Source organism: Cibotium barometz, chromosome 64, assembly GCF_041138505.1.
Source record: "Cibotium barometz isolate CiBa-2024 chromosome 64, ASM4113850v1, whole genome shotgun sequence".
NCBI classification, from domain to species: domain Eukaryota; kingdom Viridiplantae; phylum Streptophyta; class Polypodiopsida; order Cyatheales; family Cibotiaceae; genus Cibotium; species Cibotium barometz.
In genome coordinates this window covers 18,922,219-18,994,307 of record NC_141109.1, presented here as the reverse complement: position 1 = coordinate 18,994,307, position 72,089 = coordinate 18,922,219, and the positions used below count along the sequence as shown (strand labels likewise).

The window sequence follows — 72,089 nt, the reverse complement described above, 5'->3', positions numbered from 1 at the left end:
TTCTCCCAAAGATATGTCCCACAGGAAGAACATAATTTGCTTGGGAGGGTAGTGAGATTATGTGACCCGCCTCACCCTGCAAGGGAGTACTATCATCAGTGCTTGTAACTATGGGGATCTTGAGGATAATGAAAGGAGCTTCACATTGTGCTTTCTAGATGTGGTATAGTTGAAGAAGTGTATGCTTCTCAGCACAAGATGGTGCCTATTTATTAGTCTCACCAATTTGGTCTAATGAAAAAGTACATATGGATAACATGGCTTGGTACGTATAATTTTGTCAATACATACTCCAGGTTTATTGTATTCTGTTGTGTTTAATTTTTATTTCATGATCATTAATTCTTTATCTAAATGCCTTTATGGGAATCTACCTGATAACTCACTTGAGACCATAGCTTTACTTAGACAATAATGTTAGGTTGCTGGTCTTTTTAATTTCAAACCATGGCTTGGTTTACTGGTTATGGCTTGGTACAAGTGTGTAGTAGAGTGTGCCATGGTTTATTGTGTGTGACTAAGTTTGAGTTTAACAACCTACATGCTTTCTTTGCCCAAGTATACATGGCATGGTCTATTTTAGCATTGCGTACATATTGAGTGTGGCTTGTGTCCCCTAGTCCTCTAGCTTATTGTGTGTGCCTTTTTTTATATAGGTTTTGGAACATGTGGTAAAGGCTAGGATAGATGGTGTATAGTGTGCATAACCAAACATACGTATGTTGTAAAGAAAGTAACCTATTGGTTTAGTACACCACTTCTCACACAACAAATAATCAAACAAAGCAAATATACAAGGATTATATCATAATTTAGAAATTTCATAACCAATACACTAACCAAGTTACAAGGAAACACACGTGCTCATATAGTAAACCACGCAAGTTACACAAGCCACACATCTTCAAGCAAGTTACAAAAGTAAATGTAAACTAATCCCTTCATGGTGGGTAATCAAAGTGTTTGCCACATAAGAGCTCTATTCAAGCACAAGCCTACATTAAGTCCATAAAAATAGTACCCTTGTATTTTCAAAGAAGTGCTTTGTCATAAACTACCTTCTCATTCTTTTCAAGAATCATAGTTATGGTCACAATACCACCTCCCAACCTCCCCTGTTTTAGCAATGTGTTAACCACTCTGGTTAACGTTACTTTTTGAGCGTGCTATGCTCATTGTAACTTATCTTTTGTAACCATGCAAAGTGCTTAATGATAAAAGAGACATGGGATGACCGAGCTTACGGCTTGTGTAATGCTGGTCATAGGAAAGAGTTGTACATAGAGCTAGGAAGACTAGTTTTGGGCCTCCAATTGTAAATGGGCAGCTGGCTATTGTAAAGTAAGAGCTCTTGTATATAAGACATTTTATGAAATATGAAAAGGGACAATCCCATTAGTCTCTCTCTCTCTCTCTCTCTCTCTCTCTCTCTCTCTCTCTCTCTCTCTCTCTCTCTCTCTTACTTATGAGCTTGTGGATGCATACTTGCTTATTGTTTACTTGCATGCTTGATTGTTGTTGTTTGTGCTTATAGGGATGGTGATGATCTAGCTTCTCTTCTCCTCTCCCCTCTCTTTTCTCTCTACCAAGTTCCCTCTTGCATGCATGTGGCATGGAGTGAAGGTTGAGCTTTCCATCGCTCCCTCCTTCTAGCTCTCTACCTAGCTCTTGAATCTCTACTTGGGTGACACGAGTAGAGGTGGAGTGAGCCCCTAGAGACTTCACATCGAGGAGTTAACCCTCATTAGGGTTGGCTAAGTGAACATCTCCAAAATCGACCCTGGCATGTTGTTTCTCTTCTTCTCTCCCTCTCTCTTGTGTGCAAGGTAGTAAGTTAGGATTGACATCTTTGACGTAACTGCCAGGGATTGCATTTAGCTTAGGGTCCTCCACTTAGTTCATTTTCTAGAGTCCTCATTTGGCTCGGTTGGAGTGCAAATCCATCGACTGTTTGCTTGTGTTTGAGCTTGCTTTTGCTATGAAGGTCAACCAGAGCATTAGATATTGAGATCTTCACCAAGTGCGGGAGAAGCAAGTAAGTGTTCAATCTTTGCCCTTGACATTCATGTAAATCTCTGATTTTTTATTCTTCTTTCATTAAGTTTGCACCATAGCTTAATTAACAAATTAATCTTAATTATTTAGGTTTCTTTAAGCATTACAGGCATCAAAAGATAGCTTGAGACTAGCTCTAGCTCTCTATCAAATCAAAAGGCCAAAAAAACATTGGGAAGATACCTGAAATTGCAAGAATCAAAGGGAGAAACAAGTTAAAAATTCCATTCTGCAGGCTTTTTCGAGAAGCAAACGAACGTTCCTTTCATAGGCCCCACGACCGTGGCAAATGTGCCATGCCCGTGTACCATTCTCTCTAGCCAAATTTTAGAAAATCTCCAGCCTTGAATGTGGTAGTTAGCATTAAAAATAGAGTATTTGTATTAAGTGGGCATAAATTGCATTTGACCAAGTGGGTGTACAACTACACTATCAGGGAATATATTAGGTGGCAGTCAGACCTGCTACCTTAAATTCTCTGAAATCTAACAGTGCCATGGCCGTTCCATTTCTACCACCACAGTCATTCCTTCTCAAATTGTACGACCGTTCCAAAGTATTCATCTTGTTTGCTACGTCCGTGTCAGTTTTTCCACGCCTGTGTCATTCTCTTTTGCCCTAGCTCCAGAAAGCGTACGCCCATGTGGCAAACTTGCCACGCTTGTACCATTCACCTACCAAGCTCGTACCTTCTCCACCCAAAAGTGCATGTACGTTCCTTCTTGAAGCCACGCACATGTCCTTCAAGAAGTGTACACCCATGACATCTACTTCCTGAGAAGCGTACGCCCGTTCCCTTCTGAAGCGTATGCTCGTACCATCCTAAAGTGTACGGCCATACCACTCCCAAAAAAATAGATTTTTCACAGGGGGTTTGCACAGTAACTCCCACACTTCCATGCACCTATGTTCGTGTAAATTGGTGTGAAACAACTCTCTTTTTGATGACGTAAACGGTCCTAAAGCTCCCTCACTCATAAGGTCAAACCCATCGGTCTCAATATCGCATGGTGGAGCCAAACGGTGCTCGTCTTTAATAGCACCACTTAGAGCGAAGACCATCCCAGCATGGGACGAGAAACTCCTGACCTCGAGACAGGAGAACTCGAAGCTCAGTGTATGGACAGACCACCTGTCCCACGAGTAAGATCCTACCTCTCCCACACATTCACAAAGAAGCCTTGCTCTGTGAGGCTCCACAACTTTATCCTAGGAAACAGACAGTCAAAAGAGCCACAACCCAGGGCGAGAGGTATAGAACATCAACAAGAAAGTGAGCCCACACCATCTCTAGATCCTAGAGCAGAAATAGGGCAAAGAGAAAGCCATCAAAGCCAACCTCCAAGTCTGGAGAGCCATGCATGTCTCACGAGTAGTTGATTCATATAGGGCCCAAAGACCCATACAAAACCTAGGGCCAGGTCCATCTTCTCAAGGACTGAAGACATCATACCAAAGAGAAAAGGACTACCTAGTCCGGTCTCATTAGCCTAGTCCACCTGTATATATCAACAGTACCCAACCACAAGGAGCATACCTAAGGTACCACATGGGACCACAAGGGGCACAATCGAACCCACCCATAAGACAAGGGCCTCCAATGGTCTATTATCTGCCTGGCCCCGCTCCTCCTCCAATCATTCGTCAACCAACACCTACTCCAACCATGGCAAGGCTAACACAAGAAATGCTAAGATTAGCCATGGAATAAGGAGGAGGTGGCTGCGGGCATCACGCCCATAGCTCCAGTGCAGCTTGCACCAAGACCCAAAATAGAGCGAAATAAACCCACAAACATCTCAAAGCTGATCAATAAATTTGATGGGATGGGAGACCCCATCCCACATTTGGAGATGTTATAAGCAAAAATGCTATCTAGATGATGAATTCGAATGCTGGTTGATATGATTTTAGAATTCTGGTTGAGAATTGATGAAATGATTTGGATTCTGATTAAAAGATGATGATTTTTGAATTCTAGTTGAAAGAAGATAAGTTGAATAATGCCACATTAATGATGATGAATGGGGAGAATCCCAGTGATGATGTTAGTAACTAGAAGACGATTATGACTTTCAGCAGATCACTATGAGATTAGTGGATTGTGCTGACAGATTGTTGCTATTTGACCTTTGACCCAGTGGATCTAATTAAGGAATGACAAATTGAGAACTTGCATAATTGAAATTTCTGTGGGAAATGTTCAGATGAAATTTTTGGTCTGATGATGACCATTATTGTGTTAAGAATATGAATGAATTATTCTCTGGTAATGAGTTTTGTATGTTCTTCTTGTAGAAGGGATCTTTGTCCCATGATTCTGTGGGGGACTGACCAAACTATAAAGAACCCCATAATCAGTTAGTCAGATTTGAATTATAAATAAAGTGGTCTTTTCACCTGAGCATCTTGGTTAATTTAGAAAAAAGAGACTTAACAAGAATTTTCGTATTGATAGGATCATGGATCAAGGTCGTCGTGGTGGGAATGTTAACCCCCAACTCGATGAGGAAGAGCTCGACCTGGATGTTCATAAAACTCTTCATAGATCGCAACCTAGACCTTTCAAGGGTGAAGGAAAAAACTTGGGCAAGGCTGTGGAGAAGTGGATTGAAGGAATGGAAGAATACTTCGATGTCACCGGGTACAACAAGAAGAGTAAAATGGCTCTTGTAAGGCTGAAGATAGTAGAAACAGCCAGAGTGGCATGGAGAAACCACTGCGGGACAAACCGTTTGCATCGGAACACCTAGACATGGAATGATCTCAAGATTTACCTAAGGAAGAGATTCTGTCCTCCTGGTTTTTTGGAAACCAAGATGAACGAATTCTTAGAGTTAACCCAGGGGAGCAGAACTATAGAAGTGTATCATCAGGCATTTGCTCTCCTCCTCAAATACTCACCACCGTTGGATGAAGAACAGCTGATGGCTAGGTTCATTCAGGAAATGAACGAACCCTTGAATACACTAGTGAAGAATGCCAAGCCAATTTCTATGGTTGAAGCCGTACGGATGGTGAAGGATTTCACCAAGGCCTTTGTTGTCAAGGTCTCACCGAAGCCAGCACCATCATCTTTTAAAAGATTTCTAGCTCCGGAAGGTGATTCCAACTTTCCACCACCTAAGAGACAGCAAGGTCAAACTCAGGATATGGGAAGTTCCAGAATGGAAGAAATGTCTTTTTCTCGGAACACAATTCCCTAGAATTTAACTTCAAAAGTTCCACCCTTGAACAAAGAAGTTAAATGCTATAACTGTCAAGGATACGGGCATCGTAGTATGGATTGCCCAACTCCTTTTGGATCAAGGTTTTTGGGGCAGGGAAGTCAAGGACCAAGATTCCAGACTCTAGCTCCTTCCTTCTAGAATAATCAGGTTCCTTTCCGTCAAAATCAGGGAAATCCGAGAGGTAGACCCTCTAACCAACCCTCAGTTTCAATGCAAAGTAATGCAAGACCTTAGTCTAAGAATTGGGGAAATCAAAGAGAGAAGTTCCCAAACCAGCCGTCCACTTCCAAGGCAGTAACGCTGGAAGTGATAGAAGAAGAAAGTGATGAAAGAGATTATTTTCCAGTTTTTGCGAGATGAGGACAAAACGAGAAAATGTTATCAAAGATGCTCCTGCTATGTAAGAATCCATTCTGGGTATCATGAATAACATCCTGCAATAGGGTAGGATGTAAGATTCTTCCCTCCAACTTTTGAGATATAAAGGTGTAAGAACCTCCCTTCTGTCTCTTGTAATCATCCCTCCTCATAAAAGAAAAAAGATCTTGTTTTACCCTGTTTTGGCTTAGAGAGAGATAATTCAAAATTGAGATATCTTTGGATACAAAAATTTTCCTAATGTCTAAAATGGATTCCCCTGAAACAGAAGTTCAAAATAAACTTTCCAATGTGCATTAGGAATTAATTGAAAATGTGTACATTTTCAGAAATTTTTGGATTATGGTCCAATGAAGGTTCCAATGGGCCAATAGGATTAATCCAAGTGTTGGGATGAGATAAATGTAAAGAATAAAAGAAAATACCCAAAAATGAGTAAATGCTCACTTAAGATGAAGAGTTGACTGAGTACAAGGTTTATTAGTTAAAAACTAAGGTATGTTAGTTAAAAAATGAGATATTTAGGTGAAATGATGCATTTTTGATACCTTGGTAAGGAGAAGGAGACTCTTGAGGAAGGCACCTTTTTCACATGTGTGCTTGGGTTTTTAATTCAAAAAAATGTGATATTTTTATCTCTCCTCTCTTCTAGAGCAAACTAGATCGAAAAGGGAGCAAAACTAATCGAAATCTTGTCCAAATTGGTTCAAACTGAAGTTGAAAATTTCTAGAACCTAGTTGGACTTGGTTAGTGGCCTCCCTCACCTATAAATAGACCCTCATTCCTTTGTATGTTCATCCTTGAGCTATACCATGCCAGTATTATCTTAAAATAATCATATTAATATTATCCCTTAATTTTCCTCTTCTCTTGGGAGCTTGGAGCTTCTCTCTCTCTCTCTCTCCAACAACTCTTGAAGTTTGCTCTTCTCCTCTTAGTGGCCAATTGATTGGTTGGGGGCTTCTAATTAAAGAATCAAGCCAAACTTGGAGGTAAGATTAATTTTTATGGTTTTTTTTCAATTATCTCAATGACTTTCTTCTTCTCAACCCCTCTCAAGCTTGAGAAGCTTTCAAAACGATGGTTTTTATTTAAATCAAGATTTTCCTAAGATTCTTAATGTCTAATTAGAATTAAGTGAATCTTTATGCTTAATTGTAATGCTTTCCTTAAGTAAATCTCTCTTTTAAAAAAGAGTAGTCATCTTTATGGCTAAATCTTTAGCAAAAGAATGTTCCTCAATAATAATCTCTTATTTCAAAACTAAACTCTAGGCTTGATGAGCTAGAGATTAAGAATTGATATTTTCATAATTTTGAGTTAGTAAAAATAATGGTTATTTCTTTTTAGATTGTTTATGAGTAGATAAAAATTACTTTAACTCATTCTAAATGAGAAAAGGATTATCCTAACAAATTGGGGAAAGAGGAATGTTTAATTTAGCTTAATCAAGAAAAATAATCATAATTATGGTTAAAATTATGATATGTATACATAGTTTAATTTTAAGCTTAAAAGAAGAGCTTCTATCATATTTTCATTACAAGTTTTATTCTTTTAGAAAAATTGAGAATTATCACTTATAGCAAACGAAGCTATGGCAAATTTTTTAGAAAAAAAATACATATCTTATTTTTATGCATAATTCTAAAAGAGGAATTCCTACCATATTCTAGGATTAGACATCTTATGCAAAAAGAATGATTTTCATCATATTCATGAAAGAATACTCTTTTTGTATTTATGCATAATTATTTAATTAAGAGAAAAGAGGAATTTTTTATAAAATTATTTTTTATGCATTAAAATTTTGATGTAAAAAGAGAAATTCCCATGAAATTCAAGATCCAAACAATTAAATGTTAAAAGAGAAATTTTTGGCATAATTCAAAAGATGAGTATTTATCAAAAGTGAAATTTTGAGTATTATCATTTTTATTGAGAAATATGGGTAGAATTAATTTTTGTAAATCCCATGAATCTTTTATTCAAAAAGAAGAATATTGAATATATCTTATTTGAGAAATTTGAGAAAGAATGTGAAAATATCCATCGAGAAAACTTGGATAATTCTTAATCAGAAAAAGGGAATTTGGAATCCCTGGGAGGATCAAGGATCCAATAAGAAAATGGAAGTTTAGATTTAATCCTCATTAATGAAGCTTAAGGAATGAAAACACAATACGTAAATGCTCTTTCTGAATTTTTACTATAAAATTTTGATAAGGTTCATTTTTCCTTTTTAAACCTTTAACACTGTGATACTTAGATTTAATGGGACTGAGAAAAAGTTACATTTAACTAAGCCAAGCAATTGGCAAAAAGTTAGAAAAGTTCTATCAGTATCGAAAGTAGAGTAACCGTACTAAATGGATGTGATGTGGATGTGAATAGATGTAAATGGATGTGATATGATGTGGATCTGAATAGATGTAAATGGATGTGATGTGATGTAAATGGAGGTGATGAGATGTGATGTGGATGTATGTGAATGGATGTGATGTGATGTGGATCTGAATAGATATAAATGGATATAATGTGATGTGATATGGATCTGAATAGATACAAATGGATGTGATGTGATGTAAATGGAGGTGATGAGATGTGATGTGGATCTGAAATGCAAATGAATGTGATGTGATGTGGATGGATGTGATGTGGATTTAAATGGATGTAAATGGATGTGGATGGATGTGATGACGTGGATCTGAATGGATGTAAATGGATGTGATGTGATGTGGATGGATGTGATGAGATGTGATGTGGATCTGAATGGATGTAAATGGATGTGATGTGATATGGATGGATGTGATGAGATGTGATGCAGATCTGAAGAATAGATGTAAATGAATGTGATGTGATGTGATGTGATGTGAATCTGAATAGATGTAAATGGATTTGATGTGATGTGGATCTGAATAGATGTAAATGGATGTGATGTGATGTGATGTGAATCTGAATAGATGTAAATGGATTTGATGTGATGTGGATCTAAATAGATGTAAATGGATGTGATGTGATGTGATGTGGATCTGAATAGATGTAAATGGATGTGATGTGATGTGAATGGAGGTGATAAGATGTGATGTGGATGGATGTGAATGGAGTGATGTGATGTGGATCTGAATAGATGTAAATGGATGTGATGTAATGTGATGTGGATCTGAATAGATGCAAATGGATGTGATGTGATATAAATGGAGGTGATGAGATGTGATGTGGATCTGAATGGATGCAAATGAATGTGATGTGATGTGGATGGATGTGATGAGATGTGATATGGATTTAAATGGATGTGATGAGATGTGATAAGATGTGATGTCGATCTGAATGGATGTGATGTGATGTGGATGGATGTGATGAGATGTGATGTGGATTTGAATGGATGTAAATGGATGTGATGTAATGTGGATGGATGTGATGAGATGTGATGTGGATCTGAATGGATGTGATGTGATGTGGATGGATGTGATGAGATGTGATGTGATATGGATGGATGTGATGTAATATGATGTGAATGGATGAGAATGGATGTGATGTAATATGATGTGAATGGATGAGAATGGATGAAGGAGGACGATGGGAATAAATATGAATGGATGTGGAATAAGCGATGTGAATTGATGTAGAAGAATGTGGAATAACGAGAAATGATGTGGAACAATGTGGAAAGATGAGAGTTTGTTTAGAAAAACTGTATTTATGAAACCTATTTTTAAAAGACTGTTTTATGTCAAGCATTTTGACTATCTTGTAGATTAAGGTCGTGAGCGCTAGGTGACCTGCAAAGGAGCCTAGAGGGTGCTGACCATACGGTGCTCGCGGGCTCTGGGTCGTCCCTAAAGATACCCATGCACTCGAGGAAGAAAATGGAACAATGAGTTGGAGTTGTTTTCTAATCACGGGCATGGATCTGGTTGATTGACCTTGTTGGTCTTCAACGGATGAGTTCGTGACCCTTTTATATGGATCTTGTTGATTGATCTATCTGATCTTCAACGGAGAGCCAATCTAGATTTTTATATGATTATATTCCCGGGTACTATGAGCTAAGAACTATTGAAAAGGCCCCTGAGTGAGCAGTTAGTGAGCGTTCTGGTTGCCAAAGATGCCATAGGTGCACGGATGAAGGAATGATTAGAAATTAGAATTCAAGCTAGATATTTTGGAGGATTATGATCAGTGATACTATGGTTTCATTAAAAGATTGTTTTAAAGACAGCTGAATCTGTGAAAAATACAATTTCATATTGGGTGTGTAAGTGGTTTGACTATCTTGAATTTTGCTTAAAGCGTCGACTAGGGGGCCTGGGAAATCTTTTCCCTGGTACTCGGGGCAAAACATAACCAAATTTCTAAATGGATCCTATCAATACAGTAGTTGGGGGCGGTTGGCTAACCCATGGGACTGGATGGGATTGGGCTGGACTAATGGATCCTTAAAATAAGACTAAATTCTGTTAAATTACGATAGTTGAAGTAAATCACGGATAATCATTGTTCTATGGAAAAGAATCAACGGCTATGCCTCTTGATGAGGAAAAAAGCATTGGTCTCTATGATCCAAGTGCAAGTCTCTTTCTTGATCAAACCTGTGACTTACGGGTTCGGTCGGATCAGTTTGGTTAGTTAAGACCTTGACTCGTTAGATTAATTCTCGCATTAGATGATTTTCCTGGTGGAATCGCCCGTGTCTTCCAGGCAAGGGAAGTTTTTTCGGGTTCGATTTTGGAAGAACCGAGGGATTAGTCTCTTGTCCGGATATTCGTGGGCGAGGCCCCGTGCGGGAGACTCTACCCTGCGCAAGAAGTGCTACTTCCGCTGCTAGCAACCCCGAATTCGATGCGCAGTGGGGGCAGGGATCTTTCACTAAGATTAGGGACAAATCATCATGATGATTTACATGCAATTAGCAAGAAATCATACACAATGCCTATGTGATTTAGTCTTTCAACAAAGGATGGAAATAGCCTTCCATGAGCCAAGGTATGGTACTCTAGGCTCCAATGTACATTCCAAAAGTCATATGATCAAAAGATACAAATCAAGGTCCATGAGCCCTTTTATACTTGAGCCCAATGACCATAAAACTATGCTAACTATTAAAGTTGCTACTCCATTACAAACAATCCCTTCCCCAAAGATTTTGTCCTCAAAATCTATTATGTGTACAATTGCCATATCTCCCATATACATCAATGACAAGAGAAGGTCCCATCATTTGTAAAAGACAATGGTAAGGTCTCCAAAAGTAGCCATGTTAAAGTAGTATGAACCCTAGATAGATTCCGTCAATCCATAGCATGAGCAATGTAGAACTAGACCCTCCAATCATGAAATAAAGTACTGTTAAAGAGCATAGTGGACTATTATAATAGCCCATGTGGATGTTGAAAACACTTGCAAATATCTCATTAAAACACCTCAAAATGAACCCCAAATGACATGTGCATGATGCCAAAGCATCTACATATCATACCATCTTAATAACCATTAGAGTTCATTGACATCACCAAAAGACTCCCAAAAGTGTCTCCGCCAAATCTGTCCAGAAAATTCTAGGTGCACATCTTCCATTGTAGGAGTCATAAAAGCCCATATAATGCATGCCAAATGATCAAACCACATCCTCTAATAATAGACCTTGTTGTTGTACATAAGAAATTGGTTGTTTCCATGTGGACTCATCCATAGGTAAATGCTTCCATTTTATGAGGAATTCTTCAATGCTCCTATTCCTCAATTCTCTAATTCTCCTCCCAATAATCTTCTCTGGCTCATATATGATCTCCCCTTCTTCATCCCCATAGGTGGAAGCTCTACCATCTCTTGAGGTGTAGGCCCCATAAATTTCTTAAGATTGGATACATGAAATACATTGTGCATTCTTGTAGAAGTGGGCAAATCAAACTTATAAGCCAAGTCACCAACCTTCTTGAGTACCAAATATGGCCCATAATATCTATGAGCAAACTTTGGGTTGGTGGAGCCTTTTGGAATGTTATGGCAGCTCTTTGGAAGCTTCAAAAACACATAGTCACCGTCTTGAAACTTCACATTGCATCTATTCTCATCCCCATTAGCCTTCATGATATCTTGAGCCTTCTTCATGTTGTCCTTGCAAAGTTGAAGAAGCTATCTCATTCTTTCCAATTCATCTTTCGCTGAAGGATTAACAACCTTGCCCTCTTGAAAATATATGGATGGCATATGCACTTGATACTCATAAAGAGCCTCAAAAAGATACATCCCAATGCTCAAATGCTTGCTTGAATTATGACAACTTGCTTGAATTATGACAAAATTCAGCAAGATGTAACCATTCATCCCATGAAGCTTGTATATCATGACAATAGTGCCTCAAGTACACCTTACGCCACTTGTTCGTACACTCCATTTGCCCATCCATTTGAGGATGATAGGCTATAGATGGAGTGATTTGTGTGCCCATGTTCTCATATAAAGATCTCCAAAAAGTCCCCATGAACTTGGTGTCTCTATCACACACTATGTTAAGTGGCAACCCATGCAACTTGAATACATGCTTCATAAATTGTTTGACAGTTTGAGATGCTCGATTTGTGATCTTGGAAGCAATGAAATGGGCTAATTTGGTAAGTTGATCAACCACCACAAATATTTGATCTTAGCCATGCTTAGTCTTGGAAAGACCCGTAAGTTTCATGTCAATTTGTTAAAACCTTTTAAGGGATCACTTCCCACTCATCCTGTGTATGAGGAACCACCTCTTATTGAGGGTGAGGAAGACGTTTTGCTTCCAGACATTATCATTGTCATCATATTACAACAACTCGTACTGGAAATTAATATAATAAATATGTAATGACTTTCCAAAATCATCCTCGTGAAGATGCAAGATGGGTGCCTGAGAAATATTTTTATGCCTTCCCTGAGATCCTCCGTTCTTTTCAAGAAGTTTTGCTTCTAGACATTATCATTGTCATCATATTACATCAACTCGTACTGGAAATTAATATAGTAAATATGTAATGACTTTCCAAAATCATCCTCGTGAAGATGCAAGATGGGTGCCTGAGAAATATTTTTATGCCTTCCCTGAGATCCTCCACTTTTCAAGAAGCCCACAATTGAGGGAAATTGCAAACTCAAGCAAGAGAGAATGTTATGGGAATATATTTTAAGCCCTCTTAAAAATATTATTCTATCTTCTTAGGTAAGTTGGGTACGCTTGGATTATCTTTGCATCAAGCTAAATCATGCTAATATCATGGGTGATACCATTATAAATATTAATACATTTGGTGGATATTGACATATGTTTGGGGCTTCCAATGTTTATTTCAGTTGGTTTGTATGGAAGGGTGATTCCTGGGTTACTTACACTTGGCAAACATGTATGTGGTTATATAAGGTTTGTATACTTATGGAATATTTTTTCATAAATTTATGTTTGCTTATTTTATGGCTGAAGAGGATTCTGAAGATTGAGGTGAAATTGCACATATTTATTACTTGGCACACCATTTTTGTAAACAAGCTTTGTATATACATGTGCTAGCTTGTGCACATTTTGATTTACTTGGAAAAGCCTTAGTTTATCAAGCATAGACTGGAATCTTAATATTTTGTAAAGCGTGATATGCTTTAAACCCTAGCATCAATTTATGGGCACTCTATTTTGAGCATAAGAGTGTGTCGTGTAAGAAAAGCACCTTTTTGTATTTTTGGAGGCTATGGTCTAATTTGGAATAAAGTATCTTATAAATACTCATGTGTGGGGAGATGCCATACACATGAGGGGGATGATCCAATCTTGGAGTCGTGCTTTTGCGAGCTAAGTATTATTTGTTTTTTACTCAAATATTGAATATGTTGAACATGCGGTATTTGATAAGTTATTTGAATTGATTTAATCAAATTCTTGCAAGTTTCTCTTAATTCTATTTTCCTAGAAATTTAGATCTGTGACATTGCTGGCCATAATGGACTATTTGAGAAAATTGCCAAAAAGTGGAGCTAGGATTATCCGATTTGAACAAACCAAGGCTCTATGTAAAGATAATGAGATGAGGAATAAGCCTATGTGATTAGTTTAAGGTCAGTCTCGGCCCTAATACTCTCTATTTTAGGTTTTTATAAAATAGGCTTTCGCCAAAAATGAGTCGTAACTCACTACTCAAGAGTCCAATTTGGAAAATCTTAAGCTTGTTAGAATCCTTTTGAGGAGTACTACACACCCATCAAGTTTAGTCCATAAGATCACTTTTGGTATACAAACTGCCAAAACAGGACTGTCCATGAAAACGGGTGTAACCGCTCATGAATAGCTCCAAATGGTATGCCGTTTGGCTTGTTTGGAAGATCTTGGGATGGGGAATGAAGTGTAGGTGTCCAATTCAGGTCAGCCCAGAACCCTTGGGACTGAATTTGTAAAATTTGCAGATTATGCCCAAATGTCAACCGCGCAAACATCCCCTTTGCACACCCTTGCACAAATGCATTCCGGCATACCCAAAGCATCATGTGGCATCCAATTAGCATCCTTTCAATGCATCTTGACTCACTTTGATAAAATTTTGCTATAACTTTGTTGCATTTGCAAGCAGATCTCAACCAATGCAACCAACAAGATCAACTATGCATCCTTGTATAACCACATTGTGAACCATTGATTGCCAAGTGCATTGCCATGTGTCCTTGAACCCATTTCCAATGTATGTAGGAATCAGTGCCACTGGATTGGATTGAGGGAAGTCGGTGTGGAGGTTTTTCTTGTCGATCTCCCGACCAAGTCTTTCCACCCCGTTACCAAGGTTTAATTTTCGATAGCCAGGGTTGGGGCCATGTTTTCACCATCATGTACATAATCCCCTTCCTTACCACTTTACCATGGCACTCATGGCAAGGAAGGTTCAAGAAAGCTCTCCCCTTGGCCTCTCGTCCAAAGTGCCAAGGTACCTCTTACACATTCAACTAGATTCTAGTTGGCTTGGGAATCAAAGATTAAATGGCAACAAGAAGATAGAGTACTCGCCACTAGCATGACTCATGGAAAATTACAATGCTTATCCAAGCTCAACACAAGAGTTTAATTTGATGAAGAGTTATTTCAACTCAAGAATTTCATGTTGATGAAGAGGTAAGGGAATGTTAATTCCATGGCTTTAAATGGTTAAGCTTTAGCTCTCCAATCAATTGCTTCAAGAGTGACTTCAATCCTCTTCTATTTTTCATAACTTCACCTCTTCTTGGAGAAGCATGTGTAGAGGCTTGTAAAGGATAAAGGATCCATGAAATTGATTCTTAATCTTGACAAACCAATGCAAGGAGCAAGACTTATCAAGAGTATGCATGGTGGAATCTCAAGCAAGTTCAACTTTCCCCAAGAATGCATGTTTTGATGAAATTATTGATAGAAATCCCTCCAAATGGTATTTAAAGTTGAAAGGATCATTATGCATATCAAGAAGGAGTCTATGGGGTTCAACTAAGCTTCAAATTTTTATAAAATGTCCATAAAAATCCCTAATTTGAGCAAGAAACCTCCAAAATCCTAATCCATTCAAGAAACCCTAATCACCTATTCATTATGATGTAAGAGTAGTATGGATGGATAGAGGAAGGCTAAATGAAGAGAATGAATGCCCTAGGTTTGAAAAAAAAGCATGAGGAAGATGAAAATGGTAACAATTTTGACCAATGATGAGCAAAAACCCTATTTTTTTAAAGAAAATCCTAATTCATGAAAACTTGATGAAAATGAACATTGATCACATCTATGTGGAGTTTACATGTTGTAGAAGTCTTGGACAAGCTTGGTATGCAAAATTTGACCACCATTATCACCATTTGTGTGGAAATGAAATCGACACTGATTCATGGCCTCACAGGTAGAAAATGACAACTCATATGGTCAAGGTGGTGCTCAATCTAAATCTCATGAAGTGATCAAGCAATGCCCTATGCTTAGGAGAGTTAAATCTCCATCAAACAAGCTCCATAGCCATGAGAAATGTGTGCAAGAAGAGAGGAGAAGAAGCAAACGTGAGAAATTCATTTTTCCCCGCCAATTTTGGTCTAAAAATTTGCTCCTCTATCACAAATGTACTCAAAATTTTGGTGCCATGCCCAAATTTTACCCAAAAAGCTTAGGAAAAGGCCTAAATGAAGCAAAATTCATGCAATTTTGGTGCCATGCCCAAATCTTACCCAAAAACCTTAGGAAAAGGCCGGGATGAAGCAAAATTCATGCAGTTTCACCATCTTCCCCATCACATCAACAAATGTAAGAAATTACAGAGAAAATTACATGTAGAAATCAAGAAAAAAAATCACATGTAATTCTAATTTTCTTGTAATTTCTTACCTAAAATGCACTAAAAAGCTCCCAAGAATCAATGTCAAGGCTCTGATATCAATTGAAATGACGTAACCACCATAAGCTAAGATTTGGGACAAATCATCATGTTGATTAATACAAAATTAGCAAGAAATCATACACAATGCCTAAGTGATTTAGCCTTTTACTAAAGGATGGAAATAGCCTTCCATAAGCCAAGGTATGGTAGCTCTCCGCTCCAATGTACATTCCAAAAGTCATATGATCAAAAGATACAAATGAGGGTCCATGAGCCCCTTTTATACTTGAGCCCAATGACCATAAACCTATGCTAACTATTAAAGTTGCTACTCCATTATAATTTATTTTGGTAAACACCAATATATGTGCTGCAGATTAAAGAGGATTGAGGTTTGGGGCTTACCTCACTTGGTCGACTAGCAAAATGCTAGGCAGAAGGTGTAGAGAAGTTAACGCAAGTCAATGCGGATGCTATGCAAAAAACACAGAAGGTGCAGAGAAGCCCAAACACATCCCATAGCCCCTTCAAACCATGGGTTACACGTGAACCATGGTATGCCTTGCATGATTTGCATGCGTGGTGATGTGATAGATCGCATGCCCAACACGTGTAAAATAGCGGCCTCCATTAGGCCTGGTTTACCAAAATAGTAAACCTAGTCTCGTTTTTAATGATCCACTCAAACCATGGTTACGCGCAGTGATGCGATAGATCGCATGCCCGACACGTATAAAAAAAGCGACATCCATTAGGCCTGGTTTACTAAAATAGTAAACTTAGTCCCGTTTTTAAAACTCTCACACCCACCTGGAAACCATCCGATGGCCCTCATTTGATCGGGCTTCATGTCGAGACTTCCAACATGTCAATCGAGTTCCATAAAGGCCCCGTGTGTTGCCTCGTGTCTAAATGGCACGGTGCCTTTAAGAGGGAGTTCAAGCGTGATCCACAGCGAACGTGTGCGGAAAGGCTACTCGAAAGGATCTGGCTATCAAAAATAGTAAACTAGGGATAAAAAGTAAAGTAGGGACGACGGCTGGGAAAAGGACACGGATCACAAATTCAGGAGGTCGTGTGGTAATCATTTTGGGTTGGGTTGGCAGATTTTTAAATCTTAATCATTTTTCAACACTGTCTTCTTAAGAAATCTATTGGATCAATTAATGAGGTTTGAGCAAGGTAAACTAGGAAAAAAAGTAAACTAGGACCTATAAGAAATATGCTTGCTTTCATTTTCTCATTGTCATTCAAAATGCCCGCTTCCACCTTCTCATATGTTGCTTCCACTACCTCTTTTACTCAAAGAAGCTTGCTATTGACTATTGTCATTGAGTATTTTTATATTTTTGTGATTGAAAAATGCTTACTTCCAACTTCTCTTTGACTCAAAGTAGTTTGCACTCACCACTCTCAAATACATTTCAAGGCAAAGGGAGATCTTCATTGATATAGAACTACCTACTATACGGTGCTGAAGTTTTCATTGGTGGTACAATCATTAAAGGTAATTTTCTCTCTCTCTCTCAAAGGTCTATTTGAATGTGGTGAGAAAATGTTTCCATTAGTAATTAACAATTGTGGCTTTTCTAATTTTCACATTGGCAATATGTGTAAACTAATAAGCTCTATTTCTTACATTTTAAAAGAACAATCTCTATCTAAACATGGCAATATGTGTATAGAATGAGTTAAAATGACCCAAGATGGCAATGGTGGCCAAAGCCCATTCTAGAATCTAAAAACAAGGTTTGCGCAGTAAACTAGAAAAACTAGGAAAACTAGGTCTGTGTAGTAAACTAAGAATGTGAGCAAACTACGACGGTTAAAGGGATAGATAAATAGCATTATATTTATAATTTTTTCCCCTTTTTAAAACATAATAACTTTCTAAATATGTCCAAGTGTGTCCAGGATGAGTTTGTGGATTGAAGATGGCCCAAGTGATGTCAATGAGATCGAAGAATACTTGGTGCCTATTGATACAAGTGGCCAAGAATCTAGTAAGGATCAAGATGAGCATGGTTTCTTTGCACAAAGAGTTGAAAGCAAAGAAATGGAAGAAAGTGCCAAAGAGTCACTTAATCCATCGCTTTATCTATCTTCTATTCTCCTTTGATGTGATGATAAGTGTTATTCAAGGGAATGTGTCGATGATCCTTGAGAGCCTTAAGACTTTTGATTCTAGAGGAATTCTTGATCTGAAGAAATGGAGGCGAATGAAGGAAAACCTTTACTTGGATCAAAATCAAGTGGATCCCTTGTGCTTTGCTTAAAGTCATTTCCAAATTTAAAAATATCATGCATAGAGGAATGGGAAAATATTGTCATAACATGTCATAATATATTGGAGTGTGGAGATCATAGAGGGATAAAGGAAACCCTTGAAACCATTAAAGAAACATGGTGTGTTGACATTCACTAGCATGGAATCCCAACTTCACAAGAACCCAAAAAGGGAACCCACGATCATTTTGAATATTGATAGATCTAATGTGGAGAGGCATTTGATAGAGATAATGATAAAGCACAAAGTGAGGCTTGTGAAAGTTCGTTTAACAAAAAACCAAGGGCCATCAAAGAGGGTTGTTAATTACATTTGCCATAGAGATGGAGAACCTAGTCAAAAGGGGACACTAAGGAGATTGAGGACCTCAAAGAAGTGTCATTGTCCATTTAAGGGATAAGTGGAGTATTTGAATGCAAAAGATAGAGCAATTATTTCATTATATGCTTCTCATCATAAGGGACATGTTCCGGGCACTCGAAATGATCTATATCATTTGCCGGTCCATCCTATTGCCATTGAGTGTTGTATAGAGGATTTGTTTGACATTGGTAGCTCTCGCCATGTAGCAAGGATGTCACTCTCAAAACAGAGATTGCATATGGAGAAATCTTCAGCCCCTAGATCGCACAATCTTTAGGTTTTTCATGATTCCAAAAGAGGTCTCCATGTTGTCATACTAAGCACAAAATCAAGGTAGCATTCTAATAGTCATTGACATTCTTGGTTTCTTTTCTATGAGAATAGATATTCTTGACATTCATGCTATTGTAGACAAAGCTACAGAAGCTGATTAGGCATTGATGTACATGGAATGTTTGAAACTAAAGACACAAAACAAGGTAAGTTTGGTGGTTTTGCTTGACATCATTGGAGTTCCTTTATTTCTTACCATACATTCTTAATTACATGTTTTATGGATATAAATGCTATATTGTCAGCCCTACAATCCTCAAGCGAAGGAAGACAAGGACAAACCATTCATTCTTATTATTCAAGATACGTGGATGTTACAAATGGCACTTCAATTCTCCTTACATAACTCATGGGCATTATGATATAACTCATGGGCTATTGATAGTACTTTCAAGACAAATAAATTTGGCCTACCATTATATGCAGCTGTATTACCAAACCAACTTGGAGTTGGCATTCCAATGTGGTGTGTATGATGTGCACTAATGACCCAAGCTCTCATCAAGAGAGCATTGCCTTGGAGATTACTATGAAAATGGTTTTTTCAAGAATGGGAGATATTCGTCCTACAGCTCTAGTCATTGACAAGTGTCCACAAGAACTAGAGCCATTACTCAAGGTGGTTGACAAAGATCCCCATTGTTGGGTTTAACAAGAGCAAGAAACTTGCCAACAAGTTGCATGCCATGTCATCCTGTGTTGGTTCCATGCTAAGAAAGCTTGGGTTGAGAATTTACTACCACAAGTAAGAGACTGCAATATTTCATGGCATGGTCCATATGTATTAAACTTTTATAAGGGGTATACAACAAGGCCTTAGGAAAACAATAAGATTTCTTAGACTGAGGTAAGCTAGGTTCTTGAAGTCTAAATGGTTCATTGCCTAGGACTATGTAATAGACTATAAGTATGCAGTAAAGTAGGACTGAATAGTAAAGTAGGACTGTGTAGTAAACTAGCACTATGTAGTAAAGTAGGACTGTGTAGTAAACTAGCACTGTGTAGTAAAGTAGGACTGGATAGTAAACTAGGACATATGTAGTAAACTAGGACTGGATAGTAAACTAGGACTCTGTCTGTGTATGTAATTAACCAAGAATTTATGGTGTTAACTAGGGTTATGTGACTAACTTTGTGTATGCAATTAACTAGGCATGTGCAATAAACTAGGGTTATGTGTCATTAACTCGCAATTTGTATTAAACTAGGACTGGGTAATTGGGAGTAGCTTAGGATATTTGATTTAATATGAGTTTTTCTTATAATTTAGCCTCTAACAAAAATGTGAAAAATGTAGGTTCCTAAAGAAATACAAGATGAGATCTACACATCAATGTCAAATCTCATGCACTCGGTTACAGAAATGGAATTTGAACAGAAGTATCAACATTTCTTACAATGTTACAATGCACATGACAATATCATTCGATATGTAACAAATGGCTAATGTGGGTCTACTTGTGTATGGCAAAGGCAATGGCCAAAATTTGTCCGATTGTTTAATTATGGGAATGTTGATACTACTAACTTGGTGGAGCGCCTATGGCAATACATAAAATACACTCTCTTGGATGCACAAATCAATCGGTCCATGCTTGAACTTATACATGCTCTTGTGGGCGATTCCAAGACTGGCAGGCGCATGGGTGGAACAATGCTTGAGTTCTTCAAGCAAAAGCAAGAAATAGGTAATATCACTAGTTCTTATAACATTTCTTTTAGCAAAAGTAACTTAAATCCTCTTGTTGACATTTGTACTTCTTGATTTAGCTAATTCCAGGCGCTTTAGTATTCGTGGATTGTCAAAGATGCACACTTCAAGGTTGCATGCAGGGGAGAGAATATTACAATGCTTTGAAAGTGACCCCTCATCGTTGGAAGTTATCAATGAAATGGCCTTATTATTCAAGACTCAAAGCACCTCTTCTTCAAGCCAATGGTATCACGTGAGTATGCAACATAATTATTGTGATTGCCCTGATTGGACAAGTGACTGCAAGCATGTATGGCATAAGATTGCCCTGATTGGACAAGTGACTGCAAGCATGTATGGCATAAGATTGATAATGAGGTATCACTTTCCCGAGTTATACAACTTTCTTCCCATTATTGACAATGCACGCACCTTGGGAATGGTTTCTATGGATCACAACATTTGTGAGACTTCTTCTAGCCCTTGCAATCGGATGGACATGAAAGAGGCCAACAGAAGTGAAGACATTCATCTCTGCATTGAAGAATTTAGAAGAATTTTAAGTCAGAAAGAGGAAGAATTGGACACAAAGGACTCTACAGAAAAAGAATTATGCTTGACATAGCTACAAATTTCAAAGGAGTACCTTACAAATCTTATCAAGCCAAAGGAGATTGACATGCCTACAAGAGGGAGTGTTCATCAAATTCAAGCACATGTGATGACAACTAGGCTTGGCCATGGACCAAGAGAGCCTTCCAATATCATTCCAACTTCATTTGAGGAAGCTGAATTGTGGCCCCCAACAAGCGAGCTCATGTATTGAGAAGAAAACATCAACGTGGTAGACATCGTGTTCGCTTTGATAAAAGACCACGTATTTGGTGCCCACATTTGAGGAAGCTGAATTGTGGCCCCCAACAAGCGAGCTCATGTATTGAGAAGAAAACATCAACGTGGTAGACATCGTGTTCGCTTTGATAAAAGACCACGTATTTGGTGCCCACATTGCTGCACAAAAACATTGATGGTAGACCCCCTTTCTTCCCTTTCTTGTCACACTTGCCATGGTTTATTGCCTTTAACTGAAAGACATGCTCCCATCGGTATTGAAGGCATCCTCATAAACAAGGATGTGTTATTATGTGATGGATTACAAAGCTTGCAATGTAAGACCATGTCTTGTTTATATGGTGATTGTAAGAATGAGGAGAGACACTTTTCTTTGACTCTTCCAAGTGGACAAGTCCTTGAAAAGATATATGCATCACGCGTTAGACTTATGCTATTGTACACCTGATATATATCATGTGGAATGGAATGGAATGGTTGAAATGTTTTGGTGAAAGCTATATGAGGAAACTAATGTTATGAAATGGTGGCAAGTAGTGTCTTTTTTTTCATTATTTGCGTAGCATTGGATGTATGTATAATCTCTCTCATTGGTAAGTGTTTCCACATAAACTAGGACTGAGCAAAAACTAGGACAAGTGGAAGTACAAATGGAAGTCTCAAGTATTATTTATAGTGTAAGTGACAATGGACTTTACCTTTGAATTTGCCTAAAGCCAATGAGGTTTACAAGTAGCCTCGCATCGATAAAAAGCATAGTTTTACATAAAGTAATAACCAAGGAGTAAACCAAAAATAACTACTACATTGACACGTGTGTTGAACTCGTCTAATACAAAATCTCTACTGCATTGACACGTGTGTTGAACTCGTCTAATACAAAATCTCTACAAGCAAAAGTCTTGGCATTCCATGGAAGTGTAGCTTTTCAAGAAGTGTACAACTTATCTCGAAATGTAATTTTGTACCAACTATGAAATCCCAAAATAAGACTTATCTTCACTATTGTGGAGACATACAATGTCATATATCATAAAATGGTATAAGCCTTCCATCGACTAAGTCTGCAAATCTAGTGCCCAAAAAACTAACATAGCAAACTAAGAAGGTCACGATATTAAGGGTAGATGCTCCTGCAATACATGGTTGAGCCAAGAACTGAATTCATCCTTCAACTTCATGACATATCCATGGTTGAACCACTTCTTTGATAGCTACACAAGAAAAAAAACAATGTTAGAGTTTAGAACACCAAAATCACATTAAGCACATACATAGCAAGAGATTGCATATGGAAGCTTTTTAATAAACGTGCGCATACCCAATGCTTTGGAGGTGTATCTATAAGGCTCCCATCAATCAATTAGTTTCTTGATAAATGCTATTATATAAAATCCCCAATCAATTGCATTTAGTTGTTTTGGCACTACTATGTTTATCGACATATGTCTCAATTGATCCAATCCAAAAAATGCTATATATCATGCTATATAAAGGACACAATATTGAAAGCCAAAATTATTTTTGACATACCTCTATACACTTCAACTCAACCAGTGGTGGATGGGCATGCAAGATACTCTTGTAATGGTCCATGTGTGCAACTTGAAGAAAGTGACTCAAGAACTCTAATAATATATGGATATAAAATGTTAGTTAGAATTTACCCATGCATTATGGATTCATGAACTTCAAAATAAACCTCTTGTCTTACCGTTGCACAATGGAAACATACTCGCTTGAATTCCCTACATGCATTGAGTCTAGGTGGCAGGAGAATATTTTTTCTCGATGACAAGCCTCTCATCTTCATCATGTGGCAATTATAGACCACAAAAAGAGTCCAATGGTGCCTGAAAACCATGAAGTTTAAGCGCTTTGTCTACTAATGACAAAAACAAGAACACATGCTTAAATGTGAGTAAACTATTGACTTTACCTATGTACTAGAGACAGAAACAAGAACACATGCTTGCTCATATCAATATGTCCAAAGAAATTTTGTAATGAAGTATTGCTGTTTGGGCATCGTGAAGCCACATATTCATACCACAATCTATCCACGAATGAAACCTTCTCAAGAGCATCCACAGGTAGGGTTCTTTCTATCCACCTACAACAACACGCTGCTTTAAGCATCTTTGAACTGCAAATCAAAAAGCTCTATTTTATAATTAAAAAATTTATCGATATGGCAAATAGGTTAAGCACGCGAGTAGATGCTTCCACATGCATAATAGACTTGGCTAGTTGTGCATCCACCTCAGCAATGAATCCCCATCGTCGTGTAGAGTGTAAGTGAATAGTTTCTCCGTGTTGAAGTCTACATAACCAAAAATCAAATGTAATAAACAAACATATCAAGATTGAAACCATGCATATCAAGATTGAAACCATGCATATGTTAAGACAATTCAAGATTTAAGCCACAGAGTTAAAGAAAGCATATCTTTCGTAGACCGCACTTAGATCTTTTACCATGCCCAAGACATTGTACGTCTTAATCTCACTAGTGGATATTGTTATTATTACATTTGAAGGCTTACTCTCACTCGGAGAGCTAATATCAACATGAGATGCATTTACATTACAAGCCATCCCCTTCAAGTTCAAACAAACAATAATTGACATAAGGAGCCAAAGTATGTAAAATAAAGCCTACTCTTAAATTGTGTACAAAGAGACATCTTCCACCTCTTACCTTCTTTCGTTTCTTACTTTTTTTAGAGAGCACCACATGAGCCTCCTCATTGACAATTTTCCCCTAAAGCGAGGAAACAAGAAACAATGCATATTTATGTATATTAGTGTAAGGAAAACAAGAAATAAAATAGTACAAAGGTTGAAGAGTAGTATTTTCATACCATTGTAAGGGAGCATTTTCCCTTGGAATCCACATTTCTCATCGATGCTTCCTCATCAATATTTTTGTTTCCATGTGAGGAGCCTTCACTATCATGGATTTGAACATTTTTCTTTGATCGAGTCTTTTGAATTGGAAGATTACAAAGTTTAATGGCAAATACAATTTAAGGTTAGTACCATGTTTACAAAGAAGTCCTCTCACCAACTAGCACATCCATCTCTTACCTTCAAATGAGAAAAAACAACACACTTTCGCCGCTTCTTTACTTGAGATGGAGCCACATGCTCATGGTTCGCCTCATTAAAGATTTCCTTCTAGAGGGAGGAAAATGGATTGGGTGCATGTTATGAAAGTAAAGAAAACAAACAACAAACAAGCTGAAAATATCAAAAATTCATTTCTTGCATATCGGAGGAAGAAACTCTTTTCCATTTTCATCCTTGTCACTTGTCAATGCGTCCTCATCAAGATTTTCCATCCGTTGAGGAGTCTCTTCACCATCATCATTGTCACAATCATCACTTTCTTTTATTTCTTTTTTGTCTCGCTACTACACGATGCAAAATGAGAGCTTAAGAATATATATATATATATATATATATATATATATATATATATATATATATATATATATATATCACGATTAAGGTTAATAGGACAAGAGAAAATCTCACATGTGTGGAATATCCCTCTTTAATGCGCCATTCAATCCCTTCAATGCGTTTCTCCTTGTTCGCCATGTATTGTTCCATGCCCTTGGCAACAAACCCCTCGATAAATGCTTCCTTTTGCATGTTATAGGCTCTCTTGGACAAGTTGGATGGAGCTTTCTTTTCCCAAGCATCTTTGGTCAAAAGTCATTGTTTTTCATGTTGATTTGAAATTACGTTGTTCATCTAGAAACCTTGTCTGTGATTGCTTTGCAACACTCTTTGAAGCTCCTTGGATTCCACCACCCAAGGGGCATCCTGTCTTTTGAAGTGGGATATCCACCTCTAAGCCATGGTCAGCTTTCAAGTGGCGAATCATGTGAACTCTCTTACAATAGTTTGTGTTTCATCTAGGACACGTATCTGAGACTTGACATTGCCAAGCAAGTTTCCCAAAAGGAAGAATAATCTCCTCATAAAGGAGGGTTCATAGGTGCCATCTAATAGCAATGAGTACCAAAGAACCATCAATATAAAGAAGTAACATACACAAATTGGTGCCACATACTTTTAGCAAAAAGAAAGACTACAAGGACTACTATATCATGACTTGCTTTCATTGAAGTAAAATGAACCAAGGATACATTAGTAAACAATGTGTAAGCTAGGGTTTGGATAAACTATGCATATCTAGTGCACAAGGGTTAAACTAGGACCTATAGAGCTAGGAAAATGTACTAAATAAAAATCTTTTTCAAACTAGGTCTGTGTAGTGAACTAGGAATAAGCTAGTTCTATGGAGTAAACTAGGCTAAAGCTATAAGTGTGTCATGCATACACAATCACATATTACTAAAACACCTACATGGCAATAAGGCATGAAAAACCTTTTACACACATTCAAAACCTTTTTCAAACTAGGTCTGTGTAGTAAATTAGGGATAAACTAGGTCTGTGTAATAAACTAGGCTGAAGCTATAAGTGTGTCATGCATACATGATCACATATTACTAAAATACTTTCATGGCAATAATGCATTAAGCATGGCAATAAGGCATGCAAAACCTTTTACACATATTCAAAACCTTTTTCAAACTAGGTCTATGTAGTAAACTAGGGATAAACTAGGTCTGTGCAATAAACTAGGCTGAAGCTTTAAGTGCGTCATGCATACACGATCACATGGCAATAAGGTATTGCATGCATACCTTATTGCAAGATGGAAATAAGGCATTAAGCATGGCAATAAGTGAACCCCAGCATGGCAATAATGTATGCATGCAATAGGCAAAGGGTTTCTAAGGAAGAAAAACAGGGTTTCCAAAGGAAGAAAAACAAAGATGCAAACATCTCTCTCTCTTTCTCTCTCTTTCCCTCTCTCTCTCTCTCTCTCACACACACACACACACACACACACACACACACACATTCAAAACCTTTTACACTCAAAATTAAGTGAATGTTAACTTTAAAAACTAGAGATTTATTTGTAAAATCACAGATTTATTTGTAAAATCACAAGAACGGGCTGCAAAGAGGAAGAGGAAGAAGGGGTACTTGTGGTAAGAGGGTACTTATGGAATTGTTCTAGACCAAACGGGAGGCGTAGACGATGTTGAACGTGGGCTGGAACGCTCCTCTGGGTTACTGGTCCTTGGCCATTGAATGCAGCATGTGCCCTAGTTTACTTGCTCCCTAGGTTTGAGTGATGGTTGTGCCCAAGAAGCTTCCACCTCCACCGTCCTGTCATGGCTTCCCAAGTTTACTTTTTTTGAACTTGGATCCGATGGCTGTGTACTTCTCGCCCACCTCCACCGTCGATCTCACATGCAGGGCGGCGCCCTAGTTTACTTTTTTTGAAATCTTAATCTGATGGCTGTGCGCTTCCTGCCCACCTCCATCGTCGATCCCACATGCAAGACGACGCCCTAGTTTACTTTTTTAAAAATCTTAATCCAATGGCTGTGGCCTTTCCGCCCACGTCCGCCGTAGATCCCACTTGAAATGCCTCTTAAACAGTGTTCCTGAAAAACCAAAATTGATTTGCACCAAAAAACCTTCTAACTTTACACTTGCAAAAAAAAAACAATTTTTAAGATTTTAAAATTATAAATTTTAATATTCTCAAGAAAAAACCTTTGACTTCAATGATACAAGACCACAAAACCTTTTCACATCGAAAACTAAACTTGAAAACTTTATATGCCAAAACAACAGATACAAATAATATATTGCAAACAATAATAATCGTAAAAACCAGAGGAATACTACGCAGATTAATCGAAACCCTACAACGTTCACAGATAAATTGAAACTTTACTGACGAATGAACGTAACAAAAGCAGACGCAACAAGCACAGACGAATGAGAGGAACGATTGCATCACTGTTGTGCTCGGATGCGGCTCCCTCATGAACCAGTGAAAGGAGCCCAAAAATCGTACAAACCACAAGAAAACCGTACAAACCACAAGAAACCCTACAAGTCCGTACAAACCACAGGCCATAAACACTCACGAAAGAACGTAAGAATAGCAAGCAAATGTGATCGATCGAATAAAACTCACTTGTAACAATAGCAAACGCAACAAAAGCAGACACAACAAGCGCAGATGAAGGAGAATGATTGCATCACTGTAGTGCCCGGCTGTGGCTTCCTCATGAGCGAGTGGAGGACTCAGGAGCCGATTCAGCCGCCAACACAGAAGGATTTAGCCGCCAGCAGAGGAGCCGATTCAGTCGCCAGATGAAACCCTTCCAAAGCTGCTCGAGCCTCGACTTCAAACATGCAAAACTGGAGTGAGGACTCAATGCAAACAGTGAAAAGGAAACCAGTCATATGCTCACCATGCAGAATATCATGGCCGCTTACTCCCAGCACCCACTTGTTGTGGGGGGATGTAGTTGGTAATAAGTGGTTATATATAGTAACGGCCGCCCAGCCTCCAGGCTCCACGAGTCCACTGCTCCAGCTGCCCACTTAAATGAGCATTGAGATTGCCCCAGCGCCGTTCACCTACCACTACCACATGGCAGGCAGCCAAAATTCCAAATCTAAATTTTTCCAAAATAAATCTACCTACTGGGACTGGGCCACTTGTCCATATTTGATTGGCACCTTTAAACCTTCTAATATCACCTTAGAAAACCTCTTAAAAAATGATACCATTCAAAACCTTCAAAATTTTTTTTTAATAACTAAAACCTTGAAGTTATCTAGTATCAAGTAGATTCACTACTTTTGCAATTTTACAAAAATTGTAAATTTTACATTTACAAGTGAACCCCAAATGTTTGCAGTTTCATTTTGTCACTATTTGCGGGTTTTCCGTGAATAGTGCTTTTCAAGGCACCGTGCCATTTAGACACGAGGAGTGTGTTGTGGGGAGCTCATTAAAGGCCCTTGCCATGTCATAATGAACACTAAGTCATAATAGTCATAGGCTTGGGGCTGGAGGCACATTTCCTCTAGAACGGATTTGAATTTTCAACCGGAGCGCCAACGGTTACCCCAAGGTTGTTAAAGGTTCAATTGAAAGATATGATGATGGCGTAGGGTATACCGGTACTGGCTCTCCTTATCGAGAGTAGCTTACAGGGGGACACGGTCGCCGACGATTGGGTACTGAGCGTTGCATGTCTTCATTCTCCATGGATCCTTTTGCTCACATCGGAGTGATTGATTAGAAGAAAGAGGTAATAAATATATATTGGGCCTTTAAAGCATATGCGTAGTTTTGCCCCAACCCAACGAGTGCTCACATGTATTATGTATGGCCGCAGGTTGGGAATGTGTACTGGCGCCACGGAAAAGGCAATCCGGTTCGAGAGCCTACGTGGATTCATGTAAATACCCAGAAGCTTGATCTGGTGTCCTCTAGAACTGGCGGTTGTACGCTTTTTGAGATGAGTTGTCACCATGGACTCATAATGGAGTTGCATTTCTTCACCTGCAGGCACCGCACCGTCCATAGGGAATGATGCAGTCATCACTATCTTCTCAAAGATGAGTAGCAACATTTGTGCTTCTCGAATCTGTGAAGAACTGAATTGGTCTTTTCTCCTTCATTAAGGTACCATTCTACTGCTCCCTTTACCCTTTGTTATACTTTTCAGGGTTTTGATTTTTCATCTCATAAAGTTAGCATTTTCATCTAATATCGGTCATAAAGTTATTACAGGTTAGCTGCTCAGGGTCCACACTAGCTTCACTTAATTGAGCGAGTCACAAGGTGCATAAAATTAACAGCGAATCTAGAAGATGCCAACCACAGCTTTGGGTGGCTATAACATGGAGTTGTGGGCATATTTTTGGTAAAGTTTAAAAATAGCTATTAATGGTTGAGAATGACACAAGAAAGAAGGTGAAGAAGTTTCGAATTCATCATCGTGATGTAGTGTTCACTTTATTGGAACTTATAGTCTACTGCAAGAAGCAAGGGATCAAGCAACATTTGACTACAGCTCATACACCCGAGCAAAATGTCATTGCAGTATGTTGATGCTGCAGTGTTGTGGAGATGGCTCAAAGTATGCTCAAGGAGAAGGAATTATTATTAAATACCTTCTAGGTTGAGCGTGTCAATACTATAGTGCACATTCCTAAAATGAGTTCCATCAAAGTAAACAAGGGGATGACTCTCCAACTAGTCCGTCTAGTAAGAAACCTTCGGCTTCATATTTTAGATTTTTTTGGAAGTGGTTGTTTTATGTATACAAGAGACTAAAACAAGGCCAAGTGGGTTTCAAAATGCCTCAAGTGTATCTTTTTGGGGTGCAATATGGATTCAAAGAGTTACAGACTCTATGATCTTGAGGCAGAAAGATTGTGGTTAGTCGTGATGTGGTGTTCTTGGAACAATCCTATTAGGTGGAGGAGAAGCTTCCTTCCCTTCACTTTAGCTAACAATGAGAATATCACTGCCACACAACCACCAAATGTAGACTTGCAGGCTTCCTCTTTAAAGGTGAAAGGGTTAGTTGCACCAGTTCCAGAAGTGGAATGTGAGGATAAACACGATGGACTTGTGAAACCATGAAGATCGAAGCCATTGTTCAAGTGGGTAAATAACAAGAATCCACTCGATCATCGATGATGCGCTGCTTGAAGTATGCCGTTCAAAGGGCATAGAGGAGGAGAAAATGTCAATAATGCACTCATGGCAAAGGTGATGAAGATATTTTAGATTTTTTTGGAAGTGGTTGTTTTATGTATACAAGAGACTAAAACAAGGCCAAGTGGGTTTCAAAATGCCTCAAGTGTATCTTTTTGGGGTGCAATATGGATTCAAAGAGTTACAGACTCTATGATCTTGAGGCAGAAAGATTGTGGTTAGTCGTGATGTGGTGTTCTTGGAACAATCCTATTAGGTGGAGGAGAAGCTTCCTTCCCTTCACTTTAGCTAACAATGAGAATATCACTGCCACACAACCACCAAATGTAGACTTGCAGGCTTCCTCTTTAAAGGTGAAAGGGTTAGTTGCACCAGTTCCAGAAGTGGAATGTGAGGATAAACACGATGGACTTGTGAAACCATGAAGATCGAAGCCATTGTTCAAGTGGGTAAATAACAAGAATCCACTCGATCATCGATGATGCGCTGCTTGAAGTATGCCGTTCAAAGGGCATAGAGGAGGAGAAAATGTCAATAATGCACTCATGGCAAAGGTGATGAAGATTCAGGAGCTTGGAGTTTGGCAATACCCGGATTGCATTTTCATCTATTGGCTGACGTTTACCGAGGAGATATTGATAGCATTTGGCATGCTTGAGTGCAAGTTAGTTGGCACCCCCATGGAGGTTGATGCAAAGTTGTCTGTAGAAGACTCTTCTCAGTTGGTGGATATGTTAAATAGTGCATGTGACTTACGGGGAGTCTCATCTTCTGTTGCAACACATAGTTCGACATCAACTATGCAGTTGGTGTGTTGAGTAGGTTCTCAAATAAGCTTTGGGAGAACCATTGGAAGGTAAGCTGCATGGTAAGAATGTAGCTATTGAAATACATTAGAAGTGCATAGGAGTATGGCATTGCCTACACTTCAGGTGAAACCTTGGCCTGGATCTTGTGATTCAGATTGGGCAAGAGGACTATGATAGTGAGGTCAGTGACAATTTATTGTTTCCCTTGGATTTGGAGTAATCTTGTGATCCAAGAGTAATCTCGTGGTTCGGTAACTGAACTTGAACCTTCTTGGTTGAGGAGAATCCTCTGCCCCTGACCTTCAATCCTTCACCCCTTCTGCGTTAGCTTATCCTTGGCAGTCCTGGCCCTTTGATCAGCTTCAACACTTGGTGAAATATGAGATGAATGGACTGAATATATGCTATGGGTATGGTCGGTTGTCTATAATAAGCCTCACGACCTGAATAAATAGCATTTAATGCTAAAAAAGCTTGCGCATCACACCAATAGGTGCTAGCCACCATGCGCCTCTGATTCTGGCTGTTGGGCAGCCTGTGTGGGCTGCCCCACACTTGGCCTACAGCCCTCTAGGGGCTAGGTATCCTGTCGGCTGCCTGTCCATGGCTAGTGGGCACAGCCAAGGCCTTCTTGGCCCCCTATGGGGGTGGTTCTACACCTCCCCCATGCCCATATATTTGTCCCTGGGGTAGCCCTATGGATTGGCCCCTTTCCTATATGCAAACCCTACCTGTCTACACAGTGGTCTGGCATCTAGTATCAAGGTGGTACCAAACGTTATGTACTGTACGGATCCGTACGTACTGTACGTTGTTTGGTACGTAAAAATACGTACCATTGGTAAAAATACATACGGAAGGTTGAGGTCGTACGGCCTCCAGACGCAAACGCAAGAACAGAAGGCACAAAGTTTAGAACAAAACACAACAAAATGGCGAAACGTTTACCGTAGGCGAAATCCAAAAAAAAAAAAACGTACGGATCTCCATACGGTACGGATTGGATCCGTACGTACGTTTTGATCCTACCTTGCTTGGATCCCACTTTTGAAGATATCTGATAGGACTGCCACCATATAGCCACAAACACCAAGAGCCATGAGTCACTATCTGAGGAGAAGGGTCAATGAACCAGTGCTTCCCCGAGCGACCAACAATCCTCACTGGACTAAGCCGAGTATTTGGGATGATCTCCTCAATCTTCCACCAGGCATGATAGAATAAATGAGGCAATTTGTATCCTCCTGGCCTGAGAGAGCAATGACCTGCAAAGGTATGCCTATCTTGCATCCCGCACTTGGATGCCACGTAGACATATGTGTACGGAAGGTGCAGGACCTGGGGTGGAAAACTGGTCCCATGTGAGCCCAATCCGGGACAAGTCAACCAAGGTCCCACTCCAGTCGTCCGAGGTCAGGTGTGCATTGTCTTGCACATGTGTCCAAGGTCAGGTGTGCATTGTCTTGCACATAAAACAGTGCTAGTCCACACTGTGAGTCTGCCTCTGGAATGGTGTCAATGGTTCTGTGTATCTGGTATGATATTGGACAAGGTAGGATCAAAACGTATGTACGGATCCAATCCGTACCGTACATCCCACCGTACGGGGATCCGTACGTTTTTTTTTGGGGAGTTTCGCCTACGATAAACGTTTCACCGTTTTGTCCTTTTGTGCGGCGTGCCTGCGTCTTGCGTCTGGACTCTGGAGGCCGTATGACCTCAACCTTCCGGTAAGGGCCAGCCGCCATGCTCTCTCCTCTACAGTCGCACTCTCTCTCTCTTCGCTACTGTCGCCGCCGCCTTCTCTCTAGGCTGCCCCTTGCTCATCGCCGCCTCAGTTCGCCTCTGCCCTCACCGCTCCTGTTCGCTTCGCGCCTCTATGTGTAGCCGCTCTCTTTGTTCGCCACTGGCGCCCAGTACGGTTGGCAATATGCTGGCCCGCCCACCTTCCCCCACCCACCCTTGCTCAGGCCCCCAAGGCAGCAACATAACTCTCTCTCTCTCTCTCTCTCTCTCTCTCTCTCTCTCTCTCTCTCAGCCTTAGCCCACCATCTGTGGACCGTGCATTGAGCTCTTAGCCTCTCTCTCCTTCAAGTCTCTCTCTCTCTCTCTCTCTCTCTCTCTCTCTCTCTCTCTCTCTATTTCGAAAGTTTTATATGTCAATGTGGACGTGGATTGAAATTTTATGTAGGTGGCTGAAATTTCTGAGATTTTATGTATTTTTACCAATGGTATGTATTTTTATGTAAGCTGTTGATTTGAGGAAGCTGTTGGTGTCAATCTGGCGTCCAAAGCAGCAAGGTAATGCTCATGTTCCACACGTCGCATGGCTTCATCTTCGGTTGTCGGATCTTCAATGCACGCATCAGCAACTCAAGCATGGAACTCGGCTGCGGTCGTGACCCGTCGAGAGGGTCCCTGTGTAGAGGATCTGGAATCTGGGATATAAAAGGAGAGGAAGGAGGAGATCGAAAACGCGACGTTGGAGAATGGGTGCGCTCGTCCGGAGCCAGTATCTGTGCCTTCTGCTCTTCCAACTTGGTACTCTGGTCTGTGATTACTCACATTATCTGTCTGTTGGAACATCACTGTAACACTCATGCCTGATGCCACCCTAGCTGGGCTGCCTGGTGCACTTTGGTCCCAAGGTTCTTCGTCTCTCTCGTCGTCGAAGCTCGCCATAACAAGAAAACACACTTCCTTTCCGGAGCACAATCTAACCATTCACTATGTGTGCGAGAGACTTCCGGAGGTTGAAAACCAACTGTCCTTTGAGGGATAGGAGTCACTCCGAAAGGGGTAGTCTATTGGAGTCTGAAAACCAATCACACGAGCGAGAAAAAATTTCTGGTTTCTTGTTGAATCTTTACACTTGAAGTAGGCTCTGATACCACTGTAACTTGTGGAAGCTTCGGGGGAGATCGGTAACCTCAATGCTCAGAAAAACAGCACACTTGTCGTTGCGACGAAAATTAACGCACAAAATTGAATGTAGAGAGAGAGAGAGAGGAGAGAGTATTGGGTCCCGAATACCCTTTGTAGGGCCCCCACCACGAATGGTGTATTTGCTTTTATTACTTGAACCTCCTTGGCTGAGGAGAATCCTTTGCCCTTGACCTTCAATCCTTCACCCCTTCTGCGTTAGCTTATCCTTGGCTGTCCTGGCCCTTTGATCAGCTTCAGCACTTGGTGAAATATGAGATGAATGGATTGAATATATGCTATGGGTATTTACCCTGGCTGACTTGTCTCGGATTGGGCTCACATGGGACTAGTTTTCCACCCCAGGTCTTGCACCTTCTGTGTACAGATATGTCTTCGTGTCATCCAAGTGCGGGATGCACGTGACAATATGCATGCAACTCTGCCCTTGACCTTCAATCTTTCACCCCTTCTGCGTTAGCTTATCCTTGGCTGTCCTGGCCCTTTGATCAGCTTCAGCACTTGGTGAAATATGAGCTGAATGGACTGAATATATGCTATGGGTATTTACCCTGGTTGACTCGTCCTAGATTGGGCTCACATGGGACCAGTTTTCCACCCCAGGTCTTGCACCTTCTGTACAGAGATGTCTTCGTGTCATCCAAGTGCGGGATGCACATGACAATATGCATGCAACAACACAATGTATGCTTCTATAGGAAAGGCTCCATTTGAGATCATGTTTGACAAAGTAGTATTGCCACCCATCTTGGTCAGGTTTTCTTCAAACAGGCATCCTTTTTATTAAAAGAGTGTGAACAACTTAATGGGCATCCTCTCCACTTATTGGAGAGGTGTGGAACCGAGGTGGTCCAATGGCCACCTTAGCTTCAAGTATTGGGCCACCTATAGATATGTCTTCGTGTCATCCAAGTGCAGGATGCACGTGACAATATGCATGCAACAACACAGTGTATGCTTCTATAGGAAAGGCCCCATTTGAGATCATGTTTGACAAAGTAGTATTGCCATCCATCTTGGTTAGGTTTTCTTCAAACAGGCATCCTTTTTATTAAAAGAGTGTGAACAACTTAATGGGCATCCTCTCCACTTATTGGAGAGGTGTGGAATTGAGGTGCTCCAATGGCCACCTCAGCTTCAAGTATTGGGCCACCTACTCCATGTATAGAAAGGCTCTCTCTCTCTCTCTCTCTCTCTCTCGGGATAATTGGTGCATTTTTCATGAGGAGGTAGAAGTGGTAATTTTCAGCATATAACCAATCATACACATACTTTTTGTTATGGGTTCTTGGTTCTCCAACCCTTGGATTAGGTGGCAAATGAGTACTTCAATGTTGCCCAGTCCTTGGGAGTCCTTTGCACCTGCTAATATTTTGATATGTACTTGCTAAAAATGCTTTTGAGCATTTTTGTTACCAATAATTTGACCTAAAGCCGATTTACACTTACAAATTTCTGCAAATACACTGGTAAGAGCTTCTCTAGGCTCACTTAACCTACTCTACATCAGTGAGCTTGACCATTAAGGTCTCCTATGTCTAGGTCTTACACACACATGCTCGATAATTTGACCTAAAGCTGATTTACACTTACAAATTTTTGCAAATACACTGGTAAGAGCTTCTCCAGGCTCACTTGACCTACTCTACATCAACAAGCTTGACAATTAAGGTCTCCTATGTCTAGGTCTTACACACACATGCTTGTGTACGGATGCCAGTGAAGCATAGCTACCTGTGGCAAGTCATAAGGGATTGGGAAGTGTGACAAAAGCTGTGGAATCAACTCTGACTTCGACAAATCATGTTTGCTAAGTGTTTTCATCGCATGAATGTCATTGGAAATCTAGCATGTGATGTCCATGAAGCTTGTATCTTGTGGAATCCTTGGTAGTACAATCATATTACCCGAGGAGTCGGCTCTTTTTGGCCCTATTGCAATTTCATTCAAATTTCAGCATTGCTATCTTGTTTGGTTTTGTGCCATTTCATCTTGTTTAAAAGTATTAATAGTTAATGTCACCAATTGGCCGACCATTTGGTCCATCTCCAGTTTTTGCGTCTCGTTCACTTGAGGCCAGGTCAGTGTCTCGTGTGAAGAGGCCAGTATTTTGCTGACATGGACTGGTGCCACCCGTGTGTTAGCAGGATGGTGTCGTATGGACGGGAGCCAGACCAGTGCCACCCGTGTATGACCTGGACTGTGTTCGACCCATGGGACTGTCACGCCATGGAAGAGCTAGTATTCGTGCCGTGTTTTGCCTATGGGACTGTCACACCATAGGGAAACTCGTGCCTGGAACTGTGTCTTACCTATGGGACTGTCACTCCATAGGAAGACCAGGTTTTTATGTTTTTATGTCGTGCCAGTTTTGTGCCGACAGATATTTTGTACATGTTCCATGAACGGGAGATATATCCATGTTACTTTTTGCACATGCACACATATTTTGCATGTTTGAAACTGTTTTCGCATGACATGTATTTGTGTGTTTGCATGCCTGACGTGTTACTTACTGAGCGGGGACGCCTGCCAGTGAGTCGTGAAGTCTGCCCTGTATTCTGACGAGTTCTAGTGCATGTGAACAGGTGGTAAGTATGTCGCACTTGTTGTTTTAATGTTTTAAATTCTAACCCTTTAATTTATAAGGTTAGGTGTTCACATTTATTTAAAAGTGGGCACCCCCTTTGGGCACCCACTTAGGGGCCAAGGTGGGGAGCCCCACTTTTAAGTGAGTGTGGGGGTGGGCATGGTCACCTACCCACACTAGCCCCCCACATGCATGCGTGGAAATCTTGAGTTGTAACTTCACTTTTATTTCTATTAAAAAAAGACTCCTTCCTCAAGCGTGGATCATCACCATCGGCGTGCTCCTCCACCATCCTTCGTAGAAAAAAGAGAAAACGACCAGCGCTTCTACTTCTCTCAGGCTGCGCTTCTGCTACTCTCAAGCTGCGCATGCCACCACCAGTAGGCTGCGTTTCTGCATACAGCCAGCAGGCAGTGTCCATCAGCAGCAACACAGGCGGCCTTTCTCTTTAGGCTGCGCTCCATCCTTTATACAGGCGACTGCACCATAAGGCTGACGGCTGCCTACTCTACAGGCTGTGTGTTTCATCTCTAGCAAGGCTGCGCTGCCCCTTGCAGGTGGATGTGTGCCCACTTCCAGCAAACGACTGCACCAGCTCCACCCTCATAACAAGGCTACGCTGCCTTCTTTCTGCAGGCGACTGTGTGACCAACTTCAGTGGTTTACTCTTCTTCTCCTGCAGGCGCCTACTCCTCCTCCCAAGCAGGCGATCCCTTCTCCATACAGGAGGCTGTGCCTTCTATAAGGTGGCTGCACTTGTTGTAGCCAGGCGGCATCTTTCTTCATAGCAGGTTGCTCCTCCACACAGCAGCCAGGTCTCTATCCTTCTTGCAAGTGGATACTTCTTCTCTCACAGCAGGCGGCTGTACTCTTCGTGGTGGTGCTTGTCTTGTTAGTTCTACACGAGGCAACTCTTTCTTCAACAAGGGTGGCTTCATATTCTATGCAAACACCACAAGTATTGGTCTTCTATCAACCATCTACAAGTAAGTGATTTTCAGATTTGAGTAAAGTATTTTATGTTTAAATCTGATAAAGGATTCATCCCGCTCGGCCAACACCCGTTCGGTGCCGGGTTGTCCAAGCTATATTGGCGAACCTCGGTCCAAAGGTGCTGAGATCGGGAGAGCCAGGCGTTAGTACGAGAGCGCCTGTTTGTGCGTGGTCTCGGAACACCAGTGAGGTGCTCTCCGCGGAGTCCAGTGAAAGCACAGAACCGTAGCGATTGGACCACACTAGTGGTCGTTCTGCTTCGAGCTTCTACATCGAAATTCGAGCCTACTTGTTTGGTACTGTTTTCATATGTACATGGACATTATCTGGTTCTTGGAACCCATGGAGCATTGTATTTATTAAATACTCCCAATAAATATATCATATATTGAGGGGGGGGTCGGTCCGTTCTGGCCCCAGTGCTGGTGTCCATCTTTCCATTTCATTTCATTTAAATTTCAAGTTGTTTTAAGTTGTCCATTTCATATTTGTGGTTTTAAAGTTGTGCTATTAAGCGTGTGGGTGTCCAACGGAGTCTTTCCCACTTGACGGGATCGGTTTCATTGGTATCAGAGCACGGTTGTTTCCCTCTTCCTAGTGGGGAAACGAACCTGTGTACTGGACATCCCGTTTTTAGCAAACTTTGAACACAATGGACAGCCAAGGCAACCCTTTGGAAGTGCCAAATTCGAGGGGTCCATCTAGTGCTTCTCGTGGGTCTGATGCCCTGCGAGGAAGACACAAGCCCCTTGAAAGGGTTATGGATAGTGAATCCAAGGGTCAACTGTCTCCAAGTTATGCTTGAACAAGAGCCCGATGCTATGAGGGCTGAAATGGAACATATGAGAAAACTTTTGCAGGCTCAAGAGCAAGAGTTAAAGTTCTTGCATGAAGATCCACATCTGCAAAGTGCTATTGAAGCCAGGAAGGCTGATGCTATGGTTGATGTAACTTTCGAATCAATGGCTCGCGAAGTGGGCAAGAAACCAAGGGAGTTGGCACTTGCCTATCTCCTTCGCAAAGGTGATATCAAAGAGGGGGATGACGGAGAGCTGAAATTCAGAAATCCACCTTGTTTGAAGCATGGAGATCCCGCATCCCAAAGGCTGAAATCTTTTATGCAAAAGGAAGAGGTGACTGCCACCTCTCGACATGCATCCTCTCCCCAAGGCACTAAGCCTGACAGATATATGTATGCCAGTGCTCATGGAGGGCACGAAAGTCACATGCATGCAAGATATGTATCTCATGGTGACAGGTCTACTTCCAGAAAAATTTTGCCTTCTGAGTTGTCTCATGGAGAGACAATGCCATATGCAGGTAAGTCACATGCATCTGAGTTTCGAGTTCGTGGAGCACATGCCACCGTGCCCCATGAAGCTTCTATGACGGCCCATGGAGCCCATGCAGATAGGGCTACCCCGTTGGATAAGGGGAAAAGAAAAAGAGAAGACCATGAGAATCATGCCAGGAAGCTCAAGGAATTCAAAGCAGGTGATAAATCTGTCAAATTTGATGTTTTTCATGGTGAACATGATGCTTCTAAGGTGTTAGCATTTGTGGCACAGTTCGACATTGCTTTTAGCGATGAGGACTTCACAGAAAAGTCAAAGGTGCGCCATGCTAGCATGTTTTTGAAAGGGACTGCTGCTCATTGGTGGATCACTGAAAAGATCACCAAGGATCCCATCTCTACTTGGAAGGAATTCAAAGATAGATTTTATGCTCAGTTCTTGCCTCCCAATGCAGAGCAAACTGTCACTCAAAAGTGGGACAGGTTGGAACAAAAAGATAATGAGAGTGTGCAACAGTATGTTAACAAATTCTAGAAAGTGTTGCTGGAAGTGACTCCCTTCATGCTAATCACCGAGGATGAAAGAAAGAGGAAGTTTCGTTCTGGACTGCAACCAGCTTATAGATCGGGTATTGAATTGCACCCGAAACATACGTTGCAACAACTCACAGCTTCTGCTCTTGCTACGGAGCAATTGGTACTCAAGATCAAGCAAGATCAAGGAGGTTCCAAGGGGAAGGACAAGGCTGTCCCATATCAGCAAAAGGGTGGACAACCACCTAAAAAGAACTTCCGGGAGCCTTACAAGGGTGGTAAAGCTGAAAATAACACATCTAAAGAACAGGGCCCAAGGAAGAACAAATTTGGACTAACCCCGGAGCAAAGAGAGCAATATGCTAAGGATGGAAAATGCTTTTCTTGTGGTAGCAAAGACCACATGTTTCGGCAATGCCCAGATCGCAAATCAAAGCACGAGGACAAGCACACCAAAGCAAATGTTCATGCAGTTCCTGATGTGCAAGGTAATACAAGTCATGATGCTAAAGAGAGAATGGTTTGCAAGGCTTGGGGACAAATCAAGGATCAGCCCGCACTTTTCATGTTTGATGAGTGTGCAACTGACAATTTCATCTCTATGCAAATGGCAGCTGCATTGGGTATTGAGGTTGAAAACATGGGACCTCAGATTGAAGCCGAAGCTGCATTTATTGGTAAAGAGGTGCAGGTTACCCCTTTGATTGGGAAGTTGCGTATCCATATCCAGGGCTACCTTGATAATGAGCATTTCCTAGTTGCTCCACTGAATGGATGTGATGTATTGTTGGGCAAGCCGTGGCACCATAGGCTTGAGCCTCGCAAAGACTACAAGTCCAATATGATTTCTTTTATGCATAAAGGCCGCATGCATTTTATTGATGCTGGCAAAGAAGGGGATTCCATCCCAGTTGTATCACACATCCAAATTAATAAAGCAATGAAAAAGAGTCTTTTAGCGTACTTGGTTTTTGTGCGTGATAGTCTTGTGCCAAATCATCAAAATGTGGATGCTATGTCTAATGATAGGCTGAATTTTCTTAATGCATTCAACGACTGTTTTGCTGACTCATTGCCAGGTGAATTACCTCCCCAAAGGCCCGAAGATCACCGTATAGATCTTGTGCCAGGTAGTTCTCCACCTAACAAACCCGCATACCGAGTGAGTGCTGCACAACAAGAAGAAATTATGAAGCAGGTAAACGAGCTTTTAGAGAAAGGTTTGGTTCAGCCCAGTTCCTCACCTTACTGCTCTCCTGTGCTTCTTGTTCAAAAGAAGGACGGATCATTCCGTATGTGTGTGGACTATAGAGCTTTGAACAAGCTTACCATCAAGAACAGATTTCCTATTCCACGTATTGATGATATCTTGGATAAACTTGATGGTTCGGCTTGCTTTAGCAAACTTGATTTGAAGAGTGGTTATCACCAGATACGCGTGGTGCCACAAGATGTCCATAAGACTGCATTTAGGACAGCCTTCGGATTATATGAATTCTTGGTAATGCCTTTTGGTCTCACCAATGCTCCTGCTACTTTTAATCGTATGATGGATAGGATATTCCGACCCCATCGCAAGTTTACAGGAGTCTTCTTTGATGATATCTTGGTTTTCTCCAAGAATGAGCAGGAACACAGAACTCATTTGGTCACAGTGTTCGAAGAGTTGCGGAAGCATAAACTTTTCGTCAATGCCAAGAAAAGTGAGTTTTTCCTTTCAGAGATTCATTATTTGGGACATATTGTATCTAAAGATGGAGTTACAATGGATCCTGCAAAGATAGAGACTATTCGGAATTGGCCCGAATTGCAAAACGTACATCAAGTACGTAGCTTTCTGGGATTATGTTCATATTACAGGCGTTTCATAAGGCATTTCGCCATGATTGCCACTCCTCTACATGATCTCACGAAGAAGAAAACTGTTTTCAAATGGACTTCAAAGGAACAGGATGCTTTCTTGCAGCTCAAGCATGCGATCATATGTGGTCCAGTATTGATTGTTCCTGACTTGCACAAGTCATTCGTGGTTGAATGTGATGCTTGTGGTGATTGCATAGGAGCTGTCCTAAATCAAGAAGGGCATGCAATTGCATACGAGAGCCGTCGTTTGCATGATGTTGAGCTTCATATGGATATCTATGAGAAAGAGCTCTTGGCTGTAATTCACGCCTTAAAGATTTGGAAACACTACCTTCTTGGGGCTGAATTTGTAGTCAAGACAGATCATCAAAGCTTGAGATACTTTCTATCTCAAACCAAGCTTTCAGAGAAGCAGATGAGAATGGCAAATTTTCTTTCCATGTTTCATTTTCAGATTGTGCATACTCCAGGAAAGAAAAATGTGGTGGCCGATGCACTATCTAGGAGGCCTTATGTTGCTGCAGTCTTAGTGGCCTCTCATGGAGATCTATCTGCTATGAGAGATTTGTATCATTTGGATGCTGATTTTTGCCATATATGGACTGATTTGATGGCTGGTCATTCACATGTCTCTTATGTTATCAACGAGGGTTATCTTATGAAGGATAATTGCCTATGTGTGGTGAAGGATTTGCGTCCAAAGGTTATGGACGAATGTCACGCTCCACCTTATGCTGGTCATAGAGGTATTATGCCTACTACTCGCATGATTCAGAGGTATTTCTTTTGGCCAAGCATGCGTAAAGACATTGAGGCTTATGTGCGTGCATGTATTACTTGCCAAAAGGTGAAATTTGATTGGCAAAAGCCTCCAGGTTTGCTTCAGCCATTGCCTATTCCCTCGCAACCTTGGGAAAGTATCACGATGGATTTTATTATGGATTTGCCTAGATCCCAGCATGGGAATGATGCTATTTGGACTATTGTGGACAGGTTTAGCAAGCAAGCTCATTTCTTGCCCGTCAAGAAAACCATCAAAGCTGATCATATGGTAAAGCTTTTTCTTGCTAATATTTTCAAGCATCATGGTATGCCTAAATCCATTGTTGGGGATAGAGATCTCAGGACTACAAGCCTATTTTGGAGGGCTTTGTTTGATAATATGGGTACTAAACTTGAGTTTTCATCAGCTTATCATCCCCAAACGGATGGCCAAAGTGAAGCTGCAAATTCGGCCGTATTGGATTTGTTGAAGTGTTATGTGGCAGATCAAAAGAGTGCATGGGAGAAGTATCTTCCACTTGTTGAGTTTGCCTACAACAATACAATCCATGCTTCCACAGGAAAGGCTCCGTTTGAGATTATTTATGGCAGAGTGGTCTTGCCACCCATCCTTCGTACCAAGGATGAGATATTTGCAGCTGATGAATATGTTCGTGACTTGGATGTTGCCTTTGGTCAGGTGCGGACAGCCATTGCAAGATCTCAGGATAAGCATAAAATGGCTGCTGACAAGCATAGAAGGGACATGGAAGTCAAAGAAGGTGATTGGGTATTGCTGAAATTTGAGAAGGCTAGGCTTCGGAAGAGGCCAGGACGAGAAGGATCATATCCTAAGCTTTCTCCTCGCTATTATGGACCCTTCAAGGTGATTCACAAGATCAATGAAGTGTCCTACAGGCTTGCTTTACCTAGTCATTGGAAGATTCACAATGCTTTTCATGTGAGTCTATTTCGGAAATATGTGGGGCCAGATCCTGATGAGCCTGTCACACAGAAGATCCGCCAGAGATTGAAGAGCTTGAGGAGATCCTCCAGCCAGAACAGATTGTTTTTCACAAGGAGAGAAAGCTACCTGCAGGAAAGCTTTCTAGGAGATACCTTGTGAAGTTTAAGAATTATTTGCCTATTGATGCCAAGTGGGTAAATGAAGATTATTTTGCAGATTATCCGCAATTGTTGCAGGCATATCTTGAGGCTTTTCAGTTGAGGTCAACTCTTTAGAAGCCCGGGGGGATGTCACCAATTGGCCGACCATTTGGTCCATCTCCAGTTTTTGCGTCTCGTTCACTTGAGGCCAGGCCAGTGTCTCGTGTGAAGAGGCCAGTATTTTGCTGACATGGACGGGAGCCAGACTGGTGCCACCCGTGTGTTAGCAGGATGGTGTCGTATGGACGGGAGCCAGACCAGTGCCACCCGTGTATGACCTGGACTGTGTTCGACCCATGGGACTGTCACGCCATGGAAGAGCCAGTATTCGTGCCGTGTTTTGCCTATGGGACTGTCACACCATAGGGAAGCTCGTGCCTGGAACTGTGTCTTACCTATGGGACTGTCACTCCATAGGAAGACCAGGTTTTTATGTTTTTATGTCGTGCCAGTTTTGTGCCGACAGATATTTTGTACATGTTCCATGAACGGGAGATATGTCCATGTTACTTTTTGCACATGCACACATATTTTGCATGTTTGAAACTGTTTTCGCATGACATGTATTTGTGTGTTTGCATGCCTGACGTGTTACTTACTGAGCGGCGACGCCTGCCAGTGAGTCGTGAAGTCAGCCCTGTATTCTGACGAGTTCTAGTGCATGTGAACAGGTGGTAAGTATGTCGCACTTGTTGTTTTAATGTTTTAAATTCTAACCCTTTAATTTATAAGGTTAGGTGTTCACGTTTATTTAAAAGTGGGCACCCCCTTTGGGCACCCACTTAGGGGCCAAGGTGGGGAGCCCCACTTTTAAGTGAGTGTGGGGGTGGGCATGGTCACCTACCCACACTAGCCCCCCACATGCATGCGTGGAAATCTTGAGTTGTAACTTCACTTTTATTTCTATTAAAAAAAGACTCCTTCCTCAAGCGTGGATCATCCACCATCGGCGTGCTCCTCCACCATCCTTCGTAGAAAAAAGAGAAAACGACCAGCGCTTCTACTTCTCTCAGGCTGCGCTTCTGCTTCTCTCAAGCTGCGCATGCCACCACCAGTAGGCTGCGTTTCTGCATACAGCCAGCAGGCAGTGTCCATCAGCAGCAACACAGGCGGCCTTTCTCTTTAGGCTGCGCTCCATCCTTTATACAGGCGACTGCACCATAAGGCTGACGGCTGCCTACTCTACAGGCTGTGTGTGTTTCATCTCTAGCAAGGCTGCGCTGCCCCTTGCAGGTGGATGTGTGCCCACTTCCAGCAAACGACTGCACCAGCTCCACCCTCATAACAAGGCTACGCTGCCTTCTTTCTGCAGGCGACTGTGTGACCAACTTCAGTGGTTTACTCTTCTTCTCCTGCAGGCGCCTACTCCTCCTCCCAAGCAGGCGATCCCTTCTCCATACAGGAGGCTGTGCCTTCTATAAGGTGGCTGCACTTGTTGTAGCCAGGCGGCATCTTTCTTCATAGCAGGTTGCTCCTCCACACAGCAGCCAGGTCTCTATCCTTCTTGCAAGTGGATACTTCTTCTCTCACAGCAGGCGGCTGTACTCTTCGTGGTGGTGCTTGTCTTGTTAGTTCTACACGAGGCAACTCTTTCTTCAACAAGGGTGGCTTCATATTCTATGCAAACACCACAAGTATTGGTCTTCTATCAACCTTCTACAAGTAAGTGATTTTCAGATTTGAGTAAAGTATTTTATGTTTAAATCTGATAAAGGATTCATCCCGCTCGGCCAACACCCGTTCGGTGCCGGGTTGTCCAAGCTATATTGGCGAACCTCGGTCCAAAGGTCCTGAGATCGGGAGAGCCAGGCGTTAGTACGAGAGCGCCTGTTTGTGCGTGGTCTCGGAACACCAGTGAGGCGCTCTTCGCGGAGTCCAGTGAAAGCACAGAACCGTAGCGATTGGACCACACTAGTGGTCGTTCTGCTTCGAGCTTCTACATCGAAATTCGAGCCTACTTGTTTGGTACTGTTTTCATATGTACATGGACATTATCTGGTTCTTGGAACCCATGGAGCATTGTATTTATTAAATACTCCCAATAAATATATCATATATTGAGGGGGGGGGTCGGCCCGTTCCGGCCCCAGTGCTGGTGTCCATCTTTCCATTTCATTTCATTTAAATTTCAAGTTGTTTTAAGTTGTCCATTTCATATTTGTGGTTTTAAAGTTGTGCTATTAAGCGTGTGGGTGTCCAACGGAGTCTTTCCCACTTGACGGGATCGGTTTCAGTTAAAGTGTGTGTCAAGATTGTGCTCAACCCCATTCGGGGCAATTACAAGTACACTAGGGGTCAAGGTTTGTGAGCTTGACATTTAGTAGCATCATGGCATTGATACCATAGTTACCAGGGGGTAGAAAACGAGTTTGTTAAGTGGATAGGAAAGAGGTAGCAAATTTTTTTAATTTTTCGAGAAAGTTTGCTATGTTTCACAAGAGGGGGAGGGTACAAAATAAAAAAAATTATAGATTATGCCACTAAAATAGTGGGCATATCCCGTACAATGTCTAAACATACACAACATGCATCACTAAATACTCTAAAACATAGTGAAATAGTAAGTTTGGATTGTTGCATACTACTCGCAACTGGGAGCTGGTTGTTGGCAAGTGCTTGCAGTGCCCATTGGTCCAAGACAAACCTTAGAACTTAGAAGATAGATTCATGAGTCATAATTCACATTCCATTAAAACTAAAAACTACAACAAATCATGAATCAAAAGAGCTTCAAAGAGCCTGAAATAAACAAAACTGTATTTTGACCCCATTGTCGGTGATGATTTGCACAACATTCTAATTTGCACAACATTCTAATTTTTCTGGGCCAATCTCTAGCATTGCCTCTCATAGAGATGTCTTCAAATAAATGCACCTATGACCACTATTCGTGCTATAGAGGCATCAATAGCACACAAAAACATAGTGTCCTTGCAAGAGGACACCAAAATGTTGTACATATTTCTCTTTCTAATGTCTGACCAACCATCACATAAGATAGTGCAGCCATATTTAACCCAATGCCCCTTTAATGGCTCCATCTCTAGCTCCACATGCTCTTTCTCTTTCCTCAATTGGGTTGTGCGCAAGGACTCATAAGAGGGACCTCCCACTCATATTCAATGCAGCTAATTGCTCTTATTGCCTTCTTTTAATGAGGGGTATGCACAATATGAAAGGACAATAAACATTTTATAAAGAGCTTGGTGAACTCTCTAGTGGCCTCTTTAATAGCCTGCTTTTCAATCCTTGCTCTTATGCTTGCCTTCTTTAGGCTGTGGTCACTACGAGGGGCGACCGGCAAAGATATCATCTGAGCTCGAGGAGTGGATTGGCATACCACTAGGCATATTTGCTTGGTTGTGCATTGTATCTTGTGTACGATTGGCATTTTCTGTGCCTGCAGTGGCATCAACAGGCTCAACTTCCATCTCTCTCCTCCATTGCTTGAGAGAGGCTAAAATTAGTGGTAGAACGTGTGGACATGGTCCAATCCCTTCTCCTTTTAAACCCGATAAATTGGCCTTCACGTTGATAAGAGAACCACCTGATATTTTCGGAGGAAAATTACATTTCCATCTGATTGTGCCAAAGCCGCCATATTTGCCTTGAGAAGTGACGTGAGTCCACATGGCATCTTTGGAGGGACATGAGTCCACATGGCATATTTGCCTTAGAGGAGTGACACGAGTCCACATGGCATCTTTGGAGTGAGGCATTGTGAAGAGATGTAGAGAATTTGGGTAGCTTGGCAAAAAAGGCCCAAATTTTAAAATGTGAAATTTTCAGATTGCAAGAGGCAGCATCGTTTTCGAGTGCTATGTAGGTACAAATTTTTTTTTGGGCTAGTGTAGTGGTTGTCTTTTAAAAAAAGCTTTGAACAAAACTTGAAAAAAAACGTTTGCTACGAGTTGGATTTGTAGCGCGCACGTTTTTTGGCAACTATGATTGGTACACACATAAGTTTTTGGTTTCACGTATACTGGCATGGTTGGGTGGAGAAGAAGGAGCTCTCAGCCCTAGTCTCAAGAGGTCGCTTACATAAGGGTGCCTCAACACTAGATAACGGTCGCCTACATAAGGGTGCTACATGAGTCTTGATGATGTTGTTTCCTTTTCTACATGTGAAAACATAAGTAGTTTAAGTGAGCATAGTGTTTACATGACTTCTTTTTAATCAAAGCATGTTAACAATAAAAAAGTAATGAATCCTTAAAGGAATGGTTACAACAATTTAAAGATGTGTTTCCAAATAAATTACCGGAAGGATTACGTCCTGTCTGCAAAGTTGAGCATCCAATTAAAGTACTACCTAACTCAAAGCCAGTAAGTAAGCCTCCTTATAGGCTTAGTTTTAAGGAAGCACAAGAAGTTGAAGACTACCTTAAAAGTGGATTTATTAGACCAAGCGTTTCGTCTTGGGCTTCACCAATTCTATTGGTGAATAAAAAAGATGGGTCTATGCGGTTATGTGTAGACTACTGTGGTTTGAATCAAATCACGATTAAGAATAAGTATCCTTTGCCATGAATAGATAGTTGCTTGATCTACTCCAAGGGACAAAGTACTTTACGAAAATCGATTTACAATCTGGGTATCATCAAGTGAGAATTCGGGAAGTGGATGTCTAAAAGATTGCTTTTCGAACTAAGTTTGGTCACTATGAGTTTTTAGTCATGCCCTTTGGTTTGACTAATGCTCTGGCCACATTCATGACACTCATGGATAGTGGGGGATCTGTACGTACGGATCGATCCGTACTTCCTCTCTCTCTCTCTCTCTCTCTCTCTCTCTCTCTCTCTCTCTCTCTCTCTCTCTCTCTCCTTTTTTTTGGGGGGGTGGTGGTGGTTTCGGGTTTCGCCTGCGATAGCGTCTGGACTCCGTACATCGTGTGGTGGTTTCGGGTTTCGCCTGCGGTAGCATCTGGACTCCGTACAGCGTACACCCTCCGGTAAGGGCCTCTACACACTCTCTCTCTCTCTCTCTCTCTCTCTCTCTCTCTCTCTTCGCTACTGTTGCCATCGCCTTCCCTTCAATTCGCCTCTCTCCCGATGCCTCGCCATCTTCTGTGTTCGCCCGCTGTCGCCCCTCTTTCCCCACCCACCCTTGCTCAGGCCCCCAAGGCAGCAACATAACTCTCTCTCTCTCTCTCTCTCTCTCTCTCTCTCTCTCTCTCAGAGCCTTAGTCCACCATCTGTGGACCGTGCACTGAGCTCTCAGTCTCTCTTGAAGGCCTTTGGAGTGTTAGGGTTAGGGTTTGGAGGTGCTGCAAGTACAAGCGTGGGAAGCAGAGAGAGAGAACATTACTCTTTGTGTATTCAGATGATAAAATGTGAAGTATGAAACTAAGCTAAACTGGGGGAAAAAACCTTCACTAACTGAAGTAAAAAGTGCCCCAATAATCTACTGATGATCACTAGCACTCCTCTGGGTGCATACACAGCATAAAACCCAACAAACCCCCCTGGAGTGATATGTGATCACTGTACATCATCCACCAAAAGGAAACAAATTCAAAGCAGTGCGGAATGCTTCGAATTTCGGACGTGGTAATGCCTTGGTGAAGATGTCCGCCACATTCTGATCTCTAGGACAGTAGATCAGACTGATATCTCCTGCCCGGAGTCTCTCCCGAACAAAATGATAGTGAATCTCAATGTGTTTCGTGCGAGCATGAAACACAGGATTCCTGGCCACAGCAATGGCACTCTGACTATCAGTATAGATAGGTGTAGGCTCCTCCATTGAAATATCCATATCAGTCATGAGACGACGCAGCCAAACACACTCAACAGTAGTGATGTAGGCTGCTCTGTACTCTGCCTCACAAGACGAAGTGGCCACTGTGGTCTGTTTCTTGCTTAGCCAAGAAATGCATGAAGAGCCAAGAAAGAAACAATTTCCACTAGTGGAATGTCTGGTATCAAAATCACCAGCCCAATTTGAATCACTGTAAGCGTATAACTGCATGTCACTCCCCTCAGGATAAAGCAATCCAAGAGACAAGGTACCCTGCAAATATCGGAATACACGCTTCACAGCTTGCCAATGTGACAACCGCGGGCTGTGCATGAATCTGCTCAACTGAGAGACTGCATACTGAATATCTGGCCGTGTAGTACACAAGTAAATAAGGCACCCAACAGCTTGAGCACATGTAGTGGCATCAAAGGAAATACTGTCATCTTGTAGTGACAGTTTCATCCCTGGCTCCATAGGAGTGCTAATAGGCTTGCAATCCTGAAATTTAAACTTCTCCAGAAGTTTAGCAACATACCGAGATTGCAACCACCCAATGCCTCTGTTATCCTGCACAAACTGTATGCCCAAATAGTAGTGTACAAGCCCCAAATCAGACATGTCAAATGTCTGTTGCAGTATCTCTTTAAAAGCTGCAATTTTGTCATCATTTGATCCCATGAGCAAGAGATCATCTACATAAAGACTGATGACCAGCAGATCTGTCTCTTCTTTCTTTACATACAAAGTGGCTTCTGATGGACTATTCACAAATCCTTGAGTGAGTAGGAAAGCATCTATCTTTGCATACCAAGCTCGTGGAGCTTGTTTCAAACCATACAAGGCCTTTTTCAGCCTGCATACTTTCCCTTCATGACCATGTTCTGCAAAACCCATGGGCTGATATACATAAACTTCCTCTTCGAGGTCCCCATGTAGGAATGCAGTCTTTATGTCCAACTGGTGAACAACCCAACCACGATGTGCAATGACACTAAGTGTCGACATACGGGATGTAGGAGCAAATGTCTCCTCATAATCAATGCCCTTCTTCTGTGCATAGTCCTTTGCAACTAGACGGCGGGCTTTGTACCTGTCAATGGATCCATCTGCATGTCTTTTCAACCTATAGACCCACTTAGTACCAATTGCTTTCTTGCCTTTGGGCAGATCAACCAAATCCCATGTTTGATTCCTTTTAATAGAATCAAGCTCATCCTGCATGGCTTTGTTCCAATGCACATTGTCTCGTGCATCCACAAATGAATCAGGCTCATCATCATCCTGTAAACTGGCTGCCATAACCAGATTCAAATCCATGATGTGAGCATGCTCATTGGTCCGTGTCTCCCTACGAGTACGACCAGCAAGAGGACCCTCTAGATGGCTGTCCTGTAATGTCCTCAAATACCATCTAGGTATGTGTCTAACCTGTGGTGCCTGCTGCTCCATATTTGGTTCAGCTTCTGGCTCAATTTGCTGTTGAATTTCTGCACCACCTTCATCATTTGCTGGCTGTCCTGTACCCTCATGAGTTGGATCACCAATTGTGGCATGAAACTCCATAGGTAGTAGACCTTCAAACACATCATTTTCAGCCTGATTTGCATCATAACCAGCCATGGATATTTCTGATTTTTCATCAAAAATCACATCCCGACTAGTGAATATCTTCCTGGATAGTGGGTCATATAACCGGTAGCCCTTGCTCTCACGGCTATACCCAACAAAAATGCATTTTGTGGCTTTATCATCCAACTTCCTCCTCAACTCTTTGGGTATGTGTGCATATGCAAGACACCCAAAGATACGGAAATGTGATACTGAAGGCTTGCGGCCATGCCAAGTCTCAAAAGGAGTAATGGAAACCAATGCCTTTGTGGGACATCGATTCAAAATATGACAAGCACACACGACAGCTTCCACCCAAAAGATATGTGGTAGTCTCTTTGCCTTTAGCATACATCTAGCCATCTCCATGAGTGATCGATTCTTCCTTTCTGCAACCCCATTCTGCTGTGGAGTATAAGGAGTAGTATACTGATGTTTTATACCTCTACTCTCAAGAAAGGAATTCAACATGTGTGACATATATTCCCCCCCTCGGTCAGAACGGAGAGTCTTAACCTTGCATCCTGACTCTGTCTCAGCAAGTGCTACAAAGGCCAAAAATGCATCATATACCTGTGATTTTTGTGTCAAAGGATAGACCTAGCATATACGAGAGAAGTCATCAATAAATGTTGCAAAATAGAAGCAACCACCTAATGACTTCGTCTGCATGGGACCACAAAGATCACTGTGTATAAGCTGCAACTTTGCAGTTGCTCGTAGAGCCTGATCATGTGGGAAGGATAACCTATGCATTTTTCCCAAAATACATCCTTCACAAATGTGATCTGGAGGCTTCTCCATGAGAGGTAGATCTGTAAACATGTTATGTCGCTGCATAAGCATAAGACTATCAAAATTTACATGCCCCATGCGAGCATGCCATAACTCTGTATCAACCATAGCTGGAGTAAGAGTGAATGCATTATAAGCAAACTGATCCACTGGCTGAAATGCATCCAACTGATAAAGTCCATGACATAATGTACCAGTAAGCATCAAGATCAAAGCATTAGCTTTGTCTCTGACCATGCATTTATCATCATCAAAGTGGACTTGCATACCACAATGTGCTAAAGAAGAAACGGACAACAAATTCTTCTTTATCCCTGGTATATATAAGGCATCTGTAAGGCAGAGAATGGAGCCATCAATGGCTGTGAGCTGAATCTCCCCAATGCCACAAACTGGATATGAAGCATTGTTGGCACACTGAACAATTTTGCCAACAGGGGCAGGGCCTACATGACAAAACAAATCCCTGCGAGACGTGATATGCTTTGAGGCACCACTATCAAAATACCAAGTACATGCATGCTCTGTCATACTGAGTGCCTGTGAAGACCAAGAGGCATCATAGCTGCATGTATAGAAACAGTAATCCCTGTCCTCAACAAAAGAAGCAGTCTTTGGAAGAGCTTTAGAGGCATCATTTACAGACATCCCAGCTTTCTTTGCCTTCTCTTTGGCAATCCTCTTTCTACATTCTGTGATGTAGTGACCTGGCTTCTTACAGTAATGACATTTGCCCTTCTTCTTGGGCTGTCCATCACCTTTCTTGGTATCCTAAGATGAACCACCAGCACCTGAATTCTGATTTGAACTCTTTGGCTGAGTTTTTCCTTTCCCCTTTTGACTTGTAGTAAATGCTTGTTCAGCACTTGTGTTCATATTCATATTCTTCCTCATTTGCTCTTCTTGTAGCAAGAGAGCAACAAGTTCCTGATACTTAAGGGGTTCAACAGCATTCCTCATGCTGAGGTTCAAAGAGGTATGAAACGCCAAGTAAGATCTTGGCAAAGAGTGCAAGATGGTGGACACAAGCTGTGTCTCAGGAATAATCTCATCCACATTGATGAGTTGCTCTCTCAAATCATGCAGCTTGTTTAAGTGGCTAGACATATCATCTCCTTCATGCATTTTCTGATTTTCAAGCTCTCTCTTAAAAAACAAGATTCGAGCCTCATTACGAGCAGCATACATCTGCTCCAAAGTCACCCATGCATTCTGTGAAGAGCCAGCTGAATGAATATGAGGTATAATAGACCTCTGTACTGACAATGCAATGAGTGACAGAGCTTGTGCATCCCTAGCATCCCGTGTCTTCTGAGCATTTGTTCTTTGAACAGGCAATGGCTGCCCTGGAGCCTGTACCTGTTGTCCTCGTCCACGAGCACCCCCTTGGGGAGGAGTCTTTGGAGCCAATGGACCTGGACGTGGTTCATCACCACTAACAAAATCCCAAAGACCTTTTGCCACAAGCACATTTTTCAGCATAAAACTCCACAAGGAGTAGTTCGTGCCGTCCAATTTGTCTTCCTTAGACAAATACGTAAATACATCACTCTGCTGTTGATTTGCCATTATGCCTATGCACAATGTTGTACTTGTGTATCAAAAAACCCAATAGCAAGAACCCTGAAAGCAATTGTACTCCACTGAATACAGTTCACCCAAATATGCCTGCACTCTCAATCCTCTGAATGTGCAGCTCAATGCACCAATGACTGAGTAGAGCAGCAAAAATGGCTTACACAATGCCAAAATGCCCCAAAAATGCCCAAAATTACTGCACCCAAAAACTTGCAAAAAACCTGTAGATTTCTTTGCAAGAAAGTCTGCCTGTAGTGCCTGTAGATTTTCACAGAGAAATAGAAATGCCCGAAAATCAAAATTTGTAATGCTTACCACAGTTGTACTGAGTAGGTTGTGGTACCAAATGAACAAGAACAGTTGACTGTACTGTGCAGGTACAGTCGACTGGTACTGTATGGAAGTAGTACTGAAGCAGGTACAGTACGGAAGCAAGAGGTAAATGCAGTCGAATGCACTGCAGGTACTGTTGACTGGTACAGAACAGGTACGGAACTCTGTTTGCTGCTGGTCGCCTGTACTGACAGTTGTACGGCTGTCTGCGCAGGTGTGTACAGAGTAGTGTACGGGAGCAGGGCGACCACAGTACAGTATGGTACTGAAACAGTCGACTGTATTAGTACCAAATGAAGGCGGTGCTGAGACAGGTGCAAAGGCGGCACTGACAGGTGCAGTACTGTACTGAAGGTTGCTGTCGGTGAACTGGTACGGAAGCTGCAGTGTACCTGCTGAAGGCGACGCTGATTGTGTACGGGCAGGTACTGATGTACGGGCTGGACAGAACCTGAAGGCGGCAGTGTACGGGCAGGGCAAGGGCAGGCCAACGATGCTTTGATACCAAATGAAGGCCTTTGGAGTGTTAGGGTTAGGGTTTGGAGGTGCTGCAAGTACAAGCGTGGGAAGCAGAGAGAGAGAACACGACTCTGTGTATTCAGAAGATAAAATGTGAAGCCATTTACATAGCTTTTATACTATAGTATACAAAAAGTTGAGTCATTGACACTCCGTGTTCTCTTTGGTTTTACGTTGAATAGGTGGATCCTACACGTGTCTAAGCTCGTCCCAGATCCTACCACCATTGATGAGACAGAGCAACGGTTGAGAGATGAGCAGGACGACTTGCTCTAAGTTGTTGATCCGAATCAAACCTTTGTGGTAGAGACGGATGTTAGTAATGATGTAGTAGGAGCAGTCCTCTTACAAGGGGGGAAACCTATTACTTTTGAAAGTAAAAAGTTAGATAGAGCTCAACAAAATTATTCCGCTTATGAAAGGGAGTTATATGCTATTATTTATGCCTTAAAGAAGTGGAGGCATTATTTATATGGTGCCAGATTTGAGATAGTCTTTGATCATGAGAGTATTAAATGGCTATCTAGTCAAAAAGAGTTGAAAGGATGCAAAGCTCGATGGATAGGGTTGCTTCAAGAATTCGACTTTCAACTAACATATAGAAAAGGACGTTACTATGTGGGAGCCGATTCATTGAGTCGCATGTCCATGGTTAACGAGTTGAGTTTTACTCAAATTAAGAGTGATTTTTTGGAATCACTTAAGGGGACGTACGTTGATGATCCGCCGTATGTCTACGTGTGGAGTGTCATAGAGAAGAGGAATCCCTTGTCTATAAATAAAGAAAGCCCCGTTCACGAGATAGACACTTCCACCTAGCAGTAAGTCTCGAGAGATGTCTCAAGGAGACATGTCACTTACGAGCGATGAAAGAAATCGTTGGAAGAAATTTTCCATCGATAATGGTTACCTACTTTATAAAGGTAGAGTGTGTATACCTTTGGACTCAGCCATTAGGCGTCGAATTTTATATGAATGTCATGATAGTCCGAGTGCTGGTCATCTTGGAATACAGAAGATATATGCACTAGTTAAGAGACAATTTTATTGGTCTGGCTTAAGTAAGGACGTCCAAGACTATGTCTTAAAATGCCAAAAGTGCCAAGTCAATAAAGCAGAATGCCTAAACGTAGGTGGTTTCCTAAGTCCACTAGAGATCCCAAATGGCAAGCGGGAGAGTATTTCCATGGACTTTATAGTTGGACTACCTAAAACGAACAGAGGCCACAATTCGGTTTGGGTAGTCGTGGATACGTTCACTAAAATGTGTTGGTTTATTCCGACAAAAACGACAGTGACTACGCCTTAGTTAGCAAGGCTATTCATTGAAAATATCTATCGACTATATGGCTTACCAGCCGATATAGTTAGTGATAGAGGTACAAAGTTTAACAGTCACTTTTGGCGTGTTGTGTTCAAGAGATTGACACCATGCTAAGTATAAGTACGACTGATCATCCTCAAAGTGATTCTCAAACCGAGAGAGTTAACCAAGTCTTGGACGATATGCTACGAGCATATGTAAGTAAAAAGCAAACCAATTGGAAAGAATATTTATCCATATTGGAGTTTTCTTATAATAGTGTCAAACATTCAACCACGGGATTTAGTCCATTTATATTGATGTATGGTTTTCAACCACAAGCTTCAGTGGCCGTTGGACTCGAGAAAGAAAAGATACAAAAAGTTAAAGATTTTCTTCAAGATCTCCAAGAGATGACGAAGATCGCAAAAGACAATGTTAAGAGAGCACATGACCATGCTAAACATTATGCGGACAAAGATCGTAGGCAAATTATCTTTGAGGAAGGTAATAAAGTGTTTTAAAGGTTCCCGCACACTCCGAATCTTCGAAAACGGAAAGAAGTCTGAAGTATTGTGGTCCATTTACAATACTTAAAAAAGTAGGTAGTGTTGCTTATAAGTTAGCTTTACTAGAAAGCTCTAAAGTTCATCTAATTTTTCATGTCAGTAGATTGAAAAAGAAGTTGGGTGATGACGATAATCTCGTCAATCAAGAGATCCTAGTAGAACTTATTGAGCCCTCATCCTTACCACATGAACCAAAAAAAGTCTTGGATTTCCAAGAGAGAAGAACTCGACACTCTGTATGATGGGAGTGTTTAGTCGAGTGGAAGGATAGACCGGAAGAAGATTCTACTTGGAAAAAGGTAAGCACACTCAGAAAGAGGTTTCCGAATTTTGTTTTCGATGACGAAAACTCTTCTTAAGGGGAGAGTAATGTCATGACAACAAAACGGAAGCCTGGAGAGCTCGATCATCCGAGCAAGGCACGGGCAAGGTTCAGGGGAGCCAAGAGGCCGGTTACAGACTCTAGGATGACCGGGCACTAATAACGTGTCTGGGCACGTGTGAAGAGCACTATGCTATTAAAAGAACTGTCAGAATACGCAGCGGAGATGATGACCAGATCTGGGAACACGAGCAAAACGCAATGTAGAAAATAACAGCACAAGAGAGTGAGAGATAGAGGCGTGTAACTCTGCTCTATATACACAAGAAAGAATCCCGGAATGATACAATGTGGCAAGGGGGATGTGGGGCCATTTTATATGGCCCCAGCACTGCAGTCGGCCTGCTCTAGGACAGCCGATAGGTGCATGAACTCCACGACCAGTCCCAACATCCAGTCGGTCAGGTGTGAACAGTCGGCCAGCATGGGAACAAGTCCACGACCTGTGCAAGTACAATTGGCTACCTCCAGTAGGCATACAGCTACAGTCGGCCAACAACTAAGACCTCTTGCCACCACAGGGCTTCCACCCAAGCCACAGAAAATGGGAAAAAATGGGGAAAAATGCAGGGAGTGAGGAAAAATGAGAAAACACCTACAAGGGCGGGCACACCCACAACAAAGGTCCTGGTGTCTATAGAAAAGACAAGAGATGACTTCTAACACCCCCTCTCAGCTCCTGGCTGTGAAACCAACCACAGGGAGCTGGGGTGCCGCCTGAGCAAATCCTGAGATAGCGCCTTCGTGAAGAGGTCCACCGTACTGTCCTCTGTCGAACAGAACTATAGCAAGATGTCATCAGCAACGATCTGTTCACGAACAAAGTGCCTCAAACTGACCATGGGTTTCTCTAGTGGAAGCCCAATCCTGCAATGCAACCTCTGCATCCTCACCACCTCACAAGCAGCATCACAAACAGCCCGGTACTCTGCCTCTGTCGTCGACAAGGCAAAAGATGACTACCTCTTACTGCTCCGTAAAACTGCTCCTGGGCTTGAAGTAGATCTCCTCGTGTCCGAATCTCCTCCCCAAATTGAGTCACTTCAACCGTGGAGTCGGACTCCATCAATCAATCCCCCTCCTGTGTAAAAGAGTCCATGATCCTTCGCATGCCGTAGAAACCATAGGATACGCAATCCTGCTTCCCAAAGAGTCATCTGCAACCATGAGCTCAACTGCCTCACCAGGAAGCTCCCGTCCAATCTGGTGTCCATGAACCAGATCAATGAACCATTTTGCTTCCGAGTCAAAGAGGCATCACACTGCTCACAAGGATCAACACTTGTTACGGTGCAAAGCTTAGTCTTGGAAACCTGCTGAAGACCACGTAAGGCCTTTTGAAACCTGTCAACCACCCCCTCTGAATCCGGAACCACAAAGCCTGGAGTATGCACCTCCTTCTACAAGTAATCAATTGCCACGTTCTTGGCTTTCTGAAAGGTCCCCGTGGAAAGAACATCCTCATCTATAGGAGTTTCTTTGTCACGAATACTACGAGACATCAGAGCATAAGTTACCTGTTCAGTTTCCTCTGACTGACGAACACAAGAACTCCCAACATCAGTACTGGAAAGTTCTTGCCAACTGTTGCCATCAACTAGCAAGCTATCCACCATCTGGTCCCGGAAAGCTTGCACCTGCAGCGTATCCACACTTAAGTGGCCATTACCAGACTGCCACTTATCACAAACCTGAGGACCTGGGAGGAGAGTGCTAATGAAAGCTTGTAAACTCCATTCTCCACTCCACCTGGCCTGTTGCTTTGTCCCGGAGAGCAACAAAATGCTCATCAAACTCCACCCGTACGCTAGTCTTGCAAACCTGATGCACTGACAAACAGATGAAAACCAAGTGACAGAACATACAACACGTGGGAGGAATGCTTCCCCCCTCTGCCATTGGGAACTATCTCCATCTTGCCCTCACTGTGAACTGGGATAGTGGATGTATCCCCAGTAAGAATGTGACCAGAATACCTGCAGAGATCCTGTAAATCTGAACGGGAAGGAGTCATGTGCCTGGAAGCACCACTGTCTAGAATCCACTCCCGAGTATCCGTTGTGGAGAATCCTCCAGCCTCCTCCTTGCCTGAAGAAAATGAAACATCGGTGTCCATCACCTCCAGGTGCACAAAAGTCGGAGTCTTCATGATTGCTCCTGAGGAATCTTCACCCTTCTCGGTCTTCCGCTTGGGATATTGTCTCCAATAGTGGCCTTTCTCGCCACAATCATTATAGGTCCTCTCTGCCTTTAGTTTCTCGTGGTCAGTAACGGACTTCTCCTCAGAAGACTTCTCCGATGAAGCCTTCCCTTTGCCCGTGTTACGGCCTTTCGACCGTTGGCCAGTTAAGGCCTCCGAACCTCCACCCTGAGGAGGGTTCGTGAATCGTTCCTCCTGGTCCAAGACCCGAGTAAAATGCTGAGTACTGAGAGGGCAAATGCGACAGCAACGTTATGGCCATGTCCTCTGACGATATCTCCTTCCCAGCTTGAAGAACTTCCTGTTGAAGAGCCTATAGCTTGTTAATATGCTCCCGCATCGTCAACGACTTTGCAGGGCTCATAACCCGCATCTGTACTTCCAATGAAATCCTCTTCATGGGCGATACCCTGTTGTAAAGAGGGGCCAAATGCTGCCATATACCTCTGGCCAGCGTCATATGCTTTACATGATTGATTACCTGCGGTGTGCAGTTGAGGAAGATAAACGAATGGACCTTGGCGCTGACACGATCCCACATCTGTGCCTGTGCCTCCCGGTCCTTTCGGATCGACGGTAACTCCCCTCCCTCTACTTCCGGCCGTGGAACCCCAACAACGACGAAATCAACGAGGTCGTAAGACTCCTGAACAGATTCCATCGTAACCTTCCATATGCCGTAGTTGTTCCTGTTCAACTGACGGTCCACCGGGAACGTGGGGAGTGTAGGGATCTTCACATGCCTCTCGGCCATCTCTAACAGATTTGCCATTGCGGGGATGCACTCTGAAAAATGGTGGGTGGGTGGGAACAAAGAAGAACTTACACTTGCAAGTGGCTGTCCAGCAAATCAGCCCGCCATCCTCTTGCTTTTCCTCTTCCCGAACAGTCCCGAACAGTCCACCAATCAGCAACACCCTCTTGCTCACACAAATCCCAAGAACTATCTAGAGCCTAGGCTTTGATACCATGTCAGAATACGCAGCAGAGATGACGACTAAATCTGGGAACACGAGCAAAACGCAATGCAGAAAATAACAGCACAAGAGAGTGAGAGATAGAGGCGTGTAACTCTGCTCTATCTATATACACAAGGAAGAATCCCGGAATGATACAATGTGGCAAGGGGGCTGTGGGGCCATTTTATATGGCCCCAGCACTGCAGTCGGCCTGCTCTAGGACAGCCGACAGGTGCATGAACTCCACGACCAGCCCCAACACCCAGTCGGCCAGGTGTGAACAGTCGGCCAGCATGGGACCAAGTCCACGACCTCTGCAAGTACAGTAGGCATACAGCTACAGTCGGCCAACAACTAAGACCTCTTGCCACCACAGGGCTTCCACCCAAGCCACAGAAAAATGGGAAAAAATACGGGGAGTGAGGAAAAATGAGAAAACACCTACAAGGGCGGGCACACCCACAACAAAGGCCCTGGTGTCTACAGAAAAGACAGAAGATGACTTCTAACAGGAACTCAGGAACTGGGGTTTGCTTTTGGCATGGTTGGGTGGAGAAGAAGGAGCTCTCAGTCCTAGTCTCAAGAGGAGGTCACCTGCATAAGGGTGTCTCAATAGCCTATCCTCCGAGGACAAAGACAAATCTGATGACATGTTCTCCGGTGTGCGTCCATGACATCAGACACCGAAGATACTCCACCCAATGCAAACGGCATGTGAGAAGAGTCCCCAGAAACTGAAGCAACCACCATTGAAGCCAAAAATTCTCCACTGAGTGCAATTGACAAGTGTGAAGACACTTCCTTAGAGATTGGTTGAAAACTTTCTCTATTCGTACCTGTGGCGTGATGCAATGAAGCACCTTGGATCACGGGGTACCCAAGAAATGAAAACAGCTAAGATGCGTGCGCACATGCATCTCTTGCACTCTTATCTCTCCCAGTACCGAAGAAGCCTCCTCGAATTACTCCTCTAGTTCTAAAAAAGCCTTCTCCTTGGATTTCTCCTCCAAGGTCTTCAGACAATCCTTTGCAATGTGCTCAGTGGAGTCACAATTAAAGCATTGTCTAGCAGCCAGCATGGGGTGCACTCTTCAGGGGTGTGGCGATTCACCGAGGCTCCCGCACTTGCCTTGTCCATACCATCCTTGGCCTTACGTTAGCTTTCCTTGTCTTTGCCTTTCTGCTACCTCTGTTGTTGAGTCCCACACTTGGAACTCTCTTGCATCTCGAGGGTTGTAGCACATCTGAAAGATCATAGAGTGAATGTGCATGAATGCATGTAAAGATAGTTTCAAACCATCCACAAATCGATTAACCTACTTTGACCACCAATAGACGGTTCTAAGGAGCATGAGCAAAAAGCTTTTAGAAACGAGCAAGATAGTTAGCTAACGATTTGTCATGTTTTTGTTTAAAACGCTCCAACTATTTCTTCAATTCACACTACTCGTAATCCTCAGGAGTCAATTGCTTCAAGATTGCCTTGCGATAATCATCCCAACAAGTCACGGAGTGGTGCCTAAGGTGCGGTTGAAAAATATTTGAACCTCTTGTTGTTGTCATCTGGCAAAGAGCCGATTGGTTACGACTTCTTCTTTCATCTTCTCGTTGAACTTGGGTGGCTTCAGAAGCTTCAATACCCGAGCTTGTTCCTCACGAGGCTTGGAGGAAGAACTCGGCAAACCGGTAGTCCTTTGACGTGGAGCTAGTAAAGGCGAGAAGAAACTATCTTGTTAGGACCTTTAAGAGCCTTGGAGAAGGAATTCTACTTTCTCAACACAAAAATTAGAGCATAACATATACTTGCACAAATTAAAAGCATAAACCTTAATAAACTAAGAAAAATAGAGAATAGAGTAGAGGTCACCGTCAACACAAGGGGGTTGAATCTCCCCCGGGATGAGTGTGGCACTCACCCATATTTATATATATAAGAAAAAAACTTGCTTTTTTAAACAGATAATTTCCAAAAATAAAGTAGAAGTGCTTTTTAAGTTTATGAGCGTAAAAGCTCTACAAAAATATAGCAAGCATTAATATAAAGTCTTGGGCCTACCAAAAGTATAAAATACTATTTGGTATGTACAAAGGTATGAGGCCTTAGTCTTACAAAAATATTGATGCCTAAATATGAAACCATAAAAGGTGTTTATATATCTTCTAAAATATCCCATAGTGATCTAACACATGTTCCATCCATGATAACACATAATCCGCCACTCATTCATTGTCTTCATCCAAAATAAATTTAGTCAGTGCACACAGCTTGATTAAACACATTAATCATGGTAGATGAAATATAAGGCGCATCCAAAATAAAATATCATACTAGGCGTGTCCATAGAGGTTACATTCTCTCTTGCTTGGGTTGCAATTGATCTCAATATCTCAATTGCATGGATGATAGGTTGATTCAAGATATTTGATATAAGTGTTGCCTGGGCGTGTAGTGATAGTCTTATGGTTAATGATATACTCAGGTATAAGATGTTCTTCTAATTTTAGCATATGCTATTTTCTTGTTGTTAATTTATCTTTAATATTAGTTTTAAATTAATTAATTATTATTATTTTAGAAGCATATTAAGTGAGACTTTACTTTCAAAAGTTTATATTTTTATGTTTGGAATTACTCTCTTGCTCAAGAAAGAAGTCGTCATTGTCATGGTTGACTCTTGAAAAATAACAACCCTTCATGAAATCTTCAAAAAGCAAACGTTGTCAAAACCTTTGAAATTCTTCTCTTGGTTGATGCTCAATTTACTAAAGGTCTTTCTCTTTGTTTATATTCCTTTGGAAGCTTGTGAGAAAGAAGTATCGAAGAAGCCCGAAATATGAAAATTTCTTAATGTCCAAAGTGAGTGTCTTTGAATCATTGATTTAATTTGCAAAAACCAAACCTTGACAAAACTATGAGACATTGTTGATTTTATAGAGTTTTGATGTTAAGCCTTGCATAAATCTTTTTTTTTTTTTGGTTTTTTTGTGGAAGTTTTACACGGTGTAGTCTTCGAGAATAAATTATTGAAGTTGCCCAAAATTGCCTCGAAAGAATGTAATGTGACCAATCTGCTTGAATCTTTTTCCCTTCTTTCTATCTTGCACCTTTTGTAGTATTCCGAACTCTTAGAAAGCTTGGAAAGAGCCTTCAAAAGCTTTTAAGACTCTTTCAGATAGAAAAGTTTTATGCTTTTTACAAGCCTTTTGAAGCTTTTAGTGATTAAACATGGGGAAATGAAGGTGCTTAAAGCTTTGAATAAAACTTGTTAGATCTTTGTAATATAGGCTTTATATCATAGGCTTAAGTTAATGTAAATTGTAAAGCTGAATGATAAGCTTTTTATAGCTTTAAACTCCAAAGCTTTATTTTGTGTGTTATAAAGCTTATAACAAAGCTTTTTAATTTAAGCTTAATAACAATAAGCTTTTGATGAGGAGTTGAGCTTTCAATTTTTTTCTCTTGTTTTTTAAAAAACAGAGCTTTTTTTGTACAAAGTTTTTTAAAGCTTAAAGCTTTAATATGAAAGCTTTTAAGTAAAAGCTTCAAGCTTTAATATGAAAGCTTTTAAGTAAAAGCTTCAAGCTTTGAAACAAAAGTTAATTACAAAAGCTTAAAGCTTTTTAATAAAGAAAGCTTAAAACTAAGTGTAAACCGGCCAGAACGGGCGGTGAAACAAACACTCGCACATAAAACACTTCAACGCCATTGAGGACCTAGAAAAGGAAAACAAACAGGGGGAGCTAGAGTGCTCCTACAAATAGTACACGGACACCGATTGGCCCCAAAACGCAGTGGCGCCCCTTGCGGTATTTCTTTAATTGATTATAAGAGCTTTGATTACAATATAAGGCTGGGAACTCAGCCGTCACCTTAGAACTCCTGAAGATTGCAAAGAATCTGCATCATGGCTTCAAATCCACACGGCATCCCCAAACAAGTCTAGCCATTGTTCACATCGAAAGATTCTCTCACATTGAGTCTGCATACAGAAGCTTTCTCCCATGATCAGGGCTGCCACAACCATCCATAGCCTCTCACACTATGAACAGCATCACACCCTGACACATCCAGTGCACAGCCTCCCAAACTGTCTCTCAAAAGAGAACTCGTATCACAGCACTGCATACCATACAGTTGACACACCTGTATCAACCTTCTCTACCTTCCAAGGGTACTATCCATCTCTGTCATGGATTCCCTGTCCCATGTCTTGTCAGTAGCAAGGCTGTACCAAACATGTGTCCATTCCTGTACCTTCTGCTTGCATGTGACCTATCTCTTGGAGAAACCCAAAAACATGTTTCCTCGAGAAACCCACGACCTTTTTCCACATGAAACCCTTAGGCCTGTTTCCCTTTGGAACTTCTGTCCTGTTTTCATACACAAACCAAACCATTCACAGCACCATTCAACAACAATGCCAACAATAGCATACATCAAGTTACCTGTTCCCGTTCCCTCATGAAACATATGGCAACATAGAGATGCCCGTATATGTAGGTCCCACTGTTCCTTTCTAGCAAGAGAAAACAATCTGCTCCATGAGCACGCGGCCATGCGAGCTTGCATCACTCCCATGCCAAGAAACATAACCAAATGACCTTGTACTTGCAGCCAAAAACCCAAGCACAGCTGAATTTGCAGCCAAACAAAAACAGCCCATAAACTGTCCTCAAAACAGTCCCGAACCAAAGCATAGAGAAGCTGAAAGTTCCATCAGTTGAACACCATCATCATGATGTCTATGTTCATGAAAAACCAGCCCCTGTCCACCTTTGTGTCAAGAGAAAACAGCCCCCTATCTTCTGCAAAAATACGCCCCTTCCAAAAAGCATCAGTGCTATTGGGCGTTTCATGAAAAGCCCTGTTCTGTCCTGCCCTCTTGTCTTGCAGCCGCCTGCAGTCCAGCACCTGATTCAACGTGAGAGAGAGAGAAAACTTGTGGGTAAACTTGCTGTCTAGCCCTGCACTCCCTCCTACAGTCCACGCCTTTGTGTCCAGCTCTGCCTGTATGGACAGCAGCGCAGCCAGCCAGCTTCTTGCCAAAAGCAAAAGGGAAAGAGAGATTCAATAGGCGCCTGTGTGTACTGTTGCGCAGCAGCCAGACAACCTCCTTCCAAAAGCCATGAGAGAGAGAGGTTCAGTCTGCGCCTGTGCTTTCTGGAGCGCAGCAGCCAGCCAGTCTTCTCTCCCCAAAAAGCATGCGTGTGTGTAATATTCAGGCAGTGTATAATCCAGCAGTCGCCTCCCAAAAAGCACATGCTTCATCAAGAGATAGGCGCCCCTTTTTGCCTGCTAGCCCCTCTTTTTCCCAAAAAGCACACGTGGCCCCAATAATAGCATAAGGGCCACGCCTTCTTTCATGAAGGGCATTATAATGATTTTTAAAGGTTTTTAAAACCTTTTAAGTTAAAATCTTTTTGCCCCCTTCACACTTGGGGTTGTCCACACATGGGCTTCCTTTTTCACTCCAACCTAATGCCATTCACACTGTCCACCATGTCCCCGTGCACACCTGCATATTGTCCAGAGAAAAACACAGGGTCGTGACACTAAGCTCTTGTTGCTAGTTGCTGCAGTGCTCAATGAATTGTTAGCAGTCATCTCCTGTCTGTATATTTACACCAGGGCCTCTGTTGTGGGTGTGCTTGCCCGATTTAGGTGTTTTCTCATTTTTCTCCACTCCATATTTTTCCCTGTTTTTTCCTATTTTTTTGGTGTGGGAGGCTGTCCTGTGGCTCTTGGATGGCCCAGTTGTGATGGCTGACTGCTCCTGCTTCTCCACGACTCACCCTGAGAGCTGGCCGACTGCATATAGCTGGCCGACAAGAGATTGAGCAGGTCGGGTATCACCAGGCTGCTATCAGCTGCTTTTTGGGTTGGCCGATTGGCTCTTAGAGGCCATATAAAATGGCCCCTAGCCCCCACACTGTTTGTATTCAGTATTTCAGGATTCCTAGTGTATATAGCATAGTTACACGCCTCTCTCTCTCTCTCTCTCTCTCTCTCTCTCTCTCTATTGCTATGTTTTTCTGCAGTGTTGCTCGTGTTTACAGATTTTGTCTTCACCTCCGCTGCATATTTTGACATGGTATGAGAGCTCTAGGCTCTTGATAAATCTTGGGAACTGTGTGAGCAAGAGGGGGGCTGTTTTGTTGTTGGTTGGTGGACTGTTTTGGACCATTCGGGAAGAGGAGAAGCAAGAGGAAGGCGGGCTGATTTGCTGGACAGCCACTTACAGGTTTAAGTTCTTCTTTTTTCCCACCCACCCACCCTTTTCAGTTACACCCCCGCAATGGCAGATTTACTTGAGATGGTTGAGAGGCATGTGAAGATCCCGACACTCCCCACGTTCCCAGTGGACCGTCAGTTGGACGGGAACAACCACGACATATGGAAGGTAATGATGGAATCTATTTTGGAGTCTTACGACCTTGCTGATTTCATTGTTGTTGGGATTCCACGGCCGGAGTTAGAGGAAGGGAAGTTACCCTCGATTCGGAAGGAACGTGAGGCACATGCACAGTTATGGGATCGTGTGAATGCTAGGGTCCGTTCTTTCATTTTCCTCAACTGCACACCGCAGGTAATCAATCATATCAAGCATATGACGCTGGCCAGAGGTATATGGTAGCATTTGGCTTCTCTCTATAACAGGGTATCACCCATGAAGAGGATCTCCTTGGAAGTACAGTTGCGGGTGATGAATCCTGCAAAGTCGTCGATGATACGGGAGCACATCAACAAGCTGCAGGCTCTTCAGCAGGAAGTTCTCCAGGCTAGGAAAGAGATATCATCGGAGTATATGGCCATAACGTTGCTGTCACATTTGCCCTCTCAGTACTCAACATTTTACTCTTCATTGATTACCAGAGCACTGGCAGGCTCAGCACCATCACATGGGAGGAGCTCGTGCCCATGGTCTTGGACCAGGAGGAAAGATTCACGAACCTTCACAGGGCGGAGGCTGGGAGGCCTTAACTGGCCAACAGTCGAAAGGCCGTAACAACAAGCGCAAAGGGAGGGCTTCACCGGAGAAGTCTTTTGAGAAGAAGTCCGACTTAGACCACGAGAAACTGAAGGCAGAGAGGACCTGTAATGATTGTGGCGAGAAAGGCCACTATTGGAGGCAGTGTCGCAAGCGGACCTGTAATGATTGTGGCGAGAAAGGCCAGGCAGTGTCCCAAGCGGAGCACCGAGAAGGGTGCAGAATCCTCAGTAGCAACCGTGATGAAGACTACACCGATGTTTCATTTTCTTCGGGCAGGGAGGAGGTTGGAGGACTCTCCGCTACAGATACTCGGGAGTGGATTCTAGACAGTGGTTCTTCCAGGCACATGACTCCTTCGCGTTCGGCTTTACAGGATCTCAACGGTAAAGTTCTGTTTGACGGAGGACAGTGTGGTGGACCTCTTCACGAAGTCTCTATTTCAGGCTTTGCTTCGGTGTGGCACTCCAGCTCCCTGGGGTTGGTTTCACATCCAGAAGCTGAGAGTGGGTGTTAGCAGTCATCTCTTGTTTGTACATTTACACCAGGGCCTCTATTGTGGGTGTGCCTGCCTGGTTTAGGTGTTTTCTCATTTTTTTCCACTTTCCATATTTTTTCCTATTTTTTTTGGTGTGGGAAGTTGTCCTGGGGCTCTTGGATGGCCCAGTTGTGATGGCTGAGTGCTCCTGCTTCTCCATGACTCACCCTGAGAGCTGGCCGACTGGAGATTGAGGAGGTCGGGTATCACCAGGCTGTTGTCGGCTGCTTTTTGGGCTGGCCGACTGGCTCTTAGGGGCCATATAAAATGGCCCCTAGCCCCCACACTGTTTGTATTCAGTATTTCGGAATTCCTATTGTGTTTTCAGATTTTGTCTTATCTCCGCAGCATATTCTGACATGAACAACCAAAAGACGCAATGGGCAACGACTAAGGAGAAAAGTGAGAGAATGGAGGCGGCTGATAGTAATATATAATAATTAAAGAAGTTATTTAAGCTTAGCAAAGCTTATAAAGAAGATTAATTAGCGAGAAAAAGCCGACGGTGCAAAAGAAAAGAAGAAAAATAATAGGTAGCCTGTGGCTATAGTGCAAAAAGGAGGAAAGAATTTCAAAAGAAAGAGAGAGAAATTGCACACGGAATTCTTAGTGCATAGGGGAGAATAGGGGAGGTGAGAAAAATTTCAAAATTTTCTTGAATATGAATTTCTTCTATGTGATGGGTTTAGAAATTCAAAGATTAGAAGATTGAAGCTCTTGTCCATTTGATTATATCCATATGGGTTAATCTTTGAGGGATTTAGAATTAAGGAAGGTGGTTTTACCAGAAGAGGGGTGGTTTTGGTTTGAACAAAGCAGGTTTTTGAAAAAAGTGATAGTGAACTCTAGCCCTTCATCTTATTCTTGATCCAATGGTTCAAATTTTTTTTCCTAAACTATCCAACCTTTGTCCAAAGATTTGTATGCCTTTCTTCTCTTTACTCTTTGGATTTTTAGTGAACTCTTTTTTTTTTGGTCCAAACACTTGTACCCTTGCTCTCTAGCTTTTTGCAAGCCTTTCTTTTATATGTGATATTTCTCCTTTGATTTGTTGAGGCTTTGGTAATTCCCAAAAATTAAACCTTTGGCCTTCTTTGCACTAAGTAAATTGCGTAAACCTTGATTTTTTATTTTTTCTTGAAAAATTCTTCTCCTTGAGTGATTCAAAAATTTTTGATACCACTGTCAAGACTTTTAAGACCCTTGGAGAAGGAATTTCAATTTCTTAATACAAATTAGAGCATAACATATACTTGTACAAATTAAAAGCATAAACTTTAATAAACCAAATAAAATAAACAAGAGAGATGGAGAATAGAGTAGAGATCACCGTCGACACGAGTGGGTTGAATCTCCCCTGGGATGAATGTGATCCTTGTACCACTCACCTATATTTATATGTATTAGAAAAAACTTCAGAGAACTTCCAAAAACAAAGCACAAGTGCTTTTTGAGTTTATAAGTATAAAAGCTCTACAAAAATATAGCAAGCATTAATATTAAGTCTTGTGCCTACCAAAAGTACAAAATACTATTTGGTATGTACAAAGGTATGAGGCCTTAGTCTTACAAAAATATTGATACCTAAATATGAAACCATAAAAGATGTTCACATGTCTTCTAAAATATCCCACAGTGGTCCAACACATGTTCCACCCGTGATTAACACATAATCCGTCACTCATTCATTGTCTTCATCCAACAAAGGTATGAGGCCTTAGTCTTACAAAAATATTGATACCTAAATATGAAACCATAAAAGATGTTCACATGTCTTCTAAAATATCCCACAGTGGTCCAACACATGTTCCACCCGCGATTAACACATAATCCGTCACTCATTCATTGTCTTCATCCAAAATAAATTTAGGCAGTGCACACAACTTGATTAAACACATTAATCCCGACCATATCATACCAATGCACACAGTTGATTAAACATATTAATCATGGTAGATATCATACCAGCGCACACAACTTCATTAAACACTTTAATCCTAGTAGATAAAATAAAAGGTGCATCCAAGATAAAATATCTCGAAATAAAATAATGGGTGTTTTCATAGAGGCTATATGTTTGGAGAATTCGGTGGAGAGGGACTTCGCTAAGGAGACCGTCGGTGACGCAAAATGACGTCTCTCTTGTTGACTACGCACAGGTGTAGAATGATGACTTCTAGACTGGAAGTGAAGCTCATCTAGTACACATCCTTGTTGGCATCCAAAGGAGTGAAAAATATTTCTCTAGAAAGTTTTGCCAGTGTCCTCGGAATCGTCCAACACTTGATCGGAAGCACGAGCCCTTATGGATTCCAGATGTGGAATACTAGGTGCTTGAGGTGCCGACTCCATCCAGTTGAGATCCATTTTAGCCAAGTGTGCGTCCATGGATGCCTTCATGGTGCGAAGCAAATCGGTGAGTTGTGAATCCATGAGAAATATCAAGTTATCAAGGACCGGGTGAGGGATTTAAGCCGTGAGCGTTGAGGTGAGGGTTAAGGGTTTGGTGGGGCAGGAAAGCGCAATATACCCTAATGAAGAGATCAACAATCTTATTTTGTGGCATGTGCGACAATTGCACAAACAACTAACGTGATAGTAGAGTGCCAATTACTACGTGTCTATCACATATCTTTACACATTTTCTTTACCTCAAGCTTTTCACAAGCATTATTAAAATATGTTTTCAATTCCAATGCTTCTTGAGAGAGATTTTGATGGTTGGATGGTCTCTTATATATGGGAAACAGATTTTTATAACAGGTGGGTCAGTCATGCATAAGAGGTCGCTTTGTTTTACACCACAGTCGTCAGCTGCGGAAGGGCATCCTTCTGCATGTGTCCCTCATGAAAGCAAGCAGCAAGATGAGCATCACGATGTTTGCTGCAAAACTCAGCAAGAAATAGAACCCCTCTTCGACATGAACAATGTTGAGAGTGCAGATGAGGCTGAGGCGTTTGATGCTGCCCTGTCACAAGTCATAAGTGAACTTGGAGAAGCTTTGTCTCGTCTTCGGTTTGCTGAAGCAGTTGAAGTCTATGTTTGTGATCAGTATGTCGCCTCCATCAACTCCCTAGAGAAGGCTCATCCCTCTCATCATGATATGGAGCTTCTAGTTGATGGTAACCCTGTAGGTCCCTTGTGAGGCGGCTGCCACTGCAAGACATAATGAATGTGCTGATGACTGAAATGTGGCAATCTTTAATTTTAATAGGGTGATTTTGTTGTGTTCCATGTCATCTCCTCTTTGGAATTTAAAAAACAGTTGTCCTTAGACAATTTAGCTAAGTTTTGACAATGGAGTTTCAATCTCTTCAACCAGAACCCTTACTCTACTCTACCCTTGAATACCCAAGGTTTGGACTTGTTATGTGAAAGATTTGTTGCATGAAGCATTAACTAATATGGAGGCATTAATATGGGGTGGTGGGTGATGTTACATTGCTACACTAGATCTCTCATTAACTATTATGGATGCGTGATGGGGTGGTGGGTGATGTTACATTGTTACACTAGATCTCTGCAAGGATATAAATGCAGCATCTTTTTTATCACCTACTCCTCCAACAAAGCTGTACTCAGCTTTAGACATCTGCCCAGAAATTTGCAGCATCTCTTTTAACCGTATGTCCCAACTCCTCCAACAAAGCTGTACTCAGCTTTAGACATCTGAATAATCAAAAAATGAGAGGGAAACAGAAAATCAAACCTCGAAAAACAGTTCTACTAAAGGGAGAGGGAGGAGATGAAATGTTATTAATATATTTATTTAAATTTCGATTATCTAAACGGCGAGCTCAATAAAGGCATCCCTACTAGAACATCTACCCTACAGGCATGGACCGCTCATCTGCATCTTCTTCATCCGTTTCGCTTGAGGGACTAAGCGAGCCACAGTATGCTCTGGTCTTTGCTTTGCAATTCCGATACTGCTGAGAGTTCCAAGGAGCCGGGAAGGTCGGAGGGAGGTCAAAAAAAGCCAATTTTCCTCCCGAAATCCTCACCGCGAGGGGTCGAAAAAATTGCTAATCTCCTCCCACAACCTCACCCAAACCTATTTTATTTTACGCTCGAACTCGTCTGCTGAAGCCCCATGAAACCTGTCTTCCTCTCTACACATTGCCGTTAAGAGAAAATCCTGTTTTCCCCGTCCGGAGAGCCATCTCGCAATCGACACGAGGAATGCTGGAAAAAGCCTGTTTTCTTTTCTCGCCCGCTAGGTACAGAAAACCCTTACTAGCACTCATACTGTTCACCGGGTAGACCTGAGAAAGCCCCATCTTCCTCTCCTCATGCTTCTGTGCGCCATCTTCTCCATGCGATCGATTGCCGGAAGATAAAGAAAAACTTGTCTCGAGTTGGGCTGCCCTAAACCCTACATGTCTATGTAAAAGGAAAAATCACGCATGGCTGCTAAAGCGGCAAATAAAAATAAATAGAAAAGCATGCACAACTTGATCTCTTTTCCCCTTCTGGACGGGATAACACCATGAATTCAACGAGTACCTGATATTCTTATGCCAAAAAGTCAAAAAGTCGTCGTCGTGCTTAGAAGTTGCGAGCACATGTATGAGGTACACTAACTGAAAGTCATTGTTGTGTGACTTGAATCCTAAATGATCACAAAACTTAGAAGTTGCTTGCCTATACAAGTGAGAATCACGAGTGCTCGAGAACAATTTTGAAGCAAATAAGTACCCAAAACGCTTTTTTTAACTTCCATTAATTAATTAAATAAGTAATAATCTTGGTAAAGAAGTTTTGAAAATTGTTAAAGGTTTAAAGGTCTATTTTATTTTTTAGAAACAAACGTCGAAATGATGATCACCACTATTCTCTCATGCCATGTCCCACAAGTGATTGTGCATGGTGAGCCTTCTGTCGTGATCCAGCTTGACTAGACACTTAAGCCTGAGGCAGAGCACAGTTGCAAGTGATTCGCCCCAGATCCTCTTAGCTCTATCTCGGCTCTCCCAGGTGTCGCATGTGTCTTTCCCCCAGTACCCTATCCTACCCTATGCCTAGTCTGTATGGAGAAGGCACAAACGATGCAGCGGAGGCGGAGAGGCCAGGGATGGTGTGGATGGGGGTGGCGACGTGGTGGTGGAGACCGTGGAGAAGTCGCCAAGCTTTTTGAAGCGGGTACTCACCATGTACGTACACTATATAGCTATTTACTTTCAACATTGAAAGTGCTCATCCTTCACTTTATAAATTTACTCATATGGGAGAATGTCAAGTTTCCATGTGATTATAAATTTAATGGGATTGTGAATGTTCTTTTTTTCTGTTTTCCACTAACACACATATGCTCATAAGAAGCATTTCCATAGTTGAAAGATTAACTTCTTTATCGACTTATGTTGGATCTAGAGATACTTTATGATCAAATTCAATAGAGATTCATCATTTGAATTTACATAGCTGTTTATTATAATGTAGACTTTCACCATTTAG

The 72,089-nt window shown here is 41.8% G+C and overlaps 1 protein-coding gene across 3 annotated transcripts; it reads left to right on the top strand.

The window, feature by feature from the left end:
- Positions 1 to 28,496: 28,496 nt before the first annotated feature.
- On the top strand, positions 28,497 to 70,027 carry LOC147603409 (uncharacterized). Of its 3 annotated transcripts, XM_086796919.1 has the most exons (5): positions 28,497 to 28,743; positions 28,831 to 28,893; positions 29,004 to 29,120; positions 29,220 to 29,279; positions 69,395 to 70,027. In XM_086796919.1, exon 5 carries the CDS (start codon positions 69,406 to 69,408, stop codon positions 69,775 to 69,777), a length of 372 nt encoding a protein of 123 aa, XP_086653045.1. In that variant the 5' UTR covers positions 28,497 to 28,743; positions 28,831 to 28,893; positions 29,004 to 29,120; positions 29,220 to 29,279; positions 69,395 to 69,405; the 3' UTR covers positions 69,778 to 70,027. The 3 variants fall into 3 exon arrangements, with proteins under 3 accessions (XP_086653045.1, XP_086653044.1, XP_086653043.1); XM_086796918.1 differs by lacking the exon at positions 29,220 to 29,279; XM_086796917.1 differs by lacking the exon at positions 29,220 to 29,279 and having other exon boundaries at positions 28,498 to 28,743; positions 69,382 to 70,027.
- The last annotated feature ends 2,062 nt before the right edge of the window (positions 70,028 to 72,089 follow it).

What these genes read in the sequence shown, in the direction of transcription:
- LOC147603409 (XM_086796918.1), top strand. Translation starts at nt 69,406, where the DNA reads ATGCATAAGAGGTCGCTTTGTTTTACACCACAGTCGTCAGCTGCGGAA.